This window comes from Solanum dulcamara, chromosome 10, assembly GCF_947179165.1.
Source record: "Solanum dulcamara chromosome 10, daSolDulc1.2, whole genome shotgun sequence".
Taxonomy (NCBI): Eukaryota; Viridiplantae; Streptophyta; class Magnoliopsida; order Solanales; family Solanaceae; genus Solanum; species Solanum dulcamara.
In genome coordinates, this window is record NC_077246.1 from 17,611,348 (window position 1) to 17,683,436 (window position 72,089).

Sequence of the window (72,089 nt, forward strand, 5' to 3'; positions counted from 1 at the left end):
GTTCAGGACTAGAGAAGTCACTTCAGTCAAAGTTTTATAAAGGAATCAGTTTGTTGAAGAGGGTACATAGGAAGTCGAAGAGGATATAAAAGCTAGAAACCCGTACCTATTTATTCCTCCTAGTGATGATATTGAAGGTAATACTCATATTCTGATGTTATATTTAGTGCCTTTTCAAGTGTTTAAGTATTTTAATTCTTGTATTCTACTCGTGCCTTGTGTAAATCCTTACCTTGGTCATTATTTGAGGACAGATGATCCTAAGGTAAAGATATTGTGACCCGCCAGAGTATCCTAACTTAGATTAGTCCTAAGATTCCAAAGGAAAAGTTGGAATTTCATCTAATAGTGACTTTCACAGACATCACCTACGGCCCGTTAAAGTTTCCATGGACCGTATATGGGCTTGTGAAGTGAAGCCACCTGAAAACTATTTACTAACCTAACTTCCATGGACCATTCCACGGTCCGTATAAGTGTTATGGATCATGGAAGGTTCAGTAGAAGAGAGTCATAAAGATCCACCCAGTGTATTTTCACAATTATTTTATATAATTTGTATAAGGGTCTATGGACCATAGAGGGTTTTGAGACCCAACTCCCCAGAATCCCTTCCTAATGCATTTCTACGACTACCTTATATGACCCATATAAGGTTCTACGGATCATAGAAGGTACCAGATACCCTAAACCCTAGAGGTCTCCAATACTTTCCATGAACATCTTCCACAAACCTTGGAAGAGTCCATGACCTATAGAGGGGACCCGTGGACCCAATCCCTACAATTCTAGTGAGTTTGATTTTGTGACACAATTTTTGCATGGGGTCTTCTATGGACCGTAGAAATTTCTAAGGTTCATAAGATGACCCATAGACGTCCAAATAAGTTTTTAATGAGAGATAGTTTTATCTTTTCTCACCCTTTCTGTAACACCCAGTATTATTCTAGCCTAGACTAAGATCGGGAACCATGAGAAAGATTGATGAATTGGACTGAACAATGGACTATGAGGTAGGTATAAATTTCATAGGCTATTCTACAAGTCATAGGAATGGTTCGTATACCTCCCCAATACTTAGTGAAATTTTGATTGGGAGAAGCCTTTCTACGAGCTACTGTTACGAGCCATAATCACTCCTACGAGTCGTAGGAATGAGTCGTAGAGCCTTTGCCTAAATTTTGAAAATAAAGGACTCAGTACCTTGACTACAAGATGATGGAATGATCCATTGAAAGGATCACGAGTCATAGAAATGACTTGTAGAGACCGCTGACACTCAGCCAAATTCCATAACCTGAATGTCACTTGGACGAGTCAAATTGATGACCCGTCAAGGAGACTACAAGGTGAAATAATAGATCATATGAAAATTTGAGAGACTTAGTGTAATGATCCTCAAGGTTATTTTTAAATTTTTTGTTAAGTAACCATTTTACCCCTCCCTTTAGATGCCACAAGTCGTTTCTGATTGGTACCGGGTGTTAATTTTAAGAAAATCCTATGAAAAGTTAAGTCTTTGGAAATTTTGAGTTTTTATAAGTCTTAAGTATTAAAAATTGTATTTGGGGTTAATCAGATCTATAGGACTCGAAACAAAATTCTGTCAATTCCAGTAGCTCCGAAATGTCGAAATTGGCGTAGGAGACTTTACGAAATTAGTTTTGGAGTGGTGACGAAGCTTTGAGGCTTTGAGTTGAGAAATTGAGGAATTTTAAGCGAAGGTTTGACTTTGATGAACTTTTGGAGTTTCGATACTCGGAATAGAATTCCGACAACTAAGTTGGATTCGGGAGATGGTTTTTGGTCTAAAAGAAGTGTTGGTTAAATTTTTAGAGGTCCCGAGTCCGTTTTGGTATTTTGAATGCCTAAGTTGGTTTAGTTGCGACTTTTTGAGTTTTGGGTCAATGAGATCTCAAATTCAAATTATGATGGTTCTATTAATTTCATAATTACCAAATTAGGCTAGTAGCACTGTTGGAATGACTATCGAGGCAAACGATACGAGTTTGGGGCTATTTGGTGCTTTTGACTTTGAAAGTTAGCCTATGGATTACTTTGGTCAATATTCTTGGAAAATGCACTCGAATGAAAATTATGGCAGCACGTTTAGTTCGTGTCAATTTTGGTCTAGAATGGCCCTTCGTTCGCTTTTCGAGGCTTTTAGACTAATATCGAGGCCATTATAGAATGTGGCTTAAAATGGCTCTTTGGTGTGGGACGTACTTTTTATTAAACTGATCTCGTATGGAATTCTGAATGCGCCATTGATTCTGGAACAACGAATTTAGTGGGGTAGCATATCTGGTTTATTTTTATCGGATTCTAAACGAATCCTGAGCACCCCATCGAAGATTTTGAATTTTCCAAAATCTAATTTTGGCAGCAGCTGATGCAACCCATTTTTGGGTTTTTCTCCAACTTTAAAACCATTTATCTTGAGATATATAGCTCCAAATTGGGTGATTCAAAAGGCAAACTTGTGAGATTTTTTGTGGAGAACGCATTGGAGAGCTTGAAAATGGATTTGGAGCATTCAATTTAGGTAAAACTCGTGATCTTATTTGGAGCAATGTCCATTTTCAGAATGATTTTTTTTAGAAATTTGAGAAGGTATTTCTTGACCTATATAAATCCGATTTTTTTGATTCAAGGGTCTAAATTCAAGAGAATTTTGAGGGAAATCTCGTGTTGATCTCAAAAATGTGAGGAGAAGTTTCGTTTGAGGCTAAATTGTGGGGTTTTTCACAAGGATCATCATAGTATAATTTTTGTGGGTTGGAAGAGTCTCTTTTCTTTAGAATTAGCTAATTTTGATGTTGTCATTTTTGGTCCTTTAGTCGAAATTTATGAGTTTGGGTTGCATGCTCGTCCCTCATAGTTTTCCACCCCGAATTATGTTATAAATCTTATTTCTGAGCTTGGGGTGACGTTTGGAACCTATTTTGGAGTCAAATCCGAAATTTCGTATGTGGGTCCCACTATTCCTATTTTAGACCCCAAAATTAGTTCATCTCCAAAAGTTATGAAATTAGGGTCTAAACGACCGTATTGACTTCGTGGTTCTATTTTTGAAAGCGTGGAAGCATCCTGAGGCAGTACGGAAGGAAAAAGCTCCGGCATAGTAATTTGAAGCCCGCGTGTTTAGCCTACAGGTAGGTTACGATTTTACCTTTCTTTATATTGAGATGAAATGTGTGAAATCATGTTGAAATAGTAGAAATTTTGGTTCAGTAGTTTCATTGTATGTTTTAGCTATTAGAAATCATGTTTTAGGCTTGTTCTCGATTTTTTCGGATATTTAAAAGCATGTGTATCTTGTCTTTATTTGTCAATATTATAAGCAAAGTTGTATGAGCATGTTGTTGATACTGTGGAGTATGTTGGCCTTAGAATTGGATATAAACTTTCTTTAGATGCCCCGGCATCACTCCGGTTGATTTAGTTCCTTGTAGAATGGTGTAGCGGGCTAGTGCCTGGTAGTTTGGCCTTAGTTAGGCGTTACCATTTCTCCTTATCCATAAATCAGTATAATTGTGACTTTCATGATGTATCTGAAACACTAGATTTCGTGATCATTGACTTTGGCTCCGGTTCGAGTTTTGGCGGCATATCGGTTGACTTATTTGGGAAAAGATTTTTGGTAATATTTTATTCTAGTTGGGCAGCAGAATGTTTGGCATCATTGGATAAATTATATGTGACCATCCGGGTAACATGTCCCAGCCTCCGTTCTGAATTATCGGGGAGCATCCAAGTACTTAGCCCCAACCTCTACCGGCTTGCTAGTATGACGAGCATCCGGGTACCCAATCTCGGCCTCGATCATACCGATGTATTACGATGAGCATCGGGGTACCCAGTCCCAGCCTCGACCGCACTTATATATTATGGCAAGCATCTGCGTACCTAGTCCCAACCTTGGCCACTTTAAGCATTCGGGTGAGCATTTAGGTCCCAGTACCGACCTCGACCCCTAAGTCACCCCTAGATCGATTGACTTTTGGATATTCTAGGTTTGGAAAGGATACAGTACTTTAGTTCCTAACATCGCAGATTCTTGATTCTTAGTCTTGGTAGTTATAGCTATTCTGTGTACTCAGCGAGCTTATGGGTGTCACAATCCAACTCCGTAAGCCATGATTGGTGCCCGAGTTGGGCACTCATACGTACCCTTAGCCCTACTTAGCGTGTTAGCAAAATAGATAAAAGTAGAAATTAAAAAGGGGTCGCTAGAAAGCACACGAAAATAGATGTAGCACACGAACGTCATTAAGGTCGTCACTGAACGCAAGCCCAAAACACATATACAAAACCCACAACATAAGTTTACAGACCTCTACAGAATGATAGCCTAGTCATATGATAGGACAGGGCCCCGTCGTACCCTTAACCAACATGTACAAATGTATAACAAAAAGGTTAGTACCAAAATAAGGCTTCGGACAAAGAAGCACTACCAACCAACAAGATGGATGTCCTAAGCGAGCAGATCAGCAAACTGAGCATCTATACCTGTAGACATATAATGCAACCCCTGAAGAATGGGGGTTAGTACAGAAAATGTAATGAATATGTAAAGCAAAGGATGTAATAAATAAAGTCATCACCAGAATAGAACATGCAAAACAAAGGGGAAATATCCACAAATATCAAAATGCTTTTTACAACCCCTAATACTGCAAGGGGAAACATATATGCCATATCCGGCCCTATTACGAGACTCGATGAACAAAACGTGGTTGCCACCCCATCACTGGTGACATAACACAGCATACATCCAGAGTAGGGAATATCTTCGTAACAAATCATATCATATTAGATGGTCATATCATATCATATCATCAGCATATGTGTACATGGCACAACATAACTCCACAAACCCATATAAAGGGTGTACCTTCCCCCTCATGTCGGGGTACGGCAAATAATGTAGAAAGGTATGCACGATAACAAACCTGGCCCGGGCTCAATGAAAGAATCATTGAGGCATCCACGAGTGGAATAGTGAGAAACTAGATGCAATTTAAATCATATTTGAGACTCGATGGGGTACTTAAAATGAACTATTATTCAAAAATCAAGACAAGAGTCATATCAAGTACCTTTTAAAAGTTACTATGGGTTGTATCAAAATAGAACTTTTGGGAATCATATAGACATATCAAGGCATAACAAAATATCTTTTGGAAGTCGAGAAATTAGCAATCCTAGTAGCTTTAAGAATAGAAACTTCCTTGGAATCATATGTACTTCGTCTATTTGTTTCATAAAGATCATGCCCAAAAGAAAGGAATATTAGCTTTACCTACTTGGGCCCAAAACATGCCAAGAGATAGAATAATCTTAACACACTTATGCCGAAGACATGCCAAAAGAAAGTATAAGCCTTACATACCTCTTACGGATTACTCTTAACACGTTTGCCTCATCGCGTATTGAACCTATTTAACATGAAAGTAATACAAAGGTTAATGAACTTTCACTTTCCAATTCCAACTCCACAACCAAGTACCCATAGGAATCATTTCCTTATCCAATACCCTCGACTAGTTTGTTACTAGTTCCGAAGTTACCAAAAATCGGGCAGCATCTCCCCTATAACTTCAACTCAGACACAATGTCAACTACCATACCAAAAAAAACAAAAAGCAAAATATATACAATTTAACCACCTCAACATTACACAATACAACTCTAAACAACTAGCTCAAAATTTATGATACCAAAATAGAGTTTTTAACCTTTATTTGGAAAAGTCTTTCACCATACTAAATGGAGGGTCGTGTGGCTGCAACCATCAGAAACCATAATATATTTTAAAAAATTTAAAGACCTGCAACACGCAACCCAACCAGCTGAACCTGCAGCACCACAACGACAACCCACTACTAGACTTCGATTTAGTTTTAACGACTTCAATTTAGTTTATTTCTAACGTCAAGCGTCCTTATGAAATTTTTCCACTTCTAACCTCATTCAAGAAATTTAATATACCTCATAACATCATCATAAACTCCAGTTTGAAAGAGAAAATATTACCTTACCCAAAACTTGGCAAAACTTGCCGGAACTCGCCTCGAAATTTCCTTTAGCGCAGCCGAAACTTTGGGGCTGTTTGTTAATGTTTTGGGGCTTCTCCAAACTATAAAATTATATTAATAAAACCTTAATAACATTTTGGTATACCCTATATAATTGATTCGCGGAATGAAATCGGAGACTTACCCTCTTTTCCTCTCCAAATCTATGGCCTTCTCTCTCTACCTCTCTAGTTTCTTCTTTTCTTTCTTTCTCTAGAACTTTGTAGAAAGAATGGTTGTTTGGATAACAATGATCATAAAACATATATATATATATAGGCCAACTTAGGGGTGACATGTACCAAGCCCTAAGTGGTGACACGTGTCAAGCCCCTATTGGGCCAACACACCACCTCCTCCACCTATGGGCTGCCACATAGCATGTGGGGCCCACCCCCTCTTGCTCCAGCTGCTTCCACATGGCACAACCAGCTTCTACCACGTGGCTCTCTCCCATGCTTCCACATGTCACTTTCTTTTCCCCCTCGTGGGTTCATAATCTCATCTTCTTTTACAAACCTACGTAACCCTTTCTACGTAAGCTTGATATGTACTCAAGTAGCTTAATTATGTAAGTTTTCCAAGTTGGTAGCTTACGTAAGTAAGTCGAGTCCTACGACTCATTAATTGGCCTCCAACTCCTCTTTTCTTTCCTTTGTTCTTCTCCTTTCTCAATTTCTCTTGAAGGTTCTAGAGGTTTATGACTAAGTGCCCCTTTTTTATTCATTCATCACATGGATGAATGACTTTGTCTTGGGTATTTTGTTTGGGCCTCTTTTGTTTTCTTTTTTTTGATTCTTCCAAGCCCAATCACTTAGTCCATAGGTTTTCATGAAACTAAGTTTTTTTTAAATTCCAATTTTGCCCTTAATCTTTTCTAGTATTTCCACATCCAAAATTTTCATTACCAACTTATGTATCATACAAGATCAAAATATAGCATTATCCTTAACTTATTACAATTATCCCAAATTTTCCAAATGTGTAAAATACAGGTTATATCAATGGGGGTTCGTCCGGGTTTTTATTTAACTTGTACACGAGTGTCCCGGCTGGGCTTATGGGGGCCCAATTGAGTATAGTTAGCTGCAGTTGTCATAGGTAGTACTATTTTCCCTTTTTAATGCTTATGTTGACTCCTATTTAGGCTATTCCTATTTTTCATATTATTTTTAACTTTTCTGCTCATTCGACCTATGATGCCTACTGGGTACCTGATGTCTTGGTACTCATACTACACTCTACATCTACTTTCATGATGCAGGACCGAGTACCAGCTATCATCGTGGATAGATCGAGCCTGTTACAGTCAGCTTCGGAGACTAGGGTGAGCACTTGGCATTTTTGGATCATTCCTGTCTCCTTCAGTATGGATGACCCGTCTTTTACCTTTTGAGACTAGCCAGTTGTTGTATATATTTTCGGTCCACCTTCAGAACTTGTACTCATTTTTTATTTTTTAACAGCTCTATACTTGTGACTTTCAAGTTTTGGGAGGGATCTTTAGTTGTTTATATCATGTTTTGGTTTACTTCCGCTTATTGTTTTTGCCTATCTTTATAAATCGCCACTCTTTTTTAGTTTCTTCCCTCAAACCCATTACTTGAAGTTCTGGGTTGACAGGTTGGCTTACCTACTGGTGGGTTATAGTGGGTGTCATCACGACCTAAGAAACTGGGTCATGACAAATTGGTATTAGAGTCCCAGGTTCATTGGTCTTACTTGTACAGAGCTAACGTTTAGTAGAGTCTCACGGATGGGTGCAGAGACGCCCGTAAATTTATCTTTGGGAGGCTACAGGATGTCATTAGGAACATTCTCTATGATGTATCATTTCATGCAGTGTTGTGTATTATTGACTTAGTGAAATCTTATTTGTTCTACTCTTTCACAGGATTGGTTTGTATGCATGGTACCACCGGTCTTGAGAATGCACCAAGGCCTGGCATGCCTAGAGGTGGTCTTCGTGGGATAGGTAGGGTAGCATCACCAGCTCCCGACCCAGAGATAGAACTAGGTAGAAGAGTATCAGGACGCTCCTATTCCTACTCAGCCAAAGGAACCACCACCACTAGTACAGCCCCCAACTACACCAATTATGACCCCAGCACTACAGGCTGTGATTGTGCATCTCCTCATGACTATTGGGGTTGTTCCACAGGCCCTAACCCCAATAGCGGGCATACCAGTACCACAAGATCCACCCATCCAGCTAGTAGCTGAGGTTCAACTACCTCCACCAGTTATTGGACCCCCGCAAACAGTTCCAAAAGGTGTGATGTCATTACAGGATCAGAAGATGTTAGAGATATTTCATAGGTTGTCACCCCTGACATTTTCTAGAGCCATTGGCGAGGATGCCATTGCGTTCTTGACTACTCATTAGGAGAAGCTCCATTCCTTAGGTCTTGTAGAGTCTAGAGATGCCGACTTCACTTCTCACCAGTTCAGAGAGGCAGCCAGACAATGGTGGTGCTCTTATTTGCAGTCCAGGCCAGATGGATCACCACCATTAACATGGGCCCAGTTCTTAGAGGCTTACCTGACTCGATACATCCCTAGGAGTGTTAGAGACCGACTTTGAGATCAGTTTACTCAGTTGGAGAAGGGCCACATGATGATTGTAGAGTACGAGGCCAGATTTCATCAACTTTCCCGACATGCCACTATGATTCTACCCACTAAGGAGGAGAGCGTACGATGTTTTATGCACAGATTGAGCCCTACCTAAGGTTGGGGATTGAGCACTTGGTTTTTGCGGGATGCTCTTGTCTAGATGTAGTGGATCATGCCCACACGCTCGATATTATTCATCGTCAAGCCAAATGGGGAAGTGATAAGATACCCAGGAATCAGGGTAGCAACAGTGGATCCCATTCTAGAGTCCATGATAGTTATGACGGTGTCACAACCCAACCTTGTAGGCCATGACTAGTGCCCAAATTAGACACTCATATATACGTCTGTTATCTATAATCGATCAACACTCACATGATATGCAATTTATGCAGATGGAGCTTTGTATTAAAATGGTTATATATATATATATATATATATATATATATATATATATATATATCAAAATTACCTGTCTTCTGCGGAGTCAAAATTTTCAAAATAGGATAGCATATTAGTAAGACGACAAGGCTGTCACTACATGTTGGAATGTCCCACTATATATATACATAAACGCAAACCGATGAAGCTGCCACAACACAACATATTCAAACATAAATATTTACATACGCAAGCCGACGAGGCTGCCACTATGAATGAAAATATCCCAAAACATAAGCCATACTGGTGCAACCGGATAACATCTATATACTACTTACACATGTGTCTACAGACCTCTAAGAGAATTAGCAATAGCATATGATAGGACAGGGCCCTGTCATACCCCTAAATACACAAATATATATATATATATATATATATATATATATATATATATATATATATATATATATATATATATATATTATAATGATTGGTACCAAAAGTCCAGGCTCTAAGACAATGGAGCGCTTCAAAAATACTGAGTGGAAATCCTAAGCTGGCGGATCCCCAAAATGAGTATCTGTACCTGCGGGCATGAAACATAGCCCCTTTGAAGAAAGAGGGTCAGTATGACATATGTACTGAGTATATAAGTATAAAATACAGTAAGAAAAATCATAACTAAAGTAGAGGTTTCAAGAGACAAGTGTGATACTCAATAAGTCACTATACCTTTGTCTTATGAAATAAAGTCATGCATGCTTATATCATATATCATATCCGGCCCTTTATGGATTCGGTGAATCTGTCATATACATATACATCATATTCAGCCCATCATGTGCTCGGCACCATAATCACATCATCATGTCATCAAATCAGATCATCATATATATATATATATATATATATATATATATATCGTACTCGTCCCTCTAGTGAGGAACTCAGTGAACAATGCAGTGAAACTATGCACGAATACATACCTGGCCCGGGACTTAGTAAAATATATATTAAGGCATGCACGAGTAGATTAGTGAGTAACCATATGTATTTAAATGATCATTTGAGACTCAATATAATAATTAAAATGAACCATCATTTAAAAATCAAGAATATTAGCCTTCCTAGTAAATCTATGAATAAGAGCTTCTTTGGAATTTATACATTCGTCATCTGTTTGTTTAGTAAGGCCATGCCAAAAGAAAGAAATGTTAGCTTTACATACCTTTAGTGTTTACTCGCACTCAATACATATATGTTGCTCAATATTGTCTCAACCTATATTAAAAGGTTAAGCACTATGGTTAAGCTATGGAATGGCATAAAACGTTCTTTATCGTTAGTAGGTTAATTTAAAAAATTTGGACAGCACCTCCCCTATTCCGTTCACTTCCCCATTTCCAAATCATCCATACAATCACCAAGTAACATCAGCAATTACACATTCAAATGTCATGTCAAGACAAGCCAAGACGATATTAAAAAATACTTCAAACAACCCACATAACATTTGACTTCCATTGATTATCAACATGACGACTACGATACTATCAAATTACTTCTAATAGGTTGTAGTCATCATACCTTATTGAAATAATTTATAATAAACCCAATAATTAACCATACAATGCTTAATCATAACTACACTTAATCCCTTCACTTTTAACACATAATCCATGATAATAATAGCAACAACGACAATCAACCCATTCTAGTTCAAGCAACTCCAAATCTGTCCATTTCAATACCAACACTAATCATGGAGTTTTTTTTCTTCCAATTCCATTTAATAGTAGTTAATCTCTTCATTATCACATTATTTGTAAGTAAGGTAGCCCACATTCATAACATTCAACAGCAATGCAAATCCACATACAACTACTACATCTTCATGTTATCTTTAATGATCCACAGTCTTAATATTTTATCAAAATATTACTACAACAACCCAACCAACATATAATATTAACTATCATTAATCTTCCAAACTCAACAAGAATAACAACATCATACCAAAATAGCCCCTAATTAACCACATAAAGATGCTAAAAAACTTTATGAACACCTACAATACGCCAAGAAAACCACCTCCAATTTTTATACGTTATTACATACAATCTTTTTATCTATTTTAATAGCATATAGAAGAAGCCCCATGACAGTAACATCACCCATTTAAATTCAATAAAACAATGTTAATATTACACAAAGTTCTACCACAGCCCATAAATATCATACCAAAGGTCTCTAACATATATATATAATATCTTCATACACTTTAGTCTTCCAAATTCAAGAATAAAAAATCCTCAACAACACCAAAACAATATAAACTATTATTATACATAATCAATCAGCTAATTCCATCAATTTAATCCACTTAAAATAGCTCCTTAATCCATAAATCTCAACAAATCAATAAACGAGTTTATAGAGCTATTTCTCTATTTTAATCCATTAAAACTCTAAATAAACTTGTTAACAATGAAAAAGGGACTTTAATATTATCTCAAGTATGCAGAAAACACATTAACACTTCTTTTTATTATCTGATTTTTAGCTCAAATTGAAGGCAACGCGACGTACAACACTTTTCTCTTAATGAGCTTCAAGATTTAGGGCTTAAATTATGGTCAATTTTGGTGTTTCTCTCTAGGGTTCTCCTCTCTCACTCTCTCTGGAAATTTCTGGACATTTTTTAATCTAAATTATGAAGGAAAAGATGAAAATTTTGATTTAATGGCGTGGGTATTGGGCTTGACCCGAGTTGGAATCGGGTTGGGCCGAATCCACTATTCATTTTGGCTTGTCAAATTTGAAAGTCCATATATTTTTATCCCTATATCAACCCAAAATCTATGGTTGGAAAGCTATTTAAATTATCTACAACTTTCATTTTAAGAGTTTTCCTAAATTCTCAAATTCCGACGGGGTTATGACCTCCTGAAGTCAGATCACCCGAAAATGTGACTTAAAAAAAATCTTTTTGATGGCTTCCACTTTGAATTGGCTCAAGGGTCCTTCGTGAGTTGTGTTTAACTTCACATATCTTATCCATATAACTTGTCGTTTCCAAACAATTTATGCCATATTAAAATTCAAAATTAAAAGTACTTAAATTTATATCCATTAGCTCACGAATACTCCAAGATGCAAAAATACGGAATATAACATTCTCCCCCCTTTTAGAACATTCATCCTCAAATGTTAAGCTCGCCTCATAAAGTCTTATAAGGAATTTTGGGGAATCTCTTTTATTGCTACAACATATAGTTTTATCTATCAATCAATATAATCAAGTGAGGAGTTTAAATTACCTGTAGGTGTAGGGAACAAGTAAGGGTATTTGTTCTTCATGTCCTATTTGGCTTCCCAGGTCATATTTTCTTGATTATTATTTTGCCATAATACATTGATGGAAGCCACATCCTTAGTTTGTAACCTTCTAATCTGTCGATCCAGGATGGCGATAGGTTGCTCCTCATAAGATAACTCCTCGGTTACCTGGACATCATCTACGGGAAATATTCTGGAAGGGCCACCTATACATTTGCGAAACATTGACACGTGAAAAATTGGATGTACTTCTTCCAAATCAGATAGTAGGTCCAACTTATAGGCAACCTTACCTATTCTACAAATAATCTAATAAGGGCCAATGTATCTCGGGCTAAGCTTCCCTTTTTTGCTGAATCTCATTACCCCCTTCATGGGTGACACCTTCAAAAATACCCAATCATTAACATGAAACTCTAAAGGTGGACATCGATTATCTGCATCTGTTTTTTGTTGACTCTAGGATGCTAATAATCTTTCCTGAATGAGCCTCACTTTATCCACCGCTTATTGAATTATATTTGGGCCTATTAGTTTAGTCTCACCAACATCAAACCAACCAATAGGTGACCTATACTTCCGTCCATACAAAGCCTCGTACGGTGCCATCTGAATACTAAAATGGTAGCTATTATTGTAAGCAAACTCAATTAGTGGAAAATGATCTTTCCAACTACCTTTGAAGTCAATAATATAGGCCCGTAACATATCTTCTAGCATCTGAATAGTACATTCAGCCTGTCCAACAGTCTGAGGGTGAAATGTTGTATTAAGATTTATTGTGTTCCCAACCCCTTCTGGAATGATTTCCAGCATCTAGCTGTAACTTGAGCCCCTCTGTCTGAGATATTAGATGCGGGAATTCCATAAAGTCTTACTATCTCTTTGATGTATAACCTTGCATAATCCTCAGGTGATATGTGCTTCTAACTGGAAGAAAATAGCCTGATTTTGTCAACCTATCTACAATAACCGATATAGAATCATACTTTCATGGAGTGCGAGGTAAGCCTATAATAAAATCCATATTAATTGCTTCCCATTTCCAAGTCGGGATTTCTATCTCCTATAATAGTCCGCTACGTTTCCAATGCTCAATCTTAACCTGTTGGCAATTTGGGCACTGGGCTACGAACTCTGCTATATCCTTCTTCATTCCACTCCACCAATATAAACATCTAAGGTCATGATACATATTTGTTGACCCTGGATGAACAGTATATTGGGCATAGTATGGCTCTCCCATAACCTACTGTTATAGCCCTGCAATCTCAAGTACACACAATCTTCCCCTATATCTTAGCACTCTGTCAGGTGGTCCGTACAATATATGTAGTGAGTATATAAGCATAATATACAGTAAGAAAAATCATAACTAAAGTAGAAGTTTCAAGAGACAAGTATGATACTCAAGAAGTCACTATACCATTGTCTTATGAAATAAAATCATGCATGCTTATATCATATATCATATCCGGCCCTTTATGGACTCGCCGCCATAATCACATCATTATGTCATCATATCATATCATCATATATATAGATATACTGTACTCGGCCCTTCAGTGAGGAACTCGGTGAACAATGCAGTAAAATTGTGCATGAATACATATCCGGCCCAAAACTCGATAAAAGATATATTAAGGCATGCACGAGTAGAGTAGTGAGTAACCATATATATTTAAATCATTATTTGAGACTCAATAGAATAATTAAAATGAACTATCATTTAAAAATCAAGAATATTAGCCTTCCTACTATATCTATGAATAAGAGCTTCTTTGAAATTTATACATTCGTCGTCCATTTGTTTCATAAGGCCATGCCAAAAGAAAGAAATGTTAGCTTTACATACCTTTAGTTTTTACTCTCACTCAATATGTATATGTTGTCCAATATTGTCTAAACCTATATTAAAACATTAAGAACTACGGTTAAGCTATGGAACGACATAAAATATTCTTTATTGTTAGTAGGTTATTTCTAAAAATTTGGACAGTCCTCCCCTATTGCGTTCACTTTCCCCACTTCCAAATCAGCCATACAATCACTAAGTAACATCAACAATCACATATTCAAATGCCATTTCAAGACAAGCCAAGACGATAATCAAAAATACTTCAAACAACCCACATAACATTTGACTTCCGTTGATTATCAACATGACGACTACGATGCTATCAAATTACTTCTAATAGGTTGTAGCCATCATATCTTATTGAAATGATTTACAACAGCCCAAAAATTAACCATACAATGCCTAATCATAAATACACTTAATCCCTTCACTTTTAACACATAATCCATGAAAATAATAGCAACAACGACAATCAACCCAATCTAGTTCAAGCAACTTCAAATCTTTCCATTTCAAAACCAACACTAACCATGGAGTTTTCTTGCTTCCTATTCCACTTAATACAAGTTAATCTCTTCATTATCACATTATTTGTAAGTAAGGTAGCCCACAATGATAATATTGAACAATAATTCAAATCCACATATAACTACTACATCTTCATGATATCTTTAATGATCCACAGTCTTAACATTTTATCGAAATATTATGACAATAACCCAACCAACATATAATATTAACTATCATTAATCTTCCAAGCTCAACAAGAATAATAGCATCACCAAAACATCCCCTTATCAATGTTACACCCTGTACTCTAGTACCTCAGAATGCTTCTTAAGCTTCGTAAGTTTCTGGGAAGGCTCTTAAGGTTTTTTAGAAGTCGTCATGTGAGTCGGATAATCTATAATGTTATCAAATAATCCTAAGGAAAGGAGAATGAGATACTCCATAATAGAAAAGATTGGAAATAGGGTTAGACGAAGTTGGAAGGAGTTGGAAGCCAAGTAATAAGTCATAGAACTCGACCTACTTGCATAAGCTACCGATTTGTATGTCTTGCATAATTAAGCTCCTGAAGCACACGTCCAGCTTAAGTAGCAAGGAATACGTAGGCTCTTGAAGTGAGACAAGATTACAAACCTATGAAAATAAAGCAAGCAGGTGACAAGTAGGTGACCCACCTACTTGGGGTGGACCTCTACGCTACCACGTGGCAGCGTATGATTGGCTACATGTTGTGAGGTAGCACCCTAGGGGGATGCCATATGTCACCCCTAGGGAATGCCATGTGTCACCTCCGAAAGTGGTGTATATATTCCTAGTTGATGACTAAGGAATTCATTTTCAGCATCTCTTAACTTAAGAAAAGTGAAGAAACCTAGGAGAATAGAGAGAGAGCTACGGAAGCAACACAATAAGGTAAGGCCTCCATTTTCAATCTGTGAATTAATTATTTAAGGTATCCTTCTGTGATATAGTGGTGTTTAACAACATAAAATTTATCGTTGGGGTTTCGAGGAGGTTCTCATTTTTGTCAACAAACCCATTTTTAGAATAGGACTGTTGTTAATAATACTAGTATAATTCCTTGTGTAAAGCTTCGTTTTGAGTGATTCAAGATGTTTTATAAATCTATTCCATAGAGCTGTAACTTTTATTTAGCCTCTAAAACCTATTTTTGCATTTATCTACTCGAAAAAGGGTGATGAAGTATAGGTGAGGTGCTTCCCAGATTTCATTTTAGAAATCCTACACAGGCTGCTATTGGTATTTTGGGTATATCCTTTTGTACAAAATTATTGTAGGGGTGATTCGAAATTTAATGTGACCCAAAGAAACATGACTATAACTTTAATTGAGGACACAAAGCTTGTTTCCCCCAATTACCCCTTCAAAACTAAGCGACAAAAATTCACGTTATGATAGTTTTGAGCAAGTTGTTTGAGGGTTTGTATTGTGTGTAATGTTGAAGTAAATTACTTGTATATATTCTGCTAGTTGTTTTTATTGGTTGGCTGTAGTAATTAGGCAAGTGATTAGAAATTCGGATAGGGCATGTTATAGGGGAGGTGTTGCCCGATTTCCGTTAACTCCTTGACTAACTAAGGAACTAGTAGAGAAGGAGAGCGAGGAAATGAGATCTATGGATACTCGTGTGTAACTTAAGATGCTGAAAAGTCAAGGGTTGTTGATACTTGTATTTCTTTTATATTAAATAGGTTCAGCAGATGACGAGGCGAACATGGTAAAGAGTAATCCGTAAGAGGTTTGTAAAGCCTGTCTCTCTTTTCTTTTGGGCATGTATTAGATTTAAGTGACAAATGATATGTGTATGAAACCTGGGGTAATTCTATTCATGAGCTTTGAACATGATTCATGATTCATAATTCGTACTCACTTCTGAATATTAAGACTCATAAAGTAGTTAAGCTCCCATCCCTCAAGTCTTCTATGTACTGAAAAGTAGTATATGTAAAGCTAATGTTTCTTTCTTTTGGCATGTCTTAAAGTTAAATAGTGAATGATATGAACTTGAGGGTAAAGTTAATCATAAATACCAAGTGTAATTCACAGTTCTTATATACTCCTTGATGGAAGCATTCTTACAGTAATTGAACTAGGGCTTCTCAAGCCTTCCATATGTTAGAAAGGGATGAGTATGTGAAGCTACCCTTTCTTCTCTTTTGACATGACTTAGATGTAAGTATTATGTATAGGAATTTGGGAGTTATTCCACTCTTAAAACTCTGAGTGTGAGTTAAGGCTCTTGTTCACTTCCTACTGATTAGAACTCCTATAACAAGTTGAGTCATTACTTTTCAAGTATTCCATGTGATAGAAACTGATACATTTAAATCTTGTCTTTTCCTACTTCTAGGAAGACTGGACAATTGGTACTATAGAACATGGATTTGAAGATAACTCCATTTATAGATTCTGGATGTAGCTCATGCCTTGTACCTACTTTTTAATGATAAGGGCCTTAAAGTAGTTGAACTACGACACTTGAGCCTACTATAGGTTGAATATTATTGGGATGTGTAAGCTCTTATACCTAGGGGCTATTGAACATGCATTGATATGGATCAAGCCAAATGTACCTCGGCATATTTTGCTATGTAAGGATCGGGCCGTACGTTCAAAAGCATGTTATGCTATTTAGGAATCGGGCCGTCGTACCTTTGCATTGTTACATAATATATGGATTGGGTCATTGTACCTCAGCATTGCTATATGATATACGGATTGGGACGTCGTTCTTCGGCATTTTTATAAGATATATGGATCGGGCCATCGTTCTTTGGCATATACTTTGTATATACATGAATCGGGATGTGCGTTCTATAATGCTAATGGTATATATATTCTTACGATGATAAAATAATGTAGTTATTACACCGAGTCCCCAAACGGGCCAGATATAATATGTGATGATAGCTGTATGCCTTTATTTTATAAAATGTAGGTACGGTAGATGGCTAAATATTATACTTTCCCCCTGCATCCCTATTTTAGTTGTTGTCTCGGTTATGATATTTTATGCTTTATATACTCAGTACATATATCGTACTGACCCTCTTTTCCTCGGGAGGCTGCGTTTCATGCCCATAGATACTGATGTTCATTTTAGGGATCCGCCAGCTTAGGATTTCCACTCAGCTATGTCGGAAGTGCTCCACTATTCTGGAGTCCATCTTTTGGTGCTGACCTTCTAATGTATATATTTATTTAATCAGGGGTACGGCGGGGGCCCTGTCCCGCCATATGTTACTATTAATATTCTTAGAGGTCTGTAGACATGTGTGTGGGTTATACATGTAAGTTCTGTTCAGTTATGTCTACGTGATGTATCATAAATATCAAGATACTATGGCAGCCTTGTCGGCTTGCACACCCTTTCATGACAAGATACAAATGAAAGAGGCTACAAGCATATGAAAATGCTATGACCCACTGGGGTTCTTATGTATAGCTCTTATATTGATTGTTACATCTGATAATTAAGTATACGGGGGTCCAGGTCAGACCCCAGTCACGGCCTACGGAGTTGGGTTGTAACAATTAACCTTATAAAGATGCTCAAAAACCTTATGAACACCTATAATGTGCTAAGCAAACCACCTCCAATTTTTATACGTTATTACATACAAATTTTTCATCTATTTGAATAGCATATAGCATCAACCCCATGACAATAACATCACACATTTAAATGCAATAAAACCTTGTTAATGTTACACCAAGTTCTACCACAGCCCATAAATATCATACTAAAGGACTCTAACATATATATACAATATTTCATACACTTTAGTTTTCCAAATTCAACAACAACGACTCCTCAAAAACACCAAAATAATATCAACTATTATTTTACATAATGACTCAGCTAATTCCATCAATTTAATCCACTTAAAACAGCCTCTTAATCAATAAATCTCAACAAATTAACAAATGAGTTTATAACGCTATTTTCTCTGTTCTAGTCCGTTAAAACTCTAAATAAACTTGTTAACAATGAAAAAGGGACTTTAATATTACCTCAAGTGTGCAATAAACACATTAATACTTCTCCTTCTTGGCTGATTTTTAGCTTAAATTGAAGGCAATGCAACGTACAACACTTTTCTCTTCATGAGCTTCGAGATTCGGGGATTAAATTATGGTCAATTTTGATGTTTCTCTCTAGGGTTCTCCTCTCTCACTCTCTCTAGAAATTTCTGGACATTTTTGGTCTAAAAGCTAAATGAAAAGATGAAAATTTTGATTTAATGGCGTGCGTATTGGGCCTGGCCCGAGTTGGAATCAGGTTAGGCCGAATCCGCTATTCATTTTAGCCTATCATACTTAAAAAGTCCATATATTCTTATCTTGATATCACATTCCAACCCAAGACCTATGGTTGGAAAGAAATTTAAATTATTTACAACTTTTATTTTGATAGTTTTCCAAAATTCCTAAATTCCGAAGGGGTTATGGCCTCCTGAAGTCAGATCACCCAAAAATGTGACTTAAAAAACCTTTTTGATGGCTTCCACTTTGAATTGGCTCAAGGGTCCTTCGTGAGTTATGTTTAACCTTCATATATATTATACATATAACTTGTCGTTCACAAATAATTCATGCCATGTTAAAATTCAAAATTAAAAGTACTTAAATTTATGTCCATTAGCTCACGAATAGTCCAAGATACAAAAAAATAGAATATAATAGACAGGCTGTGCTAGCGGTTCTAGCAAGGTCAGTCCCATCCGGCCGGTTCAAGCCGCCCGTTTAGCAGTTGAGGGTAGTCATCCCCATTCAGGGGGTTCCACCGCAGGTTAAAGCTCAAGGGGATCAGGCCCGCTTCCTTTCTACTGCGAATGAGTTATCACGGGTTGCTCAACTTCAGGATGCTTCAGTTGTGGCATATTGGAGCCCTGGGTTAGGGAGCGTCTTGGCCGAGCTAGACCATTGGTAGTAGAACCACCTCCACTAGGAGTTATTGATCGGGGTCACAGCTGCGGCGATGGTCAGTAGGGTACTCGAGAAGGTTCTTGGGGAGGCAGGTTAGGTAGTAGGGTGAATGTTCATGGGGGAGGCTAATAGGGATACTTCTATGCTGCTCCGGAGAGGGTAGAGGCTGAGGCATCAGATGATGTTATCATAGGTACTACCTTTATTTGTCAGTAAACTACTTCAGCTTTATTTGATCCAGGTTCTACATATTTCTATGTGTCTATATAGTTTGCTCCATGTTTGGGTATTGCTTATGAGTCAGTTGAGGTCTCGTCGCATGTTTTGACCCCGGTAAGGAATACTTTAGTAGTGGATCAAGTTTGTAGATATTGTACAGTGAATATTTAGGGGCATAAGACTCGGGTAGATCTTATTTTAGTTGATATGCTAGACTTTGATGTTATTCTGGGCATGGATTGGCTATGCCCTCATCATGTAGTTTTGGACTGTTATGCCAAGACCATTACATTAGCCATGTCTGGTATTCCCCCGATCTTATGGCAGGGCATTTATAGTCGCTCACCGACTGGGATCATATCCTTTATGCAGGCCCGATGGCTAGTTGGGTCCAGGTTCTTGGCGTACTTAGCATATGTCCATGATGTGTCCAACTAGGCCCCTACTATTGATTCAATCCCTGTGGTTAGGGAGTATATTGATGTCTTCTCTACTGACCTACCTGGTGTACCCCAAAGAGAGATATTGACTTTGTCATAGATTTAGAGCCAGGAACTAAGCCTATTTCTATGCCACCTTACCGTATTACCCTCACAGAAATCAAGGAGTTCAGTATCCAGCTTAAGGATCTTCTAGGTAAGTGATTTATTCGCCCGAGTATGTCACCGTGGGGTGCACCTATCATGTTTGTTAATAAGAAGGATGTGAGTATAATGGATGTGTGTTGATTATAGACACCTGAATAAGGTGACGATGAAAAACCGTTATCCAATGCCTCATATCGATTATCTATTCAATCAGCTTTAGGGTGCGACTATGTTTTCTAAGATTGACTTGAGGTCTGTCTCCCACCAATTGCAGATTAGGGCAGTCGACATTCCTAAGACTGCTTTTTAGACTCACTATGGCCACTATGAGCTCCTTGTGATGTCTTTTGGGCTTACCAATCCCCCTCAGAATTTTTGGACCTTATGAATCGAGTATTCAGGACTTATCTTGACTCCTTCGTGATTGTATTCATTGATGACATACTGGTATACTCGTAGAGTAGGGAGAAGCATGCGCAGCACTTGAGGGTTGTGCTCCAGACTTTGAAAGATCAGCAGCTTTATGCTAAATTCTCAAAATGTGAGTTTTGGTTAAAGTCTGTGGCATTTCTGGGACACGTGGTGTCCAGAGAGGTTATCAGAGTGGATCTGTAGAAGATTGAGGCTATTTATGGTTGGTCTAGGTCCATATTTGTTATGGAGATTGGGTGTTTCGTTGGATTGGCTAGGTATTATAGATGATTCATTGAGGGTTTTTCTATCATTGTAGTCCTATTGACCCATTTGAACCACTAGGATGTTCCCTTTGTGTGGTCCGAGGAGTGTGAGTCGAGCTTTCGGAATCTTAAAGAGTTGCTTACCACCGCTCTTATTCTGATTCTGCCAGTTGAGAGAAATATCCTTTCGTTATATTATGATGCTTCTAGTGTAGGTCTTGGGTGTGTACTGATGCAGCGAGGCCGAGTTATTATTTATGGTTCCAGACAGATGAGAGTACACAAGCGTAACTACACCACTCATGATCTAGAATTGGCGGCAGTAGTTTTTGCACTCAAGATTTGGAGGCACTACATATATGGAGTTCATTGCGAGATATATACAGATCACCACAGCTTACAGTACATTATGAGTTAGAAGGATCTTAATTCTAGATAGCGGCCGATTATGACATCTTTATCCTCTACAACCCTAGCAAGGCGAATGTAGTAGCGGATGTCTTGAGCCGGAAGATGGGGAGTATGGGTAGTTTAGCTTAATTGTTTGCTGCGGAGAGCCCCTAGCCTTAGACATCCAGTATTTGGCTAATCGGATGGTCAGGTTGGAAATCTCAAATTTCAGACCAATTTTGGCTTTTGTGGGAGCTCGATCATCTCTACTACACCAGATTCATGGCCGGCAGTTTGAGGATGGAGCATTGATAGAGCTTCAAGAGTTAGTATTGCGAGGCGAAGGCGGCCAGGCTTCTATAGATTTGGATGGAATACTAGGTTTTATGGTCGCCTTTGTGTTCCTAGAGTTGGAGACTTAATTAAATTGATCCTTTATGAGGCCCATGATTCCAGATATACTATCCATCTAAGCTCCATGAAGATGTATCAGGATTTGAGACAGCATTACTAGTGGTTTGGTATGAAGAGAGATATAGATGAGTATGTATCCCATTATTTAAGTTGCCAGCAGGTTAAGGCCGAGCATGAGCGGCCTGGTGGAGTCTTTCAAAGATTACCCATTCCCAAGTGGAAATGGGAATGGATTACCATGGACTTCATGATAAGATTACCTCAAACATCCAGAGTTAATAATGGTATTTGGGTCATCATTGATTGATTGACCAAGTCAGCGTATTTCTTGCCAGTACAGTCTATTTCAACTGATAATAGCCTGATCTGAAGTCTATATTGGAGAAACAAGTGGCACCCTGAAGTTGGTCGAAAAGATCGTAGATTCTCGAAAAAGGGCACTTATTCTTTATAGTTTCCTTATTCAACTGATGGTAGTCAATATACATTCTTAAGGAACCATCCTTCTTTCACAAAAATAGGATAGGAGCACCCCAAGGTGAGACACTCAACCTAATGAATCCCTTATCTTGAAGGTCCTTCGCCTGCTCTTTCAATTCTTTTAACTCTACGGGAGCCATTCTATTTGGTAGAATAAAAATTAGTTGAGTATTAGGGAGAACATCTATTTCGAAGTCTATCTCTCTATCGAAAGGGACTCCAAGCAAATCCTGAGGAAAGACTTCTGGAAACTCATTTATGATAGGAACTGACTGGAGGTATGGTGTCTCCACACTATCATCTCTAACTCAAAAAATATGGTAGATACACCTTTTGGAAACTAATTTCCTAGACTTAAGGTATGAAATGAATCAACTCTTAGGCAAGGCAGGACTACCCTTCCACTATATTAGTGGCTCATTAGAAAACTGGAACTTAACATTCAAGTTCTACAATCAACTAAGGCATAGCAGGCTTAAAGCCAGTCCATGCTAAGAATAACATTTAAGACGACCATATCTAACTCAACCAAGTCATCAAAAATGTCTTTATGATAGACACGGACTATAAAATAAGGATAAACTCTCTTAAGCTAGAATGGACTCACCAACGCCATTGTTGTGTTTTCAGTCTCGTTGAATAAAATACGCAATCCGCAATTATGAACTCGGCTCTACACTAAAGGAAATAGAAATATTGAAAGGTTCTAAGAGTCATTCAGGAAGAATTTTGAACTTAACGGCTACATAAGGAGTCACAAAAGACAAAGTAGCACCTGGATCTAGTAAACCATAAACATCGTGGGAAAAGACTCGAAGCATACTGGTGACAACATTTGGCGAGCTCTCTTAGTCGTAGCGGTTTGCCATAGAGTACAGATGATTTGAACCTCCACTCATTCTTTAGTTAGCACCTCTATTATTACATCTGTTTGGCGGTGCTGCCGAAGAAGATTGGGCTCTGTTGATCTCATTACTCTGCCTCCCCATTGACATTTTTTTTAAGAAAGTAGCCCGTCTTTCCACACTTGTAACAATCATCATTTCCTATATGACACTCTCCCAGATGGATCTTTCCACACTTACCACAAGGCAATGTTTATTTAGGACCTTGGGACTAAGACCCTGTACTCTAAAATTTTGTGACCTCTGATTATTCCTTGTGTTGGGCAAAAGTGCACAGATGGTGCATAACTAGAAGACCTCTTATGAAAGCAAGAGCAATTTTCATTTCCACCCTTCTGTTGGTTTGACTCATTGCTTGCTGATTTGGCCTTCTAACTCTGATGTTCCTCTCAATCCCTATTTTTATCGTCCTCAATGTGTTGAGCATAAACCATAAGTCTGGAGGTGTCCATATCTCAAATCAACAAGGTTGCCTCATACTCCTTCTTCACATGCCTGCCCAAACTTGAAACAAGCTTCCTCATCTTGACTCTCACATCAGAAACTATTTCGGGAACATACCTGGACAGTTGAATAAACTTGAGGCTATATTCTTCGACTGCCATCCCCTCTTGCTTCAAGTTCACAAACTCTTCTACCTTTGCCTTCCTCAGCTCTCGCGAAAACAAGTGGTCTAAGAATGTACTCTCAAACTAATCACAGTCTGCAGGCTCAACATCCACACCTCTACTTTCTTCCCACTGGTTCAGACATTGGCAACACCCTTCAGCCAATAGGATATGAGCTCAACTCCCTTTATTTCTATGGTATGCATAGCTTTCAAGAACTTCCATATATCATTAATGGAATTTTGAGGGTCTTCCTCAACCTTGGACCAATGAAGACTGGCGGGTTTATCCTCAAAAAATCACAAATCCTATTAGCAGCAGACGGTTCTTGAGAATTGGAGCTCGGGACTAGGTATTTTGATGATCAGTCTGTGCAGCCATCAACTAGTGAGCATAGAGATAGCTCCCAAAACTCAACCTCAGAAGTCATCATGGGCTATGTAGTCTGTGGAACTTACTGAGTCCCATTCTCAACCTCATTCTCATTTTCAGCAGCTCAGGCTCAGTTTTGGGTCTGTATTCTAGACGGTTGCAGAATCTCATCCTCAGCAACATTCCTCTAGATCAAGGTTCTTTTTGAAGGCATGATCTAAAAATCGTGAACATATGAATTAGAAGGAGTTTCATAGAGTTAAACTCTATAGCACAAAATAGAGTATGAAAGAAGAGAAATAATTTCGAAAGTCATGTAGCCTCCCTATTATAGATGTGACGCGCTTTACACTTATAAGGAGGAATCTACTAGACTCGGCTTTATAGACACCATAGGACTCTTAAACCTAACTCGGATATCAAGTTTGTCATGCCCCGAGCCTACACCCTAAATGTGGCCGGCACTCAAAAATTATTGTTTGTCCCAGTGAATCACTTGGCCTGGGTAACCAAGTCAGTGGAAGACTTAGACTCAATAGAAGAGTAACATCAAGTGGCATTTCAATCAATCTCATCAAAATCTTTAAATAATAACTTAAAGTACTCATATGAAAGTGTAAGTAAATATCATAACTCAATAATGAAAATCATAACGTTAAAACATACTTTGGATGACTCAACATATATCCACTTTACTCACCCTATGAAGCCTCTACTAACTACTAAAAAGGTGCTGAGATAATCTCATGACTACCTCAAAGAACTAACATAATGAAAGAAACTAAAATGTTAAGGAACTCCTTTGAATGCAAAGAGGTCTTACCAAAAGCTCAAGAAATAGATCCTTAATGGTGCGTCTGTTGACGATCTCCAACACCTGTATCTGTATCATAAAATGATATAGGTCGAATGACGTCAGTACATGAAATGTACAAGTATGTAAAATGGCAAAAGGAAACTTACATTAAGATATTCATCTCAAGGAACTCATCTCTAAAAATGACTCAACTAAATAAAACATGCAATGTAATAAAACAGTGCTTTATAAGATATGCAATAATAGATGTGACTCAATATAGTAATATAGTATTTTTACTTCATTATGGGAGTTTCCATCACGACCCGATCTAGGGCCAAGCCGTGATAGGGCGATTGGAATGTGAGGGACCCCAACCATAAGCCATCTTAGCATACATCGCATACATAAGGTAAAGAAACGTGACAATATAAGTGGAAGTAATCAACATATGGGAATGGGTATAAGGGATAACAACTCAAAAGATGTCCAATTCGGACTATATCATAAACCGTCTAAACATGCCTCTAGTCTAGTCTTTGATGGGGGGCGGGGGGCTTAGGACAAGATCCTAGCTCATCCTAACAAAATAAGAAAGACGAAACAATAGAAATATGAATAAAATTCATATCCTCAATAGAATGAGGACTCACCAACTCTTTGAGAATCTAGGGCAATCTCTAGTCATGAATAGGATGGTCGTGAGAGTCGTCCATCCCTACATTATGAGACAATGTAGGAAAAATATGCATTAGTACATTTGAATGTACTAAGTATGTGAGGTATGCATGAATAAATAAAAGAACGCAATCAATATGCCATAAGATGCATGAACAATCATAATAAAGATGAGTAAAGCTTAAAAGCATTTTAAAACATATGAAACTCATGGTCAATGCATATCATACAACTTCAACTTTCAACTCATACTTAACTTCAACTTGTGTGGGATAAGACCTTTAACCGACATCTAAGACCATGCGAGCTATTACATGGAATCCGATAACAATTACTTTAAAACAAGGGAGGCTGCCTTGCCAGGGCATGCTCCATAGGTAACTCATCTCAACTCAAGTCAAGTCAAATGTACTATATGTGGATCCTCTAGCTAGGTCATGAAGGCAACATATGCTGGCAACGTAGTTTGGGACTTTAGGTTGCTATTAGGATTCCCTTGGGTAACTAACTGTGTTACCAAACCGACCCCACCTACAAGTCCTCTTAGTGCTTAGTCAATATCCCAATGGAAAACTAATAAAACATGATCATAACATAATAGGGAAAAATAGTAACTTCCTATCAATCCATCTTTAAAACATTTAGGAATAACTCATCTAACTTAGTGATTCTTAAGAATCTATAGCTTCGATGAAAATTGTTTTTATCACCATCTTTAAAACATCTTTGATCTTAACTTTGATCATTATCATATCTTCAACTTTAAAATCATAATCTCAACTTTAGCTTATAGAAACTTTCATTGAAAATCATTCAACTCATGATCAACTCATAAAATCATCTTTTAACTCATGATCTTAGCTTGAAAACAACTTTATGCATGTGCATCTATAATTTAACTTAAAATCATGCAATTCATATGAGAACATGCATATAATGATCATTGATAACATCTAAAAATGAAATCAAATTAGCCCAACGCAATTCATCAAAACTAGGGTTCATAATCAATTGTAAATTGAATGAAAACTTGAGGAATCTTTAGGACTTTATGGGTGAAAAGAGCCCATGAATCAATCCCCACATATCTTACTAGAATCCACTAAGAATTGAAGAAGAACCTTGAAGAAATCTGGAAACCCTAGCTTTAGATTGAAGAAGAAATCTTGAGAGACTTTATTCTTGCCTTAGAAAATTTTGGGAGAATGAATTGAATAGGAGGGGAATTTGAAGAGTGAAATATTTATAGACTCTGAACTTGGCCATATCAGTGTCTAGACTCATTGAACTGAACTTTGGAAAAGACACAATTGCCCTTCATTAAACTTTGGATTTTAAGCCTACGAAACTATTTCTACGAGTTATCGAAGGGATGACCATTCATCTAAATGACTCATTCTATAGGTATGAGAAAAGAGCATAAAATCGAGTCTCTGAAGTTTTGGAAAGGATAAGGTTTACGGCCTGTCAACTTGTCTACGGATTGTTCATAAGGCTCATCCTGTAGGTCCCAAAAACTTATAAATTCGAGGGTCTCTGAAGTTTTATGATAGGTGGTTCTTACGACTCGTCATTATTTTTACGACCCATCTTGGCAAGTCATAGACTTTGCCCTGAGGGATCTTTGAATCAAGGCCTCTAAACTTGGGTTACAAGGGGTTTCTACGACCCATCAACAGGACGACGACTCATCCGGTTGAGTCATAGAACCTCTCTTGAGGCAACATCCCATTTGTTCGAACAGGTCACTCTACGACTCAACTTTATAAGCCATAGAAAGATCTACGAGATGTAGAGTGACTCGTTCACATGGGTCAGTTCAAAATTTCGAGAATTTTCTCCTTGGTTCCAACTTTTCGACTTATGAGGTCTTACAGTTTCTCTAACCGACAAACATCACTATGAGCTAGTGACGATACAACAGCGCGATGCCATAGCCATATCCTTCCAATACTTTGCCAAGGTAAAGGATATCATATCATCTCTTCTATATAAAAAGTACTCTTTTGGGACTGTGAGGAGTTGTCTGAACGAATGACATGATCCTATCCTACGTTGGTTGCATAGTTTATAGGGATTTAGTTGTTTATACTCTTGCCCAAGTTGGTGCTCAATACTATTCTCAAAACTTCATTATGCTCGTATACATCAAGTGAGTGAAATACTCAAAATACATCTTATGTAGTCTCATTGAATTTTTACATCAGTTTTCATCAATCTTCTTAACTAATCATCTCTTTTCTTAAGATAGGTACATCTCATCTCAATCGTGCATTTGGAAACATACATCAATTTCTCAAATGACATTTAAAATATGAAAAAATTCATTTTAGAAAATAGACATCAATAAACTCCTTCAAACTCAACATCATGCTCAACTCATCATTTATTTAGTATGGAAAATCATCATTCTTTCAACATCAATAATGCATAAAATACTTTAATGCAAAACTCAACTAAGGCTCATGTGAATGGAATCAAGAACGCATAACCTCAAACATCGAGTCATCAAGTATGATAATGTATATGTACTAAAACTCAACAAAAGGAACAAGTAGTTTCATCAAGAATTCACTTTTTATGGAATTGGAAACTTGAACTCGTAACTCAATTAACTTTATGAACATGTAGGGCACGAGGAAGAACATAGTCCAACATTATGATAGCTTTACATACCTGAAACGAAGATAATCTACATGCAAATTGAAGACCTCGCTTGAAAATCTTGAACCTTAGCTCTTCTTCCTCTCCCCAATCCTTTCTCTTAAAAGTTCTAAATGTTAATGAGAGAAAAACTCTTTTGGGTACTGATAAGGGACTGAATTTAGTCCCAAAATGGGTTGGGTTAAGTTTGGGAAAGGTAGAAAAAGACCAAACTAACCCTCATTAAAATTGAATTTGGGCCATCTACAGACAACAGACACTTCCACGGACTGTAGGAGGCCGGTCATTGAAGCCATGGTCCAAAATTGGATTTCATTAGAATTTGCATAAGGGGTCTACGACCAAGATTCTACGGTTCATAGGTCCATCTATGGATTGTCAATTGGGCTCGTAGGAGAGGGTTCTCAGAACCCAATAGTTTCTAAGTGTGGGTGGACTCTACTAGTCCCACCTATAGCTCGTAGAGACTTCTACGGGTCGTAGGTTCTCACTCGTAGACCACTTGCAGATTCTTTTTCTCATCTCTTTCTCTTGGTTCTCAAACACAATCTAAGCTAGAACAGTACAGGGTGTTACAAGTATATCTTCTCATGTATTTGTAGTTGAACATCTTTTTGAATTTTCTCAAATGGTTACCACAATAAGATAGATAAAAAATATATGAAGGGTTGGCCTATTTGGAAGTGATACAAATGAGGTTTTATAAGGCTTACACAACCAAATACACTTAAATATTGTTAAAGTCATAACTATTCCGTAAAGCAGCAAAAACGAGAACCAAACTAAAGATGTATTTTAGAACAACTATGACAATTGCGGTTGCACACAACTACATCTTTCATCCTTCATATTCTTGGTAATGCTTAAAAATAGAAAAAACACCACGGCAATCATAACGATTAACTTCTAGTTACAATATTTGCTCTTCTTATTCTCCTTCGTCACCCATTCGTTACTTTCAGCACGACTTTCATAAAATACCAATGCTTCTTCCAACTCCTTAATTTCCTCTGTCAATCTCGAAATACCATAATTGGATCGTATATCAACATCTTTATGATAGCGTGGACATGACCATAATCTTTGAGCTGGATTGTCTTCCGACTACGAAGTTTGCATTGAAAGTAAGTCTTCATGTTTGCATCGCATTTTCACACATAACATCGAATCATTCTCATCATTACAAATATGACTCAAGATTGCATTTGACATTACAGGAGTATTATCTCTCAAAACCTAATCACAAAAGATGTCTTGATTTCTCAAATTTTAAAGAAAGTAAGAAAAAATTAAATCTTGAGCGACTGGAAATTAACCTTTTGAAGTAATAATTAAATTAAATTCTTATCTTTTTGGGCTGATTTCATTCAAGAGAGACACCCATTTTTTTAAAACCTTAAACCAACGCGGCTCTCTTAAAATGTTTGAGAAAGATGATATATTTAAAGATGAAGTAATTAATTAATTGTTAAAAAACTGACACATGACATTTTTAATTGGTGTTTGAAAGCAAAAACATACATTTACGCACGTCATTTGTGTGAAAGAAAACATAGCGAGAAAACTGGTCAAAATGATCTATTTACGAAGATATTTAATACTTTTGCATAATTAATGTGCCTTTTTAAAAATTCAGGACAATTTTAGATGTTACTTTATGTTTTTTTTATCTTATATGTATAAACAAAATTTCAACTTATCTCATATAATTTTTTATTATAATTTCATTTCACGTGGCCAATGAGACCCTAATTTTTTTGCTCTTTATATTTATAGTTAGGCTAAACCCATCGGTGGTTACCTAAAGTTGGCACCACTTTCACTTAGATACCTCAACTAGGCTTTGTTCATTTTAGATACACTCAAGTAAGACTCTGATGTGTCATTTTGACACTTTAATTGAGTAGGTAGGCGGCTAGTCACTTCTTACTCGTGTAGTGTGCTGACTTGGCACATTGCGTGTGTTGCATCCATTTTAAGCGCGTGAAAAACATTTTTTTCTTTAAAAATATTTTTTTTTTGTTGTTCTTCTTCTTCTTCATTTCTGCCATCATTTCTTCTTCTTTTCCTTCTTCATTTCTTTTTCTTTTTCTTCATTGCGTGTTCTTCTTTTACAAATCTCTTTTACAAAACACAATCTTTCTCCATTTTCTTCAACACCCATTTGCCCAAAACTCATTTAATATTGACAAGTTGAATTCTCCCCCAATTCGTGACAGCAGCTTGTACTGTCCGACTGAAGCAACTCAACTTGAAAATTGATGTACCAACTTCCGGATAGGGTGTGTCTAAGTGACGAGGCACTGTTTACTTGAAACACTAAATTCTACTTTGTGGTCAGAAATTCCAAGAATATCAAACTTGAAATTCAAATGTATAAGAAAAAATAAGCGAGAGTTCATCAAGTTTGTGGATTCTTTAAGTTTTGAATTCTTTAACAATTTCAAAGAAAATAATTTTAGATTTGTATTAATCTTGTCTGAAAAAATGAAGGTTCGTCGGATTTTTTGACCCAATTTGATTTATATTTTTGTTTGTTATTATAACTCAATTTTTCCTTTTTAGATTATATGGATAGCGTTGAGTGAGTGTTGAAGGAGAAGAAGATCTGATGAGGTTGGGGTTGGAATGGGTGGGGTTGGAGAAGATGACAGTGGGTGGGGGAGAGGTTGGGGTTGGGGTGGGTAGGGTTGGAGAGGATGACGGTGGGGTGGGTGGGGTTAATAGTTATTAATTTTTATTTTTCTTAAAAATTATTATTTGGATAAAAAAAATGCCACGTGTCATCAAATTATTTATCATTTTTTAAATTTAAAAGTCATTATTTGATAATTATTTTTGATATATATTTTTGATATATATATATATATATATATGCCACGTATCTTTATTTAATTTGCTGTTTTTGATACGTCAGACGAGTGCATTACACACACTTAATATATTTTGGTGATTGTCAAAAAAGTGTCAAAATGACACATCACAGCATTACTTAAGGTGTCTGGAACAAAACCTAATTAAGATATCTAAGTGAAAGTTAGTGTCAAAGTAGCCACCGATGAATTTCGCCTTACAATTAAACCGTCCCCTATATATATCTTTTAATTAGAATTAGAAAGCTTAGACTTCCCTCCCCCTCTCTCTCTCTGTAAAACCCTAAAATCACACCCAATCAATCGATTCTTCCCTCCTCTCTCTAAAGTTTTTCCTTTCTCTCTTAACAACAAACAAATTGAATCTTCTCCTTGACTCATTGATTTCTCTGTAATTCTTCATAGTTTCCCCTCATTCTTCAAAGATCTCTCCGATTTTTCCGTTCAGAATTGAGTTTCTTATCCAAATTTTCTTGTGCTTTACATAGAAAAGATATTTTCTGTTGGTGATATTGAGGGCAAAGAAGGCTGGCTATTGGTGCAGAAGTCAGGTGAATGGCGGATACGCCGAATCTTCGCCCACTACAATTTATCTTGGATTGTTCTCACTTAAAAGTAGTTGCAGTAGTGTTGAGAAAAAGAAAAGAGTGCGTTAACTTCAATATTTGTCAAGAAGGAGAACAATGCTGAGTGTGGTGCGGGTGCATCTCCCGTCCGACATTCCCATAGTAGGCTGTGAACTTACGCCCTATGTTTTGTTGCGTCGTCCTGATTCGTCACTCATTTCTGATGATATCCCTGAATCCGCCCCTATTCAAGGCTGTTTCTTGAGATATAAATGGTCAGTTTCTTGTTCTACTTTCTTTGCCTTTATTTACTATTTTATATTTATTTTCAGTGTGTCTGTGTTTTATTGTTGACTTGGGATTGGATATTTGATTATTTTTCAAAATGGGGTTTGCGGGAATATTGTGCTTTTTGCAGTTCAATGAGAGGAATGAGTATCTATGGATTGATCTTAAATCATTTTCTTTTCTTGCAATTAGCTCTATCTCTTCGTATATTTTTACAATCATTTACGTGAGTTTTGTGTTCTAATATAAAACAGTCCTTTAAGTGATTTTCTTGTAGAATGCTTGGTGACTTCCTCACTTTCTTTTGGTTTATATATGATTCAGTGTGTAAGGATCATCATGAAAAATGGAGAGGCAAACCTTCTGTTTTTGGATAAAGATCTTTAGGGTCTTGAGCTTTTGTTTTGGCTCATGAATGACATTATATTCAGTTGATCGCTGTATTTTTCCAGGAGATGATGTTTCCATTTAATTCCTGTCAAATAGGCTATTTTCAAGCATACTTTTTTATTGTTGGAAGTATAAATTAGATTAGGATATATTTAACATGGCACTGATAGTTTACGGTTGTGACTGTGAGTCTACTTGCAAGAGTGGCGTTAGTATGACTGGCTTGTCAGTTTGAACTAGTAGAATGAATGCTATATACTCTGGAAAAAAGCAATATCTCTGTAGATATTTTTTAAATTGCTCCTTTTCTTTCATTCATGAAATATGATTACAACCAAATATGTATTGAGAGCTCCATTAGATCCCAATAGAGACAAAAAAAACACTAGGTGATTTCTTCCTATTTGCCTAATTTTTTGCGGGCAAAGTTACCCAATACTTTTGCTAGTGGGAGATAGCAAGTACGTGCAAAATACTCGTGCATGCAAGATTTCCAAACATGACCATTATAAAAAGTGTATTGTAGAATCTTCCCTCCCTTCCTCCAAACCCCCAACCCAATCCTTAAAATAACCATTTGAAATGTTTGACCAGGTTATAATTGGAAATGTGTTGAGGCTTGATTTCCCTTGTAAGCTGTCACAAATTACCTTTTTATGATGTTATCGTGGAGTCTGGGATTTTGTCCGAGAGTGTTAGGTACATCTACTTTCACAATCTATGGTAGGATCATTTCCTCCTTTTTTTTTTTGAAGAAAATATAGCTCTGATGGGCCTGATTCACGTCAGCTGGTAAAATAAGAAGTTGTATTTTGCCATAGGAGCATTTGATGTGTATTGATCCAATGAAGGAAATACTACTTCAAGTTGTTTGATTTGCTATTGCCCAGAGTCCCCTTTGGCAGAAAGACATTTGTGGCAGCACTTAACTTCATTCTTATCTTAGCTTCAGGAAGTAATTTTGGTTTATGACTCATAGTTATGTAAAATATAGAGGTAAATATATGGTGCAACATGCCACATCTTGTATATTTTAGGAAAGTATCTGACTCTGCTATAATACTAGTTAGGATCTCTTGGTACTTGAAGGGAACTAGCATAATCTGAGGTCAAACTTTGCTTTTCTTCAGAGCAGGAAGCTTGAAATTATGAATATCTTATGTGTATCATCTCACTGAAGAAATATCTGAATGTCTATATGTCCTGTCAATAAACTGATTACGTATGTATCTATGAATGGCATCCAGGGGATGAAGTTAAAAAAAAATGATGGCTCATAGACACTGGTAACATTTGTATTTATGTCAATACTTAGGTAGTACTGAAAAACCTTATTTACAAATAAGAAGAAAGGGAGGTATAATCTTCCCTAAAGCTGAACCAAAATCTAGATGGGGCCCTAAAGCATCTATGATTGACTCTGTCTCATTGGAGTAGACATTTGTACACCAAAAACAGAACAACAAAATACATTTAAGCTTGACTTCCTGCAGGTTGTTGTTCCCATTCTCAAAACATCAATCATTTCTCTTCTCCCAACATATAGTCCACCATATGCAAGCAGGGATCATCCTCCATCTTTCTTTGTTTGTAGCCCCAAGTCCAGCCTCCTCCCAACTGAATAGAGTCTCATCAATCTTGCTAGGCATACTCCAGGAAATACCTCTGAGATTAAGGAAAATCTGCCACAGCTGGTCAGTGAAACTGCAGGGTAGGAAGTGGTGTCTTATGTCTCCTTATCCTTACATAAGGAGCATCTGTTGCATAGAGAGGTACCTCTGTTAGCCATATTGTCCCATGTCAAAACTGCTTCATTGGCTAGCAGCCAGGTAAAGTGTGCGACTTTGTGTGGCACTTTGATTCTCCAGATATGCTTCCAAGGCCATTTGAAGTCTTGATTATCACGAAGACTTGTCTGTTTATGTCCTTCCTTCACCTTGTATCTACCTTTGCTGTGCCCATGCCACTATAAATAATCCTCACCTATTTGTGTTCCTTGAAATCTCTCCTGTAACTTACAAAGTTCAATCATTCTTGAAATTTCCTAGTCATTCAAATTTCTTCGAAGGGCCAAATCCCATCCTTGTTGTCACCACATTTCAGCAACAGTTCTCATGTTGATGTTGAGCCAAAACAAAGATGTCGGGAAAATGATCTTTGAGGCTCTCTGCATCCATCCATTTATCAGCCCAAAAATTGTTTTTCTGCCAGTTTGAACCTTGACAGTTGACTGACTACTGAGGAAAGGCCAGAAGATGGATAGATTTCCACAGTCTAACACCATAGCAACTATTAACTTCTTTAGTTACCCATTTGTTGAATTCCTCATACTTGCTCTTAATCACCCTGTGCCAGAGGGCTTTGGTACCTCCATAGCCACTTCACCTTAAGAGCTTTGCTTTGGTTTTTGAGGTTCTTGATACCCTAATCCACCATGTGTCTTGCTTCTGATGATATTCTTCCATTTGACCAAATGAAATCCCTTTCTTTCCTAATTGACTTGCCACAGGAAGTTCCTTCTTATTTTGTTCAACCTATGGACTACTCAGTGGGGTATATGGAAGATAGATAACATATATGTTGGAAGAACATCTAGAACTGAGTTTATCAGAGTTAGTCTACCTCCCAAGACAGGACTTAAGGAGCTAACAAAATCCAAAAACTGATTTCCATTGTTCAAGGGCATAATCCTTTTCTTGAAGAATCTTGACTTTATTTGTACGATGTGATCCTTTTTGTTGATGAAATACGATGGATGACGTAACTGGATTTTCCCTTTTTTGGTATTGTGCATGTACTAAATCGGATTGAAAGAATCTCATGCATTTCACTTATCAAAAGTTTGCATGCATTGGATGGTGTGGAGGACATAATATAACAACCTTTAGAGGAACTGTGGATTTTTATTCTTCTCTAACGACTTTTTGTCTTGTGGAACTTTTCTATATGTTGTAGTACATTCCTGCACAATTCCCAAATTTAAAATTTAACAACTGAACAAATGATCCAATTTCGCAATTTAATCAGCAAAATGGCCTATTTTATGTGTACTTTCATAGATTAGGTTGTATACTTAAATATCATATTTTCCATTTATTACAATAATCTATCTAGCCATATGAGTAGATCTGCCAGACAAGATGAAATCCTGACTACATCCTCTTTTTGGACAGCAAAGGTTAAATACAAATTGGATTGAACTAGATCTGAAATAAAACCTAGAGAAGTACCATTGATTAGTGTGTGTATATATATATATATAATATGAATATATATGATGTGCCTTTCTATATTGAAGTGCATTTCTAATTGCGGTTTGTGCTTAAAGCCCTAGTAGACCTTGGCACCTTTGACACAACACTTAAGAAAAGAAAGATAAAAGAAAAATAAGGAAAAATGAGAAATGGCTCACAGTGGAAAAAATTTAATGAAAACTTCAGTTGTCTCTTACAGATGTGTATGTTATAGAATGTGTACTTTTCAGTGCTGGCTTCTTAGTGTATCAGGCCTGTATGTCTATGTTAAGACGTTTATTCCTCGAGATTTTATATACGTAATCTATATTTAATATGGAAATATGTATGCTCTCAAAGTCCTTGTCTTTTAAAAAATGAATTTCTTTTTGCCCCCAGGGGTTAGTTCATTTTGCAATAGGTGAGGTACTTGTATCTTAGTTGCAAGTCCGAGCCCTGCACCAAGCAAACTTGGTCCAGTATTTAGGTGTAGAAGGGTAGAGGGTGGACCCATCCCCGAGCTTCAAAGGCTACGGTTGGTCCAAAGGTCTCTCCAGACCGATTTTTCAGTCATAAAAACAAATTCAGAAAATCCCAGAAACAGTCAACCACATGTTGGCACTGAGAAAACAGCTTAGAAATCAACCACATGTGGGTACTGGATTGCTACCTGGGGTTGCCAAATTTTATAGTTGATATCATGGAAATTATTGCTGACTAATGGTGTCTGTTTGACTCTGACACTGGCAATTTGGCTCATTAACTTTAATTAATACTTTTCTCCACTAAAAAGATGTGATTTGAACTGTCATTTCTCCTTGCTGCCAAGAAAAGCAATATCTATTTAATTCCTTTTTCATTACTTGTTTGATATATTACTTTTTCTTGCAGGTACCGAATACAAAGTGATAAACAAGTTGCCATCTGCAGCGTCCATCCATCTGAGCAAGCTACGTTGCAGTGCCTTGGATGTGTGAAGGCCAAAATCCCTGTTGCCAAGAGTTACCATTGCTCCTCAAAATGTTTCTCAGATGCATGGCAGCATCATCGTGTTCTGCATGAACGTGCTGCTAGTGCTGTGAATGAAAATGGAAATGTGGAGGAAGATACAGGATCTGGTGTTAATACAAGCTTGACTTCTTCGCAATCAAGCAGTAGCTTGCCAACTGGAACCACACCTTTATATCCTGTGGTAGTAACTCAAAGAAATGGTGGTGAAACCTGGTTTGAAGTTGGACGCTCTAAAACTTACACCCCATCTGCAGATGATATTGGTCACATCCTTAAATTTGAATGTGCTGTCATCAATGCAGAAACAAAATTATCTGTTGGAAATGCTAGTACCGTGACGTCTCGAGTGATTCCAGCTCCATCTCCCACTCCACGTCGCTTGATTTCAGTTAGTGGAGTTGATATACCAGTGCATCTGGACTTAGATAGTCGTTTATCATCTTCAGGAACTTTTACTGTGCTCTCATACAACATTCTGTCTGATGCATATGCTACAAATGAATTGTACTGTTATTGCCCCTCTTGGGCCCTTTCTTGGACTTACCGGAGACAAAATCTATTGCGTGAAATAGTTGGCTACCGTGCAGACATTGTTTGCCTTCAAGAGGTACCCCCTATGACATCAGCTAAAATTATAATATGTAATTATTTGGGTGATTTTGTTGGATCTTTAGAATTCAAGTACCAGTAGGTATGAAAATCTTTTCATGCTACTCAGGAGAGTCCGTTTTTGCCTCTATATTGCAATTTAGAGGAGATAGGCCTTTTTAAGAGTGTATTTTAACTTCTTTGCAATTCTTGAAAGGGTTACAGTGGCTCCAGTGCTTGATTAAAACCATAATACTGAATTTTCTTTTCGTGAAATAAGCTCTTATTTCTTAAATTTCTTGGGTCAACTATATACGTCTGCTTCCTGAATTTGTGAATTTGATGCCTGCATAATCAGCTCCTTTAGCTTAAAGGATTTCTTTTCACGTGTAGATGTGTATACTTACCAGTATGATTGTCATGTTAAATGATCTTGTGAAATGCCTATGGAATAACAAAATACCCGTATCTAAGGGCTGTATGCTTCCATTATCAGGTTCAGAGTGATCACTTTGAGGAATTCTTTGCTCCTGAGCTGGACAAACATGGTTATCAAGCTCTGTTCAAAAGAAAAACAACTGAGGTTTGTGGTGTGTAGTGTGTTTTCATCTGAAAGTTTTTGATTTCTAATGACACTTTTTCTGTATGCAGGTGTTCAGTGGGAATATCAATACCGTTGATGGTTGTGCCACATTTTTCCGCCGAGATAGATTCGCACATGTTAAAAAATATGAGGTATGGAAGCACAGTGTGTTCCTGAGAGGGGCTTTACTTATTACACAATTTTGTGCAACGATATTGTAACAAGAATCTTCGAATGCGCTTGTTGCAGGTTGAGTTCAACAAAGCTGCTCAATCTTTGACTGAAGCCGTAGTTCCCAGTGCCCAAAAGAAGACCGCACTAAATCGTTTGGTTAAGGTATCTTGCCGAATTTGTCAAGTTGTTCCTTGTTGGCTTATGAAGAATTTCATTCAGGACTGGGCTTATATTTCCTAGTGTGTGCTTGACAGGATAATATTGCGCTTATTGTGGTTCTGGAAGCAAAGTTCAATAATGAGGGGGTTGACAACCCTGGGAAGCGTCAACTTGTTTGTGTGGTAAGGAACCTGGTGCTCCTTTCACTTTTCCGTTTAGAGTTAACTTCTGTGTTCTGTTCTGTACATCTATGGAATAAACTCAGCCTCTTACAGTGTCGTGCAGCAACCATTTAACTATTATTTCTAGTTGCCTGTGCTTTTGACATTCCATTTTCTGTATGATTTTCATTGAACTGTTTCATTTTTTGTTACTGTCAAGAGCATCTTTCTGTGTCATCTATATTAAGATTAAAGAAACTGGATTGATCAATCTAGCTAGACACAAGACTTGAAATTTCCCGAAACAACAAATGAAATTGTCAAAACAGATATTAATAGTGGAGAGTTTTGCATCTGACCTGGAAATATTATCCATAGGGTCTATAAATGGGTACAAATCATTTAAATGAAGCTCAGATTTTTGCATCTGACCTGGAAATATTATCTGTAGGGCCTAGTGCTTATATTTGCTTCGGTGTAGGTTTTTTAGGTTAAGAATGTTCATGATTTGCAGAAGGTTTCATGTTTTAATGTTTATGATCTGCAGAAGACTTCATGTTTTGATGTTTATGATCTGCAGAAGATTTCACGTTTTAATGTTTATGATCAGCTGTAGGTCTCATGTTTTCCTTTCGAGTGAAGCACTAGTTTGCAATATGGCATGTCCTTTTGCTGCCTGTATCTTTATTTCATGTTTCGACTGATAGGCATCTTCATCATAGGTTCTGGTTGGCAGAGTTGAAGGCCCTTGAACTAGTGTAGATTTGTGTCCTTTGGAGACTTGCTCGTCATGCTCTTAGGTCTCCAAAGTGATATCAGTTTGACATATTTGAAAGAATCCTGATCTCTAGAATTGAAGAAGAATCTCCATCTTCTTAAAATAAAGGATAGTTGAAACAAAAAATATCTGGACTAATAGTTGAGGGGGTAGTAAGACAGCTCTGGACTCAATTGTGAGGCCTGGAACATTTTCTTTTCATATTGGTAGTATAATCACTCTAGCTAGTAAATAGGACTATTTAAAAGGAACTAATGTTGAATCGGTGTTTATTTCCCAACAAATATTCTTTTTGATCAAGTTCCCAACAAATATTGTTTCCTCATTAACTCTTTAACAAAATTTAAATAAATGGTGTTGACCCTGATTGTTAGTTTATTCTTAATTTGTTTTTCTCCATAACCCCCAGGAGTGAAATACAACAGTTTTGGAAATATGCAAGTTAAGAAAGAATGATCATCAACCAATTAATTCTATTGGGAAAAGAAAGAACCATCTTTAGCAGGAACTGCTAATTTTGGAGCAACCCCAGAAAGAATGCCACCTCCTGCATATCTTGCTTAATAATTTACTCCTCCCTTTGGTTTCAGATCATGTATTGAAATTATGATCCCTCTCACACACACACTCACATTTGTCCTTTTCTTTTTCCGTTTTCTTTGCATCTGGGTCATTGGTGAGAGTGATATGAGATCTGAATTTAGTAACTGACAAGAAGATTCTTTAAAATGTCAAATCTCTTCCCTGCCAATAGGCAATTTTGAGCTTATCCCAAATATGTCTGTTCCTATTTCATGAAACAGTCCTGGTTTACGTGCCGTGGACCACATGTTGCGATAAGCTGACACAAACAAAGCCATATCACACTCTAGCTCCCCTCCTCTACCTTAAAATGCGTTATGGTGTACCATTTACCTTTTTTACTTGTGTTCCCATTTTTTCCCTATCCATGACGTATTGTTAACTGTGATTGTGGTATCATTGATGAAGTACCATGGGAAATGACTGTTATTTCAGCTGCCATATTGGTAATTTAACTTAGATGCCTGGAGAACATAATACGGCTTTGAATCTTTGTTCTTCTAAGGAGGTCAATCTTAGCTCTAGTTCCTTGTAGTCAGAAGTTTACCATGCTGTCGTTAGCATGAACACAATTGATCTAGCGAAAACTTTTCTTCATCACAAGTTCTTGCATTGTGCCTAGGCAGCAGTCTCTGGCATGCTATTGTGAAAGTTGGAACAACCAAAAGTTTTTCTAATGAATTGTCCTCTTATGAACCCACTCAAGTATTGGTGAAAATATTCTTCTGCTAGTGCACCTACTGAATATCTTCATTTCTGAATGCAGGCTAACACACATGTAAATGTTCATCAAGAGTTAAAGGATGTTAAACTTTGGCAGGTTACTATTGGATAACAAATTAAATTGTTCATTTTATCTCAGTCTCGAAACTTGATTGGCAATTTGTTCGCATTTAGGTTCACACACTTTTAAAAGGACTAGAGAAAATTGCTGCTAGTGCTGACATTCCAATGCTGGTCTGTGGTGATTTTAATTCAGTTCCTGGAAGGTCCGTGTTTTTCTTGATTTATAATTGCATGTTCTCTCATTGGCAGTGTTAAGAGTTGTACCTCTATTACTTCCTCATTTTATGCAAAAATCAGGCTGGAACAGTAACATTACTGATAAAAGCTCTTGGCAATGCAGTGCTCCTCATGCACTTCTTGCACTGGGGAAAGTTGATCCCATGCATCCAGATTTAGCAGTGGACCCTCTTGGTATTTTGCGTCCAGCCACAAAGTTAATGCATCAACTGCCATTGGTATCACTTCAGTGACTTTAGAAAGTTCCTGTTCCCCATTGTCTTTCATAGTAGATACGTTTGCTTCCCCATGTCCCTACCTTTCCTGAGCCCATATATATTTTTGTATTAGACTCCATCATTGAGAAGACTAAATAAGCTCCATGACTGACTATACAACCCACATTTTGTTTATATTGGTATATTTCTGTATAGGTAAGTGCTTACACATCCTTTGCCCGAATGCCTGTGGCCCTTGGATTAGAGAAGCAACGGAGGAGGCTGGATCCTAGTACGAATGAACCTTTGTTTACAAACTGCACCAGAGATTTTATTGGGACTCTTGATTATGTATTCTATTCTGGTATGGTAGCATGGTTCTGTCTTAAGATATTTTACATTTATGACTTCTATTCTATTTTTACATGTCTGCATGTGGTCATAACTATATCTAACACAATAAATTTATGTACCATTCTATAGAATTGTGTTTAGACTGATTTACATGATGGTTTGAATATGTGCTTTCAGCCGACTCTGTAACTGTTGAATCGTTGTTAGAGCTCTTGGATGAGGAAAGCTTGAGAAAAGACACAGCACTTCCTTCTCCAGAGTGGTCCTCTGATCATATAGCACTCTTAGCTGAGTTTCGCTGCAAGCCTAGAACTAGGCGCTGACAATAGGTATGCCATTTGTTTCTGTTAATTTTAGTTTAAATACATATTTGCTTGTTCAAGCTCGCCTTCGCCATTGTTGGTTGAGCATTCAGCCATTTGGGGTTATTTTGTTACAATTGTTCATTTGGCGCAGGTCTTGCTTGAGGGATGAACTTGAAAATAGAAACACAAAACAATCCAAAGGACAAATATAAGTCATTGTAAGAATAGTAGCTGATGATATGGCCCCCTGCCTTCTTTTTTCGGTGTCCATGGTGGGATAGCTGTTGATCCTTGTATTATACTACCGTTATCATCACATAGAAAATTATGATAGTTCTACATTTTGAATAGTCACTGGCAATTTGCGTCGATGTATGTTCTTTAGAATAAAAGCACAGTTAGAATAGAGTTACAGACTTGAGTAGACAGAAGTTTAGGGGCAGAGGAAGAAAATTGGTTCAGTGTTGTGGATTTAACTTCCCCATGACTTTTGCTCATGTGGTCGATAGTTGATTTTTACCATGAAGGTCGATTGGAAATTCTGGTCCCAGACTCTTTTTATTTGCATTACTGGGCTGAAAATCCTGAGTTGTGTCAGAAAATATACTTCACAAAGAGGGTCAGTTTTATGAAATGGGCATAAATAAATATTGATCTGATCAGCCAGGTAAAATGGCTGATTTACGTCTGGTATTATTTTTTGCTGTATATGATTGATATAATCGACGTTGTTAACTAATCTTTAGTTTGACCTTATACAATGAAAGGACCAGGTTGTATTAAAAATGGAAACACGTTATTTGAGAAATCCAAAAATGTCGAAGAGAATTAAATCGTAGTGCAGAACGCACGCTGTACGTTTATATAGAGCGACTTGCTTATGTATTCTGCTCAGTTCGAATTCACTTCTCACCATAAGCTTGGATGTTTCTTGTTTGTATTTGTCGGTGACTACGATTTTGCATAATCACATCAGATTATTGAAATGTGTTTTTGAGGAACAAAAGATATATTAATTAAGTAAAAGTTTGTTGTGTTATAAAGTAAATTAACTTAGCAAAATAAGATGAGAATAAGAGAAAGAGAGAGGAGTAGAAGAATTGAGAAAGCTGTGTATGTGTGTTTCTCTTTTTTTATTTCATTGCAAAATGACCAATTTATATTCATAAGATAAGAAAACAAATGGGCAACTTGTAGTGGGCCCAACATAAAGAAAAAAAACAATTTAAGTGGACAACCACTTGCATCACCTGTTCTTTAACACTGTCTTTTGGATGTCTACGTGAAATGTATCTTATTAAAAACTTTACAATAAATAATATACATAATTATCGTGAACACCTATAGATATTGTGCCTCGTTAAAATTTTACTAGGAAAAATTCAGTGGAAAAAGCCTAATGAAGAAAAAAGAGTACACAACTTCTGGTAATACGCTTTGAGTGCTGCCACATTAAAAACCTTACTAGAAAAAATCCGGTGGGACAAAACCTTGGTTAAGGAAAAAAGAATACAGCGCGTATTTTACTCCTCCTGATGAAAACTTCATTTGATATTTTGGAGACGATGCATTCTAATTTTGTATCTCATTTTCTCAAAGGTTGAAGTCGGCAATGCCTTGGTAAACATATCTGCTAAATTGTCACTTGAACGAACTTGTTGGACATCTATTTCACCTTTCTTTTGAAGGTCATGACTAAAAAAGAATTTTGGTGAAATATATTTTGTTCTGTCTCCTTTGATGTATCCTCCCTTCAGCTGAGTTATACATGCAACATTGTCTTCATACAATATTGTTGGAACATCTCTTTTCAAAGAAAGGTCACATGTTTCTTGAATGTGTTGAGTTATTGATCTTAACCAAATGCATTCTCGACTTGCTTCATGGATGACTATTATTTCTCCATGATTTGAGGAAGTGGCAACCATAATTTTCTTTGTTGAACGCCATGATATAGTTGTACCACCACATGTAAATAAATAGCCTATCTACGATCGACCTTTATGGAGATTAGACAAATACCCCGCATTTGCGTAACCAATCAATTGTGACGTGGATACATTTGAGTAAAACAATCTCATATCAATGGTCCCTTGGAGGTATCTGAATATATGCTTAATTCCATTCCAGTGTCTTCGTGTTGGAGAAGAACTAAATCTTGATAACAAGCTTACAGAGAAAGCTATATCTGGTCTAGAATTATTGGCAAGATACATTAATCCACCAATTTTACTAAGATATGGTATTTTGGCACCAATAAGTTCTTCATCATTTTCATGAGGTCGAAACAGATCTGTATTAATATCAAGAGATCTCACAACCATTGGGGTACTCAATGGATGTGCTTTATCCATATAAAATCTCTTTAAAATATTTTTAGTATGTCTTGACTGATGTACAAATATCTCATTTGTAAAATGTTCAATTTGTAGACCAAAACAAAATTTTATCTTTTCGAGGTCTTTCATTTCAAACTACTTTTTCAGACATTTTAATGCCTTTGGAATCTCTTCTGGAGTTCCAATAATATTCAAATCATCAACATATACTGCTATTATGACAAATTCAGATCCAGACCTTTTCATAAAGACACAAGGGCAAATTGGATCATTTTTATATCCTTCTTTTAGCAAATATTCGCTAAGACGATTATACCACATGCGCCCTGATTGTTTCAATCCGTATAAGAATTTCTGAAGCTTTATTGAGCAAGTTTCTCGAGAATCCTTGTATGCTTCAGGCAATTTGAATCCTTCGGGAATTTTTATAAAAATGTCGTGGTCCAATGAGCCATATAAATAGGCAGTGACCACGTCCATTAGGTGCATTTCAAGCTTTTCATGAACTGCCAAATTGATTAGATACCTGAATGTAATTGTATCCACCACAGGGGAATATGTTTCCATACAGTCAATGTCAGGCCTTTGCGAAAAATCTTGGGCTATAAGTTGTGCTTTATATCTTACGACTTCACTTTTTTCATTTTGTTTACGCACAAAAACTCATTTGTACCCTACTAGCTTGACACCTTCAGGTGTTTGGATTATTGATCCGAAAACTTTACGTTTTTCAAGTGAAGTTAACTCTGCTTGAATTATATACTTCCATTTTGGTCAATCATTTCTCTATCTACATTCATCGATAGATTTTGGTTCAAGATCCTTACCTTGTTGCATTATTTCAATGGCAACATTATAAGCAAAAATATTATTGACCATAATATCATTTCGGTTCCACCATTTTCCTGTCGAGACATAACTTATTGAGATCTCTTCATTTTCATTCTTTTCAGCTACTTGGACCTCCTCGGTGGTATCACCATTTTTTGTGTATCTGGGCTCTTCTTGAGCAATTGCCCCCAAATTATGATTATCTTGATCATTTAGTCCTTTCCTCTTTCGAGGATTTTTATCTTTAGAACCAATTGGTCTTTCACGTTTTAAGCGTGGCCTAAACTCATTTGCCTGAACAAGTTGTCCTACCGGGACATCAACTTGAACTTGAGCATTAGCAGCTAGGATATATGATTTAGTAACCCGTGGAAGGTTAGTAAATGCATTCGGTAGTTGATTTGCAATATTCTGCAAATAAATCATCTTTTGAACTTCTTACTCACATTGATTTGTTCGAGGATCTAAAGGAGATAGTGATAATGAATTCCAATCTATCTCATTTTTCAATTGCTTATGTTCTCCCCCTAATATTGGGTATACTGATTTATCAAAATGACAATCAGCGAATCTTGCCGTAAATAAATCTCTAGTCATAGGTTCCAAATATTTTATAATAGAAGGAGATTCATACCCAACATATATTCTCAATTTTCTTTGGGGACCCATCTTTGTGCGGTGCGGTGGAGCAATTGGGACATATACCGCACACCCAAATATTCTAAGATGGGATATATTTGGCTCCCTTTCAAAAGACAACTGTAATGGAGAAAATTCATAAAATTTTGTTGGCCTTATGCGCACAAGTGTTGCTGCAAGCAAAAAAGCATGCCCCCATACCGAAAGAGGAAGTTTTGTCCTCATTAGCAATGGTCTAGCTATCAATTGGAGGCGTTTAATTAATGATTCTGCTAGACCATTTTGAGTATGAACATGAGCGACCAGATGCTCAACTTTTATTCCAACCGACATACAATAATCATTAAAGGATTGAGATGTAAATTCACCAGCATTATCAAGACGAATTATCTTTATTGCATAATCTGGAAATTGTGCTCTTAACCTTATAATTTGAACTAACAATCTCGCAAAAACTTTGTTGCGAGTTGATAATAAGCACACATGTGACCATCTTGTAGATGCATCTATCAAGACCATATAATATTTAAATGGTCCACATGAAGGGTGAATTGACCCACATATATCACCCGTTATACATTTCAGAAACGCAAAGGAGTCAATTCCAACCTTAGTTACTGATGGTTTAATAATCAGTTTTCCTTGGGAACAAGCAACACAAGAGAATTCCTTAGATTGAAGAATTTTCTAATTATTCAAAGTGTGTCCATGTGAATTCTCAATAATTCTGCGCATCATATTATAACCGATATGGCCTAACCGATCATGCCAAATAATAAAATCATTAGAATTAGTAAATCTTTTGTTTACTATAGCATGTGATTCAACAGTAACAGTATTTGTATGGTACAATCCAGAAGAAAGTACAGGTAATATTTCATGCACAATTTTCTTCTCCATATTCATTGTAGTAATATAAAGGTATTCAACCTTCCTTCATTCGCAGTCTCAATATGATAACCATTTTGGCGAATAACCTTGAAACTTAACAAGTTTCTTTGAGACTTACTACAATACAATAAATTATCAATTACCAATATCGTTCTTCCAGATATTAATAAGGCTGCTCTTTTAGAGTCTTCAATCAATTTTGTACTACCGGATATTGTATTGACATAGGCATTTTTATAATCAAATGACAGAAATATTTTTTTCTTTTAATATCATATGAGTTGTGGCACTATCCAAAAGACACATATCTCTATTACTCATCTTGGATCCAATTAAAGAATGAGAAATTTATTTATCTTCATAAAATAAAAATATATTATAAGAGATAAAATAAGTAACAATATTGCTAGAAAAACATAAGTTTTTTTTTCTTATTTTCTTTTAAATAGATAAACGTCAAAACATGATAATCAAAAGTACATAAAAACGACAACATATTGTAAATCATATAATGAAATTAAACATCAATTATAATCTCTAAAAAAATCTTCATCCTCCAAATGAGTAATATCATTGAGGTCATTAAAATCGTCATCCTTTAAAGCCAAATTTGCTTTAATATTATTATTATGCGAAGTTCTTGCCTCAATATTATTTTCAAATGCCAAGTGTGATTCTATTCAAGCATTAGAAGAAGAGGCACCACCTCTATTTGCCTTTCTTTTGAAGAAATTTTGATAAAGCCTTACAAAATGTTCAGGCGTCCGACATTCAATTTTCTAGTGTCCTTTCATGCCACAACGATGATAGTTACTTCTTGAAGGGCTACTTTGAGAACTAATATTATTCTCTCTTTTATGTTGACCACTACTACGACGATTATTATATCGTCTTCTTCCATTGCCACGTCCATGCACATTATACTGGCCTTGATTTTTATTTTATCTTCTTTCACACTGATCATGTGCTTCTACCACATTTACTTCTGGTAACGGAACAGTTCTAATGGGACGAGCTTCATGATTTTTTATTAAAAAAGTGTTATGTTGCTCAGCCACCAGAAGGCATGAGATCAATTCAGAGTATTTTTAAAAACTTTTTTCACGGTATTGCTGCTGTAATATCACATTAGAGGCATGAAAAGTAGTTAGTGTGTTTTTCAACATGTCCTTATCATTTATAGTTCCCCCACATAATTTTAATTGGAAAGTTATTCTAAATACAACAGAATTATACTCAATTACAGTTTTAAAATCTTGAAACTGTAAGTGCATCTGTAAACAACAAATTTTCGAGCCGAGAAAAATAAATAATCAAGATCGGAAAATTGGAGTAACACAGTATAATATTTGATTTCAAAATGTAGTGCGTGTTACAATATCTATGATAATCCCCTGATTCTTCAAATAATATGAAATATGTTGAACTTGATTTTGATTTAGAGTCAAGGTCTTGAATAACTTGATCTTGAATCTTCGTCTTCAAATTTGGATTTGAATTATTCGTCACAAACACTTGTAAGGTTATGATGAATAATAAATATGAACCAGTAACTTGATCTCGAACTTTTTGATATTTTGCCTTCATTCTTGATTTTGAACTTGAACTTGAATTTGATTACTTAAACTTTGTAGCTTTGTAGAGAATTTGCGGCCTTTGATCCACGAGATATTTTCTTGCTTCTTGTTCTTCCAAAAACCCTCCCTCTGGAAATAATGAGGACCTCTATTTATAGTTGTAGGGAGTAGTATGCTGGTGTAATTTGATTGGTCGGTTTAAACTGACCAATCAGATTCTTTTGGTGAAGAACTTTAATTTGATTAGTCAAAACATATCACATATACACATGACATTATTCTAGTGTGTCATTTAATTTGACTTGGATTGCCACATCATTTGGATTATTTTCTTGAATTTAATATAGTCCAATTTAATTTATGAATTTAAATCCAATAAAATTTTAATGCTTACAAATGCCCCTTACTTCAAGTCTTGTCAAAATATTTTATACAAAGACTAGCCTTGAAGTATTAACTAAACAATAATTGTATGTCGTGCAATTTAATATGCACTACGAACATATTAAATAAATACCTTCCTCCAATTAGAGTGACATAATTGGAGTAAATAATGAGACTCCAATTGGAACTTGATCACGTGGCTAATGTAATTTTTTTACTAGATTTGAACAATTAGAATAGGATAGAGATCAACAAAATAAAGGGTAGACATTTGCTAACCAATAATAATAATAATAATCATCCAATTAGAATTCAGAAAGGACACACTCCTTTTAGAATACAGATAACCCAAATTTTTACAATTCCACAACCAATTAGGATTTGGAGAGAATATATTTGTACCATTCCACTAGAGTCCTAACCAAAAAAGTAATCATAGTTACTTTGGGAGAAAGACTCTCTCACCGTCACTATTTGTCTATAAATAGACTCTCTCCTTTTATTTATTTTTATCATTGAGATTGATAATTTTGATGTTTCTTTTTGCATACACTCTTAAGTTCATCGTGCAAAATCAAGATACGAGGGAAGTTTTTTTTTCATTTCCTCTTTTTTTTGCTTTATTCTTTTGTGTGTTTTTTTATCAATAGAAGCAATAGTTGTATCTTATGGAGCCAATAATTTTACATCATCCTTGGCGAATACTTTACACCATTTGACTTGAAGGTGCCTCATTGTTCAAGCCAAAGACTTTACACTATCTAAGATAAAGATTTTACATAATTTGTGGCAAAGACTTTACACTGTCTGAGTCAAAAGACACCACATAGTCTAAGACAAAGACTTTACACTATCTAAGGCAAAGACTTTACATGATTTGTCACAAAAACTTTACATCGTTTGAGTCAGCGATATCACATAGTCCAAGCCAAAGAATTTACACCATCTAAGGCAAAGACTTTACATGATTTGAATTGAAGGTATCACGTTGTCCGAGCCAAAGAATTTACACCGTCTAAGGCAAAGACTTTACATAATTTGAATTGAAGGTATCACGTCATCCGAGCCAAAGACTTTACACCATCTAAGGCAAAGACTTTACATGATTTGTGGCAAAGAATTTACACCGTCTGAGTCAAAGACATCCCATGGTCTAAGCCAAAGACTTTACACCATCTAAGATAAATACTTTATATGATTTGTGGCAAGAACTTTACACCGTCTGAGTCAAAGACATCCCATAGTCCAAGCTCAAAGACTTTATACCGTCTAAGGCAAAGACTTTACGTGATTTGTAAAGACTTTCCACCATCTAGATTAGGCATAGTTATTGCTCAAAGAATATAATAATTCATTATTGAGATTCATGACCATGATTATTGAATTACTAATTTAAGAGCTAATAAAATATATTTTTTTAGCATTTTGATTGATTAGTTGTCACTCTTTTATAAATCCTTTTGATTGCATTATATTGCACATTTCTTTAAGTATTTCTTTTATGTTTCAGCTTCAAGAGTTATTTACTCATATTGATGCATTGGCATAATCGCATTAGGCTTGGATTTTCCCCTAAACATCGTTGTTTATCACCTTGTGTGTTTCGATAGTACGAGATATATATCATTGTATGAGAGCAAAAAAGACAGAAGAGACTTAATTTATCAGAAACCAAACTTCTTAATATAAAGCATATCAAAAATTTATAGCCCAAGTCCCTCAGGATCATTCTAAACAAACTTCAAAAATGAATTTCACATGCAGAAAAACTGACAGATTCATATTCGCATGATCTTATTAAAATACCCATATCTCAGCGTAGAGAAAATGAAAAGAATATTCATAGAACTAGAATATGTACAATAATCACAACTAATAGCTTTACAGATTTGTACGAATATTTCTTTGAAGTCAATTCAAATTCTGTCCTGATTGACCTTCTCTAATTCACATCTTATATATGACAATCTACAAGAACATTTTGATGCTTAAATAATAGTGTGCCCTATTTTTTTTGAACTTATGAGACTAAACTTAGAATGTAACTCTAAGCACCACAGACCTCGGCAAAGAGGGTCAAGTGAGACTATGTGTTTTTTGGATACTCATGCGACTGAACTCAAAATGTAATTCTAAGCGTCTATGTACCCCAGTGAAGATGATCAAGTCATAACGTAGTTCTAAAAGAGTTATTTTTTAAAAATTTTTTTATGTCCTAAATTTTACCTAGGCCGCCTCTTTTGAGATTTTCAACCTAGCAGACATTATGTTTTTTTGATGTTATGCACAGTTTTTACTCTTACGGGCCATGAGTAACATGTAGTTTATGCTCGTATCTTAAGGAGCATGTTTCTTTTCTTCAAGGATAGTATCTCTTTATGAACTATGCATTAATAAGGCCAATGCACAATCTTTCTGAGTCAACCAGTTTGTAAGAGCCACTTGAGTATACTTCTTGTACCACTTATGGTCTATCTCATTTAGCAGAGAACTTACTTCCAGACCAGCGAGAAGTAATAATACGCCTTCCTACAAAAAGAACTTGATCACCCACTTGGAAGCATCTAAGATGAACCTTCTTATTAAAAGATCGAGCTTGACGAGCTTGATAACATTCCAGACTTTGTTGGGCCTCTAGTCTTTTTTCATCAAGAGCCTCTAATTCTTCAAGGCGCAACTGAGCATTTTCTTCATTAGTGAGTCCTTCTTGAATGGCAAGGTGAAATGATGGGATTTGATGCTCAAGTGGAAGGACTGCTTCAACTCCATAAACAAGAGAATAGGGAGTCTCTTGTGTTGGTGTGCGATACGTAGTCCTATATGTCCAAAGAGCCTCTTCCATTATTTCATGCCAATATCTCTTAGACTTGGAAATAACTTTCTTCAACAAGTTGCAGAGTATCTTGTTAAATGCTTCAGTAAGACCATTAGAAGCCGCATAATACATAGAGGAATTGTGTTGCTTGAAGCCAAAAAGATCACATATCTTCATTATTAATCTGTTATCAGATGGCTTGCCATTTTCTGTCAATATGTATTGAAAATTACCAAAATGGTAGATAATATTGACTCGAATGAAGTTAGAGACATTCTCTTTCTTCACTTCTCTAAGAGAAACAACTTCTGCCCATTTTGAGAAGTAGTCAGCTGTAGCCAGGATGTACAAATGTCCACTAGAGGACTTAGGCAATGGTCCAACAACATCCAAACCCTAAGCTTCAAATGGCCATGAGGCAATAGGTTGGTGCAATACTTCTGGGGGTTGATGTATAAAATTCTCATGGAATTGGCAAGCTTTACATCTTCAGACGTAATCCAGACAATCTTTCACCATGGTTTGCCAGAATATCCCATCCTTTTTATGTGAAAATGAAGTTTTGGCCCAGATTGATGTGCTCTACATACTCTAGAATGTGCTTCTTGTAGCGCTTGAGTGGATTCATATTCCCCCAAACATAGTAAGAGAACTCCATCGAACGACCACCTGTAAAGTGTATTTTTATAATAAAGAAAATGAGGGGATCATCGTCAGATTTTTGTCCTTTTTTAAAGATTTGCTGGCAATATTCCATAACACAAGTAATCTATTATTGGTTGTCGCCAATCTTTAATTTCAGCCTCTGAAGTGGCGATAACTTGTCAAAATTCTTCTTCATGCTCATCTGGAGGTGGAGTTATCCATCTTTGGCAAACCACAACTTGCATTTCATCAGGCGATACTAATGCAAAAGCTAAAGCTGCCAATGGATCAACCTTTTTATTTTCCTTTATAGGGACATGTTGAATAGTTACCTCTCAAAGCCATCCTATCATCTTTTGAGCATAATTACAGTATGGGAGCAACTCAGGCTTCTATAGTTCATAATTACCCAAGACTTGATTAATCACCGACTTGGAATCCCCAAAAACTTATAGTTGCAATTGTTTCATATCAATGACCATTTTAAGCCCAAGTAAGAGTTCTTGATATTCAACAACATTATTGGAGCAGTGTGCTGTTAGAGTGAAGGAGTACAACAAAACTTCTCCATGGGAAGTAAAAATACCACTCAAGCACCGGCTCCTTTATGATGTGCAACACCATAAAAATACATCTTCCAAGGTGGATGAATTTCCACTAGCATTGCGTCTTCATCAGATAATTCATGAGATAACTCCCAATAATTCAGAATTAGATGATTGGCCAAGAAATCTGCTAGCACTTGTCCTTTTACTGCCTTCTGATATATATACACAATTTTAAATTGTTGAAATTAGAGGTACCACCTTGCTAGTCGATCACTTAAGATAGGCTTGGACATGACAAACTTGATAGGATTCGCTTTAGAGACAAGTTGTACAATATGAGCTTGGAAGTAATGCTTTATCTTCTGAATCGAGAATACGAGTTCCAGACACAACTTCTCAACAGGTGAATATTTGATCTCATTTTATATCATCATCCTACTCAAGTAATATAGGGCATTTTCTTTCCCTTTATTATTTTCTTGTGCGAGAAGTGCTCCTACTAACCTTTCTTGTGATGCAATGTATAAAATCAATGATTTTCCAGGTATAGGAGCTACAAGTACTGGATTCTTCATCAGATAAGACTTTATGTTCTCGAAAGTATTGGTACAAGCTTGGTCCTATTCAAAAGGAACATCTTTCTTCATAAGGCGACTGAATGGTTGACATTTCCCAGCCAGATTTGATATAAACCTCCTAAGGTATGCTAATTTTTCCTGTAAGCTTTTTAACTCATGAATATTTTTTGGCTCAGGCATCTTCAAAATAATATCTATCTTATCTTGGTCAATCTCGATTCGTTGATGTTGAACAATAAAATTGAAAAATTTTCCCGAAGTAACTCCAAAGGCACATTTTAAAGGGTTCATTTTGAGTTGGTATTTTCGAAGTCGTTTGAACACCATTCTCAAATTTTGCAAGTGGTTATCACTCTTCCTTAATTTCACCACTAAGTCATCAACATAACACTCAACATTTTTATGACATGCCATTAAAAATATTCTGCATGGTTCGTTGATAAGTAGCCCCAATATTTTTTAAACCAAAAGGCATTACTTTGTAGCAATATATACCTTTAGAAGTGCGAAATGCAGTAAGTTCTTCATCCCTTGGTGCCATGTGAATTTGATTGTATCTAGATGAACCATTCATGAAAGATATTATGTCGTATCCAGTCGTGGCATCAATCATAAGCTCAGGGATTGGAAGAGGAAATTCATCCTTAGGGCATGCATTATTAAGATCTCTAAAGTCAACACAAACTCGGATTTGGCCATTTTTCTTTCTTACAGGTATAATGCTTGAAATCCATGTAGGATATTTGACTTTACGAATGAAACCTGCTTCAATAAGCTTGTTAACTTCAGTTTTGATCAAAGGAACCAGTTTAGGTCTAAAGTAACATTGAGCTTGTTTAACAAAATAAGTGCCTCATTTCACAACAAGATGATGAACTGCAACTTTAGGGTCTAATCCTAGCATTTCTTTGTAACTCCAAGCAAATACATCCCTAAATTCCATAAGCAGCTCAATATATTTCTTCTCTTGTGAAACACTTACATATGTAAGCCTTATATCATCATCAACCCCAAGATTTACTTTCTTCAATGCATCAATAGTATTCTTTACCCTTTCCTCGAGTTTAGGTGGTGTATCTTCAACATCCTCATATTCTTGAGGATCACCATCATTAAAAGATATGTGATGGCATGCATGAATATCAACAAACCCATCCTCAATTTTTGCATTTAGTGAAGTACTTTCCTCACCACAAATTGTGATGTGATTTGATGATCCCACACTTTCTTCATTCATATCACTCCCTAGTGTGAACTATGGTATGAGTTCTTGCTCTCAGGATATTTCCACATGAAACTACAAGTTTTGTTTCTTGCTTTATTCTAGAAGGATTCAAATTGGGGCAATTCTTGGGTGAATTATGCTCTCGAGCATGTACCCATTCTTCCATTGTTCTATGATTTCCTTGGAGCTTGTATTTCTTCTTCATTGGTCCCAACCGATCAAACACTAAAGTTTTTGAAGTTGATTCGATAAGCCAATCAAATGCAGAAATATTAGGAGTCATGACATTAAGTTGATCAAACACAGAAGGCTTCTTGTTGAACATCATAGATTCTTCCACATGGGTAATGTAGTTGATGCTCATCCTTTTGTAGATATTCGAAATGGCGACGGTTGTTTGTAACCCAAGCCTTCGCGCGATTGCTTGACAACATACCATCTCTCTATCATCATCCTTTGAGTTGGATTTAGGCCATGATTTGGTTTTTCAATAACTTTATTTGGAAGCTTCCCTACTTTAAAAGCTTCATTGGGATTGAATCCTACTTTCACCAACAACTTATATGCATTTGGGTCAAAACCCTCATTTGTACGCTTTTTAGGAAGTGATTCATATGAATCATGATTTCATGGTCTGACAAATCCTTCTATCATTTTTGAAGGTGTTTTGATTGCATCAATTTTCTTGATAGGAAATGTCAACTTGCTACTCTGCAACTCAGAGGTTGGGATCTTGACCTTGTTTGTCTTTGGGACATAGTGAGAAATAGAAATCATTCTATTACTTGAAGATGCCTCACTTGTCTTTGGTACTTTACTCATATCTGAAAGCATTTTATTCTTTTCAGTCATGACCCTCGCATTATCAGGTGCTACATCAACCTTTTTTGTTATATCAGTCTTTCTGATTGGTATTCGTTATCAACTTTGACTTCTTTTGAGACATGATTCTTTTAGTAGAATTTTCCATCAGCAAAGTGCACTTCTATCTCGGTGAAAGGTTCATTATCAGCAACTACCTTCTTTTGAACTCCATCTTCAAAGTATTTGAAACATTGATGGTAGGTGGATGGTACCACTTTGTTCTCATGTATCCATGGCCTTCTTAACAAGATATCATATGAGGTCTTTGAGTCAATAATATGTTGTACTCGAACGCATATATCCCATCGTTATATCTAATTTGACAGCATCAATGGCTCTCTTCCCCTTGGTTAAATCCCTGAATCATTAGAAGACTTTCAGATAGTTCATTTATTGGGATTCCAAGTTCCTTCACAGTTAGAATAAGAAGAATATTGACCCCAGATCCATCATCCATCATCCATCATGATCCTATTTACTTTATGTCCACATACAAAACCTACCATATATAAAGGACTGTAGATAATTTTTACAAAAATTTCCATGCACCTTTTCCCACCAAGATTTGTAATTGAGCGAAAAAATTTTCTTCAAGTTCGACCTACTAGGAGGAAATGTTGCTCTTGTCCTAGATTTTTTCAGCACACAAATTCGTGCAAGCCTTAAACCGTCAGCTAATGAAGCTTCACTAAAATCTCGATCTAATCGATTAGGAGCATCTTGAAAAAATCCAAATTGACGACTGAATCTATGAGGACTATAAGGCTCCACAATAAAGATATTTTTGTCTCTTAAAGTGAGATAGTTTGAGTGAGGGCTCATAAAGAAATTCGATTGAAATTCCTCTTTAGTGCCGTCGTCACGGTAGTGGTAAGCATTTGGCCTTTTGATCAATGTTGCATCCCAAGCAATAGTTTCCCCTCCATGTATATGCTTCCTTGCATCCTCTTTTTCAATATCCCTAACAGCACCTTCGCCAGAAAAGGAAGCCATAAGAGGATCAGCCGGTCCACCTGCTAATGTGTAATGAGTTTTGAAGTAATAGGCCAACCAACCATACACGTAATGAATTAGAAAACAAGTTTGGATGAGATCAAGTCATGAGCATCTTGAAATTATGTTTAGACCTCTATAAATGCTGGATAAGACTGGAATTGCAAGGATAACTATTCGTCCACATGCTAAATGACAGGTGATTTTGAATACCTCCGGATGAATAAAGCCATCCTCCTTCGTAGGAAGCACAAATACGCACAACCAACAAGATAAAAAGGCTATGAAGTATGTCTCATTTGTCTTGTGACTCTTAACTTCTAACTTGTGAAACAAAGCTTCTTCAGTAGAAGACCAATTAACAGACTCACCAATTACGCCGGTTGGGTTATGCGATGACTTGAGACAGATGAACTTTTTTTCTCTTCTTGGTGGGGGTTGTCCATATTTTATATCTTTCTTACACCAAAACTCTACCCATTTTTCTATAGAAACATTCAGGTCATGATTATTCTCTACTCGGATCCGATGAAAAGCATCAAATAAATGCTCACAAGAGTTAGGAAGAAACCTTTTTTCCTTATCAAATGTACCTAAAAGTTCCGCAACATTTGGCACGACTTCCTCGTAAAGACTTTCAGTTATGGGTAGACCACCAATCACGTGTAAATCCCAAAATGATATAGATAGTTCTCCAACTGAGGTAAGCGGAGTATTTATAACAGGATACCAAGCTTCACAGAAGGCTTGCAAGATGTTACTGTTATGAGCATAAGTAAAAAGCGAACCATACACAATATCATATATTTTTGCATCCTTCAAAGTCTGGCGATTCCTACTAAGGATATCTTTAGCCCACTCCCAATAGCCTGGAATGTAGTGAAACTCTCCATCAAGTGTGAAAGTGTCATCCCATCGAATCTCTCCATTTATGATTCATCGCCCCAAATAGGGTAAAGAAGTTGCAATATTTTTGGTACGATGATTAGGAGTGCAAAGTACCCATGTCTTGGGAGGACGACTGTTATATTCAAGAGTTCAATCATCTAAACCAGGAAGTTCCCCCAAAGATGACATGGAGCACCATATTGTCCAGCTAATGGTGTACCTATAAGTAATTTGGTCTCCACCTCACTGTCCTTATGGTCTGATATCACAAGGTGTCGCAACTCTAAAGAAGAGAAAGTCCAATCTCTAAAGTAAACCATGATTCAATCTGTAAAAAAACAAAAGAAAAAAAATGTTTTATTAGCGCTTAAATTAGTAATTCAATAATCATGGTCATGAATCTCAATAATGAACAATTATATTCTTTGAGCGTAAACTATACTTAATCTAAATGGTGTAAAGTCTTCATCGATCATGTAAAGTTTTTGTTTTAGACGGTGTAAAGTTCTTGGCTCGGACGATGTGATACCTTTAAATCAAAGCATGTAAAGTATTTTCCTTAGACGGTATAAAATCTTTGGCTTGGACTATGAGATTCCTTTGACTCAGACGGTGTAAAGTCTTTGCCATAAATCATATAAAGTCTTTGCCTCAAATGGTGTAAAGTCTTTGGCTTGAACTATGTGATGTCTTTGACTCAGATGGTATAAAGTCTTTGCCACAAATCATATAAAGTCTTTGCCTCAGATGGTGTAAAGTCTTTGACTTAGACTATGTGATGTCTTTGACTCAGATGATGTAAAGTCTATCATGTAAAATCTTTGCCTCAGACGGTGTAAAGTCTTTGGCTTGGACTATGTGATGCCTTTGACTCAGATGGTGTGAAATCTTTGCCATAAATCGTGTAAAATCTTTGCCTCAAACGGTGTAAAGTCTTTGGCTTAGACCTATGTGATGCATTTGATTCAATCGGTGTAAAATCTTCGTCAAATATAATGTAAAATTATTGGCTCAAACAATGCAACACCTTTGACTCCTATAGAATAAAAGTTCATTAATATTTTTACTTGCAAAAAAAATGGCCTAAACAAAACAAACGTACTTCGTATCTTGATGAACTCAAGAGTGTATGCAAAAAGGAGAATTAAAATTGCCAATGCCAATGATAAAAATAAATAAAAGGAGAGTCTATTTATAGAAAACTAATGATGGTGAGTGTCCTAAAGTAACTATAATTACTTTTTGGGTTAGGACTCTAGTGGAATGGTACAAATTTATTCTTTTCAAATCCTAATTGGTTGTGGAAATGTAAAAATTTGGGCTATCCGTATTCTAAAAGGAGTGTGTCCTTTCTGAATTCTAATTGGATTATTATTATTATTATTATTATTATTATTATTATTATTATTATTATTATTATTATTTTATTTTTTTGGTTAGCAAATGCCTACCCTTTATTTTGTTGATCTCTATCCTTTTCTAATTATTCGAATCTAGTAATAATAATAATAATAATAATAATAATAATAATAATAATAATAAATAAATAAATAAATAAATAAAAATAAAAATTGGCCACGTGATCAAGTTCCAATTGGAGTCTCATTAGTTATTCCAACTATGTCACTCTAATTGGAGGAACGTATTAATTTAATATGTTCATGGTGCATATTCAATTGCAAGACATACTATTATCATTTAGTTAATACTTCAAGCCTAGTCTTTGTATAAAATACTTCGACAAGACTTGAAGTAGGGGACATTTGTAAACATTAGAGTTATATTGGATTTAAATCCGTAAATTAATTTAGACTATATTAAATTCAAGAAAATAGTCTAAATGATGTAGCAATCCAAGTCAATAAATGATCCACTAAAAGCACACCATGTGTCAAAATTATGTGGCAATTCAAGTCAAATTAAATGAGCCACTAAAATCACACAACGTGTCAAAGTTATATGACAATCCAAGTCAAATTAAATATGCCATTAGAATCATGCCATGTGCCAAAATTATGTGGCAATCCAAATCAAATTAAATAAGCCGCTAAAATCATGCCACGTGTCGAAGTTATGTGACAATCTAAGTCAAATTAAATGGGCCACTAGAATAATGTCACGTGTATATGTGACATGTTCTGATCAATCAAATTAAAGCTTTTCACCAAAGAAATCTGATTGGTCAGTTCAAACCAATCAATCAAATCACACCCTCATACCACTCCCTATAACCATAAATAGGGGTCCTCATTATTCTCAGAGGAAAAAAAAGAACAAGAAGCAAGAAGAGAGCTCGTGGATCAAAGGCCACAAATTTTTTACAAAGCCACAAAGTTCAAGTAATCAAATTCAAGCTTAAGTTCAAGATCAAATTACTTGTTCATATTTATTATTCGTCATAACCATACAAGTGTTCGTGACGAATAATTCAAATTCAAATTTGAAGACGAAGATTAAATATCAAGCTATTCAAGCCCTTGACTCTAAATCAAATTCAAGTTCAACATATTCCATATTATTTGAAGAATCGGATCATTATAGAGATTGTAACATGCACTACATTTTGAAATCAAATATTACTCTTTGTTACTCTAATTTTTCGGTCTTGATTATTTATTTTTCTCGGCTCAAAAATTTGTTGTTTACACCTCCCTTTTAAATATTTCCACCATTTAAGTGGATATTTCACTGTCAGGTATTCAACCTTAAGGCTTTCATCTAGATGATGATGAAGGAAACTCATAGCCTTCGCTTTATCCTGATTTGATGTTTTATTTTCTTCGATTATAGCATCACCAAGACCCTTAGCGGTAAGGTGAATTTCAGCATCAAGTATCCATGATAAATAATTTTTACTAGAAATATCAAGTGCCACAAACTTTAATTTTGGACAAGTTTGATATGATAAAAATTAATTTAAAAATAACAAAGACAACCAAAATTAAATTTACTTCAGTAGATATACCTGATATAGAAGTTAATTTTCTGAAAAAAAGTTAGGACTTCGTATTGATAATGTGTTATAAAGTAAATTAACTTAGCAAAATAAGGTGGGAATAAGAGAAAGAGAGAGGAGCAGAAGAATTGAGAAAGTCGTGTATGTGTGTTTCTCTATTTTTTATTTCATTACAAAATGATCAATTTATAGCCATAAGATAAGAGAACAAATGGACAACTTACAGTGGACCCCACATGAAAAAAATAACTATTCAAGTGGACAACCACTTGCACCACTTGTTCTTTAACATGTTGAATGTAATACTTTGTTAGTGAGTTGACAATTGAGCTAACAAAACGCCAATATAATATTCGACAAAGAAAATAAAGTATTTTAATACTTATGCTTGTGACCCCATATCATATACAATACAAAAGTAAAAAAAGAAAGCAAAAAAAATCAATTGGGAGTGGAAATTGAATAAAAGTAATAGACATTCTAGATTAAAGACCATAATTAGATATCTATACAAGTACCAAAATGAAATGTTGCGTTACATCCAAACTGAAGCATTGCACATAGCAAAAGAATGGTGAAAAGTAGAGGAAGCAACAAGTTATATCCCTCCTTTTAAAAGCCTATTGAAGCTTCTTTTAAAAGCATCTTGATTCAAAAGGAAAACCGTACGAAGAATGAAAATAATTTTAAAAGAGATTTAAAAGTAATCATGAAATTAACATGGATATATTAAAGTGAAATACAGTTATAGTGCAACATAGCATTGGAGACTCTATGCTTTATCTATTTATCATTGAAAATTCTTTTTGAATAAATCGTTTTGTATATAGACCTAAAAAGTCATTGGCGTTGCCGCAATCAAAACCTGGCACTTAGGCCGTGACAGGACATCAAACAAGCTACTATCTTGCAAAATGAACCCCTTACTCTTAGTTTGTGGCCCTAAATTCTCAAATATTTTTAGCAAGTTATTTTTGGGTGAAATTTTACTATGTGTTTGATCATAAATTTTTTCAAAAATATTTAATTATTTCAAAAAATATGATTTATACCCGTAAGTTCTAGAAATTATTAAAAATACTTATAAGTTTGTATTATTATTTTATAATGAACATGTTTCATTAAAAAATAGCATTATAACATAATTGATAACAATCAACAACAATAAAATAACAATATGGGTAAGAGCAATACATTAATCGCATACTCAAACTTGTCAATGATTCAGTTGGAATTATAATTAATTAAAAATAAGTTTTTCTCAATCTTGTCACTCAAATTATAACTCAAACTTTTTTTTGGAGAAACTAGGTAAATATTAGTTGGAATAAATAAACGATGAGTGTTTTTTATAAAATATAAAAGTTTGGGTTATTTTTAAATAATTGAAACTCTCTAAATACTAGAAGTTGGCCCAAATACTAGTTTTTCTAGTATTTGGGAACTTGGGATGTTGCCAAATATATTTGTCAAGTTATATGACTAAACACCACTTCTCAAGTTTTTCTCACGGTCGTCTCAACAAGTTCGGGGGCCTAAAGCCAAACTATATAGAGAAACCCTTTTCTCTTAGTTGTCATATGTAAATTGAATAACTATAACATACTCAATGTAATCCTACAAGTGAAGTTTCGAAAAGGTAGGATGTACGTAGACCTTATTAAATAAGAATGTTAGCAATAAAAATATCCAATGAAGAAATATAATATAAAGTTAGAATAATAGAATTTGACTCAAAATTTTAAAAGTTTATTTAATAATACTATTATGAATTTGTTGCAGTGCTTAAAATATAAAGAATACATCAAAAAATAAATTTGATCTTTTATAAACACAAAACAATAGATTTTGTATAATGCAAAAGGTTTGACCATTTTGTAGACATTCGAATATTCAATATTGAGATAATAAAAATTGATTGGGGAATAAAAAAGGTAAATGTAAGAATTTTGTGGGTTCATGATAATCACCAAAATATAAATAAGTTAACAAAATAGGTAGCCACATAGAAAAAAATTCTACAATTAATTAAATACTATTCAATTTCTCAATTATTACAACGACATCCACATTAAATAAAGTAAACAAATACTATGTGATATTCTTTTATTTCTAAATGTGGAAGGAAAATAGAAATATAAGTTCAACATAGCCCATAATACAAAAAGACATGAAGCTATTCTAAGAGATTTGCTAATACATTAGTCTTGACATATGAAAGATCACAGGCGGATCCAGGATTTTGAATCTTTGGGTGACACGCTGCTTTGAACAGTAACCTATGTACATCAGCATAGAGTAAGATAATACTTAATATTTATTAGCAAATATGTATACAAAATTTAGACTTGTTCTGTTGGTTTAGTTAAAATTTTACTTACAAGAGGTCTAAAATTCTACTTATTTACAATTCTTTTTACAATAAATTATCTAATGATGTCTTGCATGATAATTTTTTTAAAAGAAAATATACCCCACAACAGGGCTCGAACTTGCATCCATATGGTGTTAAACCTAAGCTATAACCATTAGCATTACAAAACTCATTATTTCTAAGGGTACTACGTTTCATATTTATTTTTCTTATAAATATATATAAAACTATACATGTATATACAAATTTTCAACTGAGACCACGGGGTGGCATGACATCCCCTCTAACATACATATATCTGCCCCTTTGAAAGATAAACTAAGACCACAATGATTCCACGGACTGGTGGTGGTTAACCTTAGCTGATCACAAGCTGGAAATCAGGGATGGACCACCAGAAAATCCTCAACTTCAAGTGTATGTCGAAAGACCCAACTATGAACTTAATTTCATTTTATCGCACATTTCCAAGACATTCTACATTAATTTTTAGAAATAAGATAATTTCAGCAAAAAAAGGTATTTCGAATATTTGAATTTTTTGTGAAAAATAAACACAAATATTTATATCGAATTTAAATAGAAAAAGTTCATTTATAACAATACAATTGTGGATATAAGTTTTAGTTAAGTTAATAAATCTTTTTACTCTTTCAAGTAGTTAGAAAATTTTAAATTCAAATATTTTTAGTCTTTCAATTCAAAGCTTTCATTACAATATTTAGAACTAAATTTTAAAATGTCAAGTGAATTTTCAACAAAATCTATCTATATATAATAGGAGAAGCAAAAACTATCAAGCGTCAGTAGCACAAAAAATAATATTTATCATTTAAGATACAAAATTATATATTAATAAAATACAGATTTAGAATCAAATATGAAACTTATTTTCATTAAAACACACGTTTCACGACCTTCTAAATCAAACTTGCCACTACACTCCATTTGTATTTTGAATACGAAGATAAAACATGATAGATAAATCTAAATGATGAAACAAAATTCAGCAATGGAATAAAAATTTAGAAAAATTTTTATAAGGATGTTAGGTAAAATGGAAATCACATGATTTGTTGTATCTATTCATATAGAATTGGTTGGGGGAGCGAGGTAGAGAGTATATTTCATTGAGGAACAATATGATAGTTTGACTTTTATAATGTAATATGATTTAACATATTCAAAGAAGATATCAAAATCTAAAATAATTAAAAATATTATTTTAGTATTATCCGTGCATCGCGTGGATACATATACTAGTATCAATTAATTACATAACTTAGAACATCAAGTTTCGTGTTTTAATCAAGAACAAGTTAAAAATTGGACCTTTAAGCATGTGAGAAGTAATCACTGTTATACCTATTTTACTTTAAATTTAACGATATAAAAGATTCAAATACATTTCAATATTATAAAGCCAAAGTTATACACGCATAGAATTTGAGCAAACTTCCTAACCTTGGAATCAAGTCTTTTATAACCGGAAAATAAAAATATACAATGAAGATTAAGTGTTAGCTTTTGGCGAAGATTGATTACAACAAAGCAGTTACAATCTACTGATTTTCAAAAGTTAGCAAATGCTAAACTCTTCTACAAGATTCAAATCGGAGCCAATGAACAAGAATTCGAACGGTGTGATGAACTAAGTTTTTTTTCTTGTTTTCTCCTCTTATTTTTCTGTCTTTGTACGTCTTTTGTTGTTGTTGTTTTTTGTGTATTGTTTTGTGGATTTTTTGTGAGACCCCTCTTTTGTTAAGCAGGTGAAGGTTCGTATATAGTGTAGGTGTTGTGTGCTAGAAGTGGGGAATGAGGTTTGGAGTAGTGGGAGTAGTGAGGTGGTGTGAGATAATGGTGACTGAAATAAGGGAAAAGGAGGAGTTGTGAAAATTAGTGGTTTTAGGATTTATTTTGAAAGATAAAAAATATTTTTTTTTATAATAATACAAATATTAACTAAATCCTTTCATACTAAAAATATACTAGAAAAGTCAAATGGCTAATCTAAAAATAAAAAAAGTAACTAGCAAAGAATATTAAAACAACTAGCTTATTTATTAAACCTAAATTAAAAGAAAACATATATGTTTTGTAAATTTTATTTTCTTTTGAAATAATTGAAAATAAAACTTACACTAAAATGTGACTCTCTTTTTGTAGTTTTTAAATCTTTTAAAACTAAAGTTACTAAAATAAGATAGAATCAAAATATCTAATTAAGATATAAAAGAAATATTAAGTACTAAAAATGGTGTAAAATCTCTATTTTGGTCAAAAATTACGTGTCTGCAAGCATGAGTATAGCCTTCGGCTTAATTCCTTGGCCAGATATTCTCCCCATATGGTGCAAACGATGGAGGACAAAGTCTATCAGTTTGTGTCAGGTTTAGGGTCTTCTATGGCTCATAACTGCTTAACAATATCTACCCAAGCTGATATGGATAGTGCACGGATGTAGTCTTTTGCCCAAAGGGTAAAAGATTTATTTCATCAGCTATGAAATACTCACAAAGAGCAGGAATAGAGGAAGAGAAAAATCACTATGGGTTCCTACAGAGAACCTCAAGAGGACCACAGGGCTCAGTCACCTAAGCAGTTGGCTAGACTTATAGATAATGCTCCATCTCAGCTATAGGGTTAGAAGAGGGATCAGAGTTCAGTCCCTTCACAACGACAAGAGCATTCACAATAGGGAAGACCACATTGCCGCATTGTGCTCAGTATGGAAGGGCACATCTGGACCATGCCATCAAGGGTAGAATGTATGTTATGATTGTGGGCGTCTAGGGCATATTAAGTGGAATTGCCCTAGCAAAGAGAGGTCATATGATTCAACGAGCAGAATCATTAGTGGCTTTGTCACCTCTAATTTGCCCCCCCTCAAGACTCGATCCTCAGTCCACTTCTAGCCGTGGTAGGGGGAGAGGGGGAGAGACATCTTTTTCAAGGGACATGGAAAATTGATTTTATGTATTGGCTGGTCACCAGGACCAGGACGCATCACCTAACGTTGTCACAGGTACACTGATTATTCATTCTCATATATTATACACTTTTTTAATTCCTGATTCTACCCTGTCTTACATTAATCTATTGGTTGCAAGTCAATTTGAAATAATTCCTGAGTTATTATTTAAACCATTTATTGTTTCTACTCCAATTGGTAAGTGTGTGTTAGCTAGAAGGATTTACTGAAACTGTGTAGTGTTGGTATGTGGTAGATCTACCCTAGATGATATAGTATAGCTTACAATGGTTGATTTTGATATTATTATGGGTATGCATTGGCTAAAAGCATGTTATGCTAATGTTGAATGTCAAGCCAACATTGTTAAATTTCACTTTCCATGTTGAATGTCAAGCCAACATTGTTAAATTTCACTTTCCAGATGAGCCAGTCTTGGAATGAAAGGGTAATGTTGTTATGCCTAAAGATAAGTTTATTTCATACCTTAAGGCCCATGAGTTGATATCCAAATGTTGTATTTATCATTTGGTTTGGGTTAGAAACTTAGAAAGTTAACCTGTGGCTTTTCAGAAAATTCTGATGATAAGTGAGTTTCCAACAATCTTTCCAAAAGACCTATCTAGAGTCCCTCCTGAAAGGAAAATATATTGTGCTATCAATGTACTCCTAGGTACTCAGCCTATATCAATGTCTCCTTACAAAATGGCTCCAGCTGAGCTAAGAGAGTTGAAGAAGCAGTGAAAGATTTACTCGGAAAAGGTTTTATATAGCCTAGCGTATCGCCGTGGGGTGCACAAATATTGTTTGTGCAAAAGAAGGATGGATCTTTACGGATGTGTATCAACTATAGACATTTGAACAAAGTAATAATTAAAAATAAGTATCTGCTCCCTAGAATTAATTTGTTTGACCAGTTTCATGGGGCTTAGTGCTTTTCTAAAATTGATTTGAGGTTTGGATACCACCAGTTATGAGTTAGGGGTATTGATGTACCCAAGACTGCTTTCAGGACCCGATGGTCATTATGAGTTTCATGTGATGTTGTTTGGATTTTACCAATTCCCCAACAATCTTTATGGATTTGAAGAATAGGGTATTTAAGCTCTTCCTTGATGTGTTTGTGATTGAATTCATTGATGACATCTTGTTTTATTCGCGTTCAGAGGCTGACCATGTAGATCACCTGAGAGTTATACTGTAGACGCTCTAGGACTAGAAGTTATATGCTAAATTTTCTAAATATGAATTTTAGTTAAACTTTGTAGCTTTTCTTGGTCATGTAATTACAAATGAAGGTATAATAGCTGATGGATAGAAAATAGAAGTTGACAAAAGTTGGCATAGACCTTTGAATCTTACAGAGGTTCGTAGCTTTCTAGGTTTAGCAAACTATTATTGTAGACTTATGGAATGTTTCTCTATCATCTTCGCATTATTGATGAAGTTGACTCACAAAGCAATTAAGTTTTAGTGATATGAGGCATGTGAGTGAAGTATCCAGGAGTTAAGGGATAAGTTAATTTCTGATCGTTGATCAAATATGGAAACTAACGAATGTTAGGGTCGATCTCACGAGGAATATAGTTTAGAATTAGGTTAATCATTTATTATTTGTTTTTGTAATAAGATTATTTTCTTAGGGGGGGGGTGTATAAAAATAATTAATTAATTCAATTGCAAGTATCCAGTAACAAAGTAATAATTTAATGTGATTTAATTCAATGAAAGACAAAACTAGGGCATGTGTGTTCCCCACAAATCCTTAATTAAGTAGAACCTTATATTAGTAATCCATGTGTAGCGTGTTACATGTAGAATCGATAAGTTAATTTCACCTAGGTCCTTGATACGATAAATAAGTGATTATCACCATGCAACTTGGTCTGTCTACGGGTGTATGCTTTACTAACCCTTGCTAGTGATCCCAGATCGGTCCATTCAAGCTATTAAATGAGGATTCATAGCCTCAAATATCGTTGTATAACCCTTTTCCCCATATTTTACCTCCTTGGTTCGGCAAGTAAGGATAAGGCGAGTTCTAAAGAATTCACTTATTAAAAAGCAATCAAATTGAAGGAAAAACAATACATGCATGCACACAATTCAAGAATTACATTTTATTAGGTCCACATCATTAATTCTTCATGCTTCCCACAACCCTATTGTGGAATTAGCTACTCATAATTAGATGATCACAATTCATAATAATTTGGTTAAAATAAATCATGCGCTTACAATAACGAGCATGAAAATCCAAAATCTTCAATTGAATCAGAAAGTAAATGTCGATAGTAAAGATCCACGAATTCAAGAATTAAAGCCAAAAGTAGTTTATGCTTTAATCTCAAACCCAAAAAACCGTGCATAACAAAATTAAAAAACCAAAAAATATATTATAGACAACTAATTCTAAATAAAATGAATTAAAAAAATAGGAAAATTAGGTCGGTTAAAGCCCTATGACTCGTGCCTACGGATCATAGGACAATGGACGAGTCGTAGACCCTTGTAACAAAGTCTTCAGTTCGGTTCATTATCTCTTTCTATGAACAACTTTCTACCGCTTGTAGATTCAATCGTAGGCTAAGTCCTATACTTCATTGCTCTAGTCATCCTCCATGATTCGTAGAAACATTTACATCTCATAGACAACTCTCAGAATTTTAGACTTACCAACATATATCAATACCGCTTCTACGACTGTCACCTATGGCTTGTAGGTTGGCCTCATAGAAGCCAAGTCACAGCAGTAGTTTCACTATGTTTTTATCCTTTATGACCACGACCTATTTTTCTGCAAAACAAACACAAACAACATCAAATCTACTAACAAATGCTTAAAAGACATGTAATTTTTTTAAGTTTAAATCATTACAAGTACCGTAAATCCATGGTATATCAACACCCTCAACTTAAAATGGTTGCTAGTCCTCAAGCTACTCTACTTTCACAAAATGACAATCACATGGCTTGTCAACTCACAACACCCTCCAACTTTTCATTCAAACATCAGTGCAATCATTATCTCATATCAAGCTAAATCACATGGATAAATTTATGACATCACTATACCAATGGACATATTTACATACACATACAATAATCACCAAGGTCATGATTTTTTGATAATGTTACTCGGCCCTCACTAAAAAGAAGTCCCTTTTCACACAACTATTAGAATTTTTTTAAACACAGGGACTCGGTATACGCTCACTCTCACAAAAGAAATTCAAACATTCATGCACAATACCATAGGCTTGTCATTATTCTCAATACTTAGACTCTCAAATAGTTGAATTAGGATCACAATAGGACTTTCTCAGCTTGTAACGTAGGCTCGGAGACAGGTGTGATAAATTTGGATTATAGTGATTTTTTGCCCTCCTATACACTACATTTAAGTGAGTTCCACTTTTCACAACCCATAGCTCATTTCACCCTTACTCTCTTCTTTTATTTATGCTCGAATATGCCTTTTGTGATTTTTTCTCAATGATCTCTTATGGTTGACAATTTCATTGGGTTTTTTACTCATTTACACTATTCTTCTATCACGGCCACACCCTATTTATTCCCCTTTTTTTTCTCTCATTACATATTTGATTTCACACCCCTTCTTTTCTCACTTTCCTCTATAGTAGCCACCCTTCACTTAGGATTTTAGCCTGAGTTGAAGTGCACATTGTCCTAGGAGGGAACAAGGACAAAACAAAGGTTTATAGTCAATAACAGGAAAGGTAAACTGTGTTAATTTAAATAAAAGGTCTTTTTCAAGCTCAAATCTTTGGTTCAAGGATACAACTTCATTCGGTTGGTTGTTTTCAGGCTAAGTAGACTATTTTCAACAATGTCCTATGATCCTTTCCTAATCAACAGTTCAATTATCATAGTACGACTAACGGGACAAATTCTAGATTGACATAAATAGTACGAATGAACAGTAGCCTCACACACATAACATCAAGTTCATTATTAATATCCGATTCATGTTTCAGCTTAAGTCATATATGTCCTATCAGTTTATGTCATGTCAAATAAAGATCCCACATAGTCAACATATCAAATAAACAAATACAACATTTAATCAAAATTTTATAGGGATCTATTATACTATTTTAAACCTTATAAATATCATACCATACATTCCTATTCTTATTTCATATTACATCCTAAACATGCCGGTTCAACATAAATAAAAGGTCCTTGAGAAAAGAACACATGCAAGAAAACCTCAAGGACACAATCAAGTGTCTAGGCTACTCAGACTACACCTATATACTCATAATAAAAATAACCACCCCATCCCTCGTGCATTGTCCCCTATGCACTACATCAAAAGCAAATACAGAGGGTCAAGACCAACCTGTAGAACTTATGCATTGAAGTACTATCAAGAGAATATCAACTCTATCAATATGGAACCTGCTATGTTGGCATGCACATCCTAATCAGTAGACGGGACACCATCTGTAATATCCTTCAAAATCAAAGCTCCAATCATCCGCTGTCGCTCTTTCTCTCTCATCACATCTTCTCATCATGACTAGAAACACATTGAGCCTCCTCAAAGTGCCTCTTCTATTTCCTCACAGCCTGTGCCTTGACCTTATAATCAGTGCCAGTCTCCTCACGTGGGTGCTTTTTAGATGCCCATTGAAGCTCTTTCTCATTAAAGAGATCAATAGTGAAAGGAGTGAGGATAGGCAAAGACGGGAGGAATGGTGCCAATTTGGTAGCCAAAGTTGTGACCTCAAACCGGATCCTCTCTATATAAGTCTATATACTAGTCAAATTTAAACTCGGTGTGGTACTAAAGTTATCAGTCACCCTCTGCTCGAAGGCATCAATCCAACCATGTATCCGCCGATTTCGCTCATCTAGTACAACCTTTAACTTCACAACATCCCGTTTCTCGGAATCCTCTATCACTTTTCGGACCTAAGGCTTAACTTATTAGACTAGTAAAGACGATTGGATCTTAGTGTGTCTGTCTCTACACCTTACTATGAAGATACTCGGCCAAAATATTGACTAAGTCAGTCAACTGTAGTCTCGGGGTGCTAGTGGGAGCATTGATAGTAGGTGGGGCTATCATGGTGTCAACTCCACTCAGCTCCCCAGTAGTATGCTTCTCTTGGGTACATCTCTGGTAGTGCTTGGCTCTGTGGCATGCCCCTCCAATAACTCAAGAAGTCGAACCTCAAGCCATGGGATTCGTCGCTGGGCAACTAAATTGGTATCATCTTTTATCAACCCAACATATTGAGTTAGAGTCACGTCAATCAAAGTATCTACCTCCACTATAATGAATATCATAGACTCCCAACGTAATGTAAAGATCAAGCATGAGAATGAGATAGTGGTGGTCCACCGTATGGGTCTCTCATGGATCTTAACAATAATGATCCAGAAAAAATCGACCTCATAGCCAACCATCAAACAAGCTACCATTGCTTCCCTATCTGTATCAAATAATTATTAACCATGGTCGGGCAAAGCGGTGTCGGATGATGGACTACCAAAATTTTGCCTCAACATTAAGTGAGGCTCTTTTGATCAGGGTAGGATGGGATACCCAATTTGCGGTGATACTTTGCTTGGTAATGCGACTGGAGATCCACCTCATCAGCTCCCCTTGATGTGTTGTTTCCTTTATCATATTTTGATTCCGAACTACCTGCATTCTATGATCGAACTCAATAATCGGGGTGGTCTGCTAAAAATTTTGGCCATACAAGACCCATCAGAATGTCTCCTCAGAAAGATCAACTGAGATCTTCTGTACTAGTCTGTTCAAGAGAGGAGAATGGTCCAACTCCTTTGCTTTTGCTGATGTCTGCTTCTTTATCATAGATGCATATGAGGCATAAAATTCTAGTACCATCACCGGACTGTAATTTCCTGAGAGAGTTTCCATCCATTCACATCTGTGTCAGAAAAATAGATCTTGAATTTTTGGAACTGCATCAAGTCCCGATGTCAACATGTGAGGCTTTTTAGTAATGGTCCGATTGAAATTATGTTGTTCATTTAACTCTGGTCAGAGCTTGTAGATGTTAAACATCCCCTCAACACACCACCAATCAGGTCTCTTAGATATACAGATGGGTTCTGACAAATGTTTTGACAGTTTTTTATTACATTCAGACCTAGAGCTGGATTGGGATCCCGACTCGTCACCACTTTCCTTCACCGATGATTATTCCTCCTCTTCATACTAGGGGGATATGTGTGAAGGTGAAGCAGCTATGTTGATATTTTTTGGAATCGTTGTGAGTTGCTTGCTTTGGCTCTGCATTATCTAGCGCTCGATAGGTGAGTAAGGTCTGACATGCTAGTCCTCCTCTGACCCACTTGCCTCATCATCAGTCGGCTTGTTTTATAGTCGAGCCTTTAGTTTATGAGCTATAACATTTTTAGATGGGTGTCTAATGTTCCTTCATGCTTGGAGTTTGATTTTGGTGGCATGGTACTTCTGGAGTGAATATTAGTAACCAACGACTAGGAAAGAAATCAAAGATATGAAGAAAATTACAAAAGTTTTTAAAACTGACAATTTGTTTTTGGTCGTACGAGAGGGTATCTACAGACCGTAGAAGACTCTATGACCTGTAGGACCCTATTGTAGAAAGTGAGCCAAACATTTGGAGTTACTAAAAGTTGAGTTATGGACAGACCTTACAGTCTGTAGAAATTTCTATAAACCACATGTCCATTCATATATCTTTACTTAGGGCTACTAGTTTAGGTACTTGAATTGTACGAGACCTTCC

General features: G+C 35.9%; 1 protein-coding gene across 1 annotated transcript; it reads left to right on the forward strand.

Moving 5' to 3' along the window:
• The first annotated feature begins 31,645 nt into the window (after positions 1 to 31,645).
• LOC129870570 (carbon catabolite repressor protein 4 homolog 1-like) lies at positions 31,646 to 42,334 on the forward strand. The gene is made up of 12 exons (XM_055945393.1): positions 31,646 to 32,244; positions 36,772 to 37,498; positions 37,976 to 38,062; positions 38,131 to 38,214; positions 38,312 to 38,398; positions 38,491 to 38,577; positions 40,683 to 40,736; positions 40,814 to 40,905; positions 41,043 to 41,157; positions 41,353 to 41,500; positions 41,668 to 41,819; positions 41,947 to 42,334. Exons 1-11 carry the CDS (start codon positions 32,087 to 32,089, stop codon positions 41,811 to 41,813), a joined length of 1,785 nt encoding a protein of 594 aa, XP_055801368.1. The 5' UTR covers positions 31,646 to 32,086; the 3' UTR covers positions 41,814 to 41,819; positions 41,947 to 42,334.
• Positions 42,335 to 72,089: the final 29,755 nt, after the last annotated feature.

Coding starts and splice junctions, on each gene's coding strand:
- LOC129870570 (XM_055945393.1), top strand. CDS start 32,087: ATGCTGAGTGTGGTGCGGGTGCATCTCCCGTCCGACATTCCCATAGTA. Junction 38,063..38,130: donor TCAAAAGAAAAACAACTGAG/GTTTGTGGTGTG, acceptor TTCTGTATGCAG/GTGTTCAGTGGGAATATCAA. Junction 38,578..40,682: donor AGCGTCAACTTGTTTGTGTG/GTAAGGAACCTG, acceptor TTCTGAATGCAG/GCTAACACACATGTAAATGT.